Genomic DNA, 72089 nt, shown 5'->3' with positions numbered 1-72089 from the left:
CTTTTCATTATTTTTTATACATCTAGTTTATAAACTGGAACTTAAATTCAACAATTCATAAACAGATCCAAAGATGTAAAGTGATAAAAATTCCTTAAACACTATTTCTTCATGCAGTAATCTTGTTCCTTAAACATTCCAAAGATGGAACTTTTCATTATATGATTAACTGTTCTGTCCTTTCTTCTAGTTCTTTTTTTTTTTTTAATTTATGCACTCATTTAGATGGTTTATTATTCTTGTTGTGATGAATTCAGGTCTAGTGAAAATATTGAAGAAGTATGACAAGAGAACAAGAGCACTTATCAGGCAGCCCTTCATCGAAAAGGTGTCACAGCAGCCATTCTTTACAACTGATCTCCTATACAAACTCGTGAAGGAGTGTGTGGCTATGCTCGACCATCTCTTCCCCAGCAACAACCTGTCAATTTCAGCAGAATGTGATGGACAAAATGGAGTGCCAAAGCCGGCATAATCAGGTGGGAGGGTTCCGGAGTTGGAGGAGATTAAATATATGCAGAGCTTATACATGAAGAGCACCGTAGCAGCGCTGCGGTCCTTGAAACAGATTAGGAGCAAAAGTTCAACAGTCAAAACAGATTAGAAAATCTTGTGTTATATTGTTCTACCTTTGTTTTAATAGTGTTATCATTTTGTTGGTTGCTTATGAAATTTTGTTGGTTGCTTATGAAATTTCTTCAGAATGTTATAGATATTATTTTTGAATATTAAAAAATTGTATATTAAATTTTATTTTGAAATTTAATATTTTGAATGATTTATAATATTAGAAAATTATGTATTAATTTTTTTTATTTTTTATCTAAAAAAGACAACGGTTTTTCACCGTTGTCGTAGATAGTTTAAAACTGTTGTTGAAGACCCTGTTATTAAAGGTAGACGCTCAAAGACAACGGTGAAAAACTGTTGTCTTTGAAGGAAAAGACAACGGTTTTTCACCGTTGTAAAATTGTTGTCTTTGCCTTCAAAGACAACGGTTAAAAACTGTTGTCTTTGGGTACCCCTTTTAACAACACGGCCTTTAACAACAGTCCGAAAGAGGCTACGACAACGGTGAAAAACCGTTGTTGTTAGGCTTTTTTCTTGTAGTGATATAAATCACATATATCAAATGTATCTAATTCAAATGATTCGAGAACTGTAATCTTTTGTAATTCGAACATGCATTTCTTACTTATATGGAAAAAGCAACAATGCCACAAGTAAGAGGTTAATTGATTATCTATTCAAGCGCATTTATTGGTCATTTTGATATTGAATACGTCACTAGATATATCTAACACGTAGACACCATTGCATAAAGTTTCAGTGTCATAAAGAACGTAATTCAAAGTTATATAACAATAATTGTTACTAAAAGTCAAATGGAAACCTTTTCTATTTAAGCAAGAAATATAAACAATTTTTCTTTATTAATGCAGGAATAAAATAATAATTATCCAGTTCTAAGACAAGTCTACTAGGAAGTTTTAACAAGTATGTTTCGATGGTGAGCAACCTTTGCTCCATTCCCAACTTACAGACTTGATTCTCCCTTGACGAGTCTTCTGCTATTCCTTAGTCTTTGTATGTCATTACATATATGTGAGTCACACCTAGTATCTAATATTCAAGTATATGAGAAAATAGCATGACAATCAATAATGAAAATACCTAAAGATGATAGGTCATCTGATGCCTTATTCTTCTTTATTGACTCAAGATAAATCTTGCAGTTTCTTCGCTAGTGTCCCATCTTGCCACAATGATGACATGGACTCTTTTGTGCTGATTTTATTGTCTTGACCTTTTTGCTCTTTCCCTTAGTCTGATGTTCTGGTTTCCTCTTTGAACCTTTCTTGGAGGAGTCTACTAACATCATAGTTTTTTGTTCACTTTTAACAGAAGGCTCCATAGTTTTGAGCATATTAACCATCTCGAGGATGGTCGATTATAAATTATTCATGCGATAGTTCATCACAAATTGTGAATGACTTTTCGACAAACTGTGTAGAATTAAGTCAATACTTAACTCATGATCCATCACAAAACTGAGTAATCCTAAACGTTCTATGTAGCCGTATCTTTAGTACAAATTATACTACAGATGAACCCTCATGCATCTTTGAGCAAAAGAGAAGCTTAGAGACCTCGAACCTTTCGGATCTAGCTTGCTCATCTAATAGCTCACGAAGATGATAGACATTATTATAAGTATCCAAATGCTCATGCTATTTCTGTAGTTCAGGAATCAAAGCATCTAGTATGATGCAACTTGTAAGTACAGAATCATTCTTATATTTCTAATGGGTCAACAATTGGTTTGGAGTTGCATCAGCAGCAAGACTTGTTGAAAAAGGCTCACCAAGGATATAAGCTAGCTTCTCAGCTTTGAGAACAATTCTCAAACTTTGAAACCAATCCAAGAAGTTCAGCCCGGTTAGTTTGTTCGAGTCTAAAATTAAATGCATATTAACATAACTCATAATTAAATGATTAACCTAAAAATATAAAAATGAGAATGTATTAGAGACATGATTTTATTTATGTAAATAATTTACATGTAATAAAAGTCCCCTTATTTATCAAATTCAAATACACTTATTTTAAATTTGGGAGATGGTAGGTTTTCTCCAAGTGGGTAGATATCCATCATAAATAAGAATAACCTTGACTTTGGTCAATAAGTCATTCTTAGCTATAGTGGTAGGCAACAAGTTTACCGATTGCATATCGCTTATATGCAATTATCACATTATGCTAGCAACTAATTGATTTTCGCATAAACATCGGGTTATTAACATATTAATAAGTATACATCAAATGCAAATCACTCAACTTTACTTCTGTCCACATTGATCATGGCTTTGGAACAGTAAATCAATGCTTCAAGTTTAAAACTAACCTGTTAATCATGAGATTGCATCTTCATGGTTTGAATATATTTAATTTCAAGTTGAGCTTGACTTTGTTCAACAAGTTAAACAAGAACTTAGGGGCGTTTGGTTTAGGGGAATAGAAGTGGGGAATGGGAATGAGAATCATTGATTGCCATTGTTAATGTTTGGATTATAGAAATAGGAATACAAATAAGGGAATGAATCCTTAAAATTGGGCAATAACTCATTCCCATGTATCTCCCCTTCAATGAACCATTACCCTATTTTTATCAATCAAAATATTCTCTTATTCCAAAAATACCCTTGACCTAAAACTAAAATTTTCTCCCTTAATATCAAAATTTATTTATTTATTTTTTCTTCATATTACTTCTCTCTCCTTGTTCTCTCTCATCATATTTCCTCTCTCATCATTTTATCACACACTTTCTCTCTCCTATCACACTCTCTTTCCTCTTTTTTCTCATTATACTTTCTCTCTCATCATACTTTCTCTCTCCTCAATCTCTTCCATCACACTCTCTTCCTTCTTTTTTTCATCATACTTTCTCTCTCATCATACTTTCTCTCTCCTCAATCTCTCCCATCACACTCTCTTTTCTCTTTTTTTTCTCATCACACTTTCTCTCTCCTCAATCTCTTTTGTCACACTCCCTCCTTTTTTTTCCTCAACACACTTTCTCTCTCATCATACTTTCTCTCTTCTCAATCTCTCCCATCACACTCACTGTTCTCTTTTTTTCTCATCACACTTTTTCTCTCATCATACTTTCTCTCTCCTCAATCTCTCTCATCACACAATCTCTCTCCCCTCATTTTTTCTCATTATATTTTCTATCTCTTCATCCTCTCCCATCATAATTTCTCTCACATCATATTTTATCTCTCATCTTCTCTCATCATGCTCTCTTCTATCACACTCTCTTTTCTCATTTTCTCTCATCACACTTTCTCTCTCTTCATTCTTTCTCATCACACTTTCTCTCTCATCATACTTTCTCTCTCATCATTCTCTTTTATCATATTTTTCTCTCACATTCATCTTTCTCTCACATCTAATTTTTTTTCTCTTATTTTCCTTTAAGGGTAAAAAAGGAAATATTGATTTATTCAGATAGAAAGTATGCAACTAACCAAACATTGCTTTTAAGAGTGATATTCATGCTCATACTCATTCCCATTGCACAATACAATGATTCTCATTCCGATTCCCATTTTCATGCTCATACCAAACGCCCCCTTAAACTTTGGTTCTTACCATATTAACGAAAGGTATAGGTTTTAATATTGTGTAAGAAATTTGGTCTCATCTACATCATGCAAGTATTCTATGTATATGACATTATACGCATGACATAAATAATAATATGATACATCGCACGCATGACATAATGATGACATACATATCGCACAGATAGCATAGCATGACACATCACATATACAACAAGATCTAATAGCATCGCACACATGTCAAAATCTAATCATGTCATGATTAATACATCTACATGACATATAATATGTCATGAAAATAATATAAAATTAAATATGTTATGATTCTATTTTAGAAATAAAAATATGTTATAATATGATTTTAATAAATCAATATTTATCTAATCAAATTAGGAAATCAATTTTTAAATTTAATTAACATATCTCATCTATAGTCTTTCTATCAATCAAGAATCTTTAATTATTTTGAAAATAAATTTCCAAATTAATTTCCTAACAATTTAGGAAATAAATAATTAATATTTCTTAATTTATTATAGAATAATTTAAATCTGGATTTTTTTAAATCTTTTCAAATTTGGTATTTTCTAACAATTTACAAAACTTTTCAAAAATAGAATATTTTAGTAAATCTAAAAATTATAAAAAAGATATTTTTTATAATTTAATTCAAAATATCTCAAATCTAGATTTTTAAAAATTTTCAGAATCTTTCCAAATTTGGTATTACCTGACAAATTAGAAAATTTTCTAAAAATAGAATATTTCTTAAAATTCCATAAAATTCTAATAATGATAATTTATAAATTAATAGAATATTTCTAAATTTAATTTTTTAAAATTATTTCAGAAACTTTTCAAAAGTAGAATTTTCTAACAATTTAGGAAACTTCCAAAAATAGAAAATTCTTAATAATTATAGAAAAATCCTAAAAATTAATTACAACACTAATTATGAATCATAAAATAATTTTACAATCACGTCAAAGCACGATCAGACTCTAATACCTCTGTTGGGATATGTCCGATGTAGTGTGTGCTAAAAATACGTTTCTTAAATATGCATAGTAGAAAATTTAATGATAAATAAACTAATTTATTACATCACACGCATGTAAGATACAATTACGCAGACAAGATCATAAAATAAAACAAATTTGAATAACAATTATTTTAGGTATACCGTACGGATAACCTATAACGAGAAGTGTCTCAACCTTTTGCGACATTATCAAACCTCACCTCTATTTATATCCATGCCATGCTCTTCAAGACAACTCCAAGAGAACAAGTTTTTCCTTTGGAAGGTACTAGCCACAAGCGAAGGAGAAGGATTAAGAAGAGGAAGAAGAAGCAAAAGTAACATCTTCTTCCTTTGGGTGGCTCACGGCAACAAAGGGAGAACCTCTTGTTGTGGTCGGCGGTAAAAGAGAGGGAGAGGGAGAGAGAGGTATTGAGTTTAGGTTTCCAAAACCTAATCAAGCCAATAATGAATTGTGCGTTAATTCTCTCTTAACTATTAATAAGTTGGAATAGAAAGCCCAAATCCAACTCATTATGCCTTAACAAAAAATTAGTCCATTAACCCCTTGGTTTAGTTCACAACTAAATCAAGTTGGTTTATGGCTAAACTAAATTGGTTCATGACTAAACCAAATAGGGTCCAACTCTTTCATAAGAGATGTGCCTATCCAGGCTTCCATTCCGATAAATATTTCCATATTTGTCTTATGTATTATTCAACTAAATATTTATCTCTTGATCTGAGAATCATATTCTCTAACTTATTTTATGTCTTTTAGAGACTCGTAGTGTGTGTGACCCATTGGTTCCAGATTTATCCTGGTTGTCCATAATTAACTACTTAATTATTGAACGATCATAAGTGGTACTAGTAGTATATCATGATCCCCAATTGACTAGAAAATCACAGTTAATCTCAAAACTAATTCTAAACCCTTCAGCAGCTACAGTGAGTCATGTCTCATTCCTTTCATTCATCTTATACCCACTTGGTTCAGGACATAGTAGATGTGTCTACCCTCACTAGGCTGACTACGTTACACCTAGCCCAAGTAACACTTCCTCATTCTGCAGATTCAAATTACTCATACATGTGTACAAGAGTCTTATACTCTTAACATGCGATGTTTTGGCCAAAGATTTTTTGTAATAATCCTAATAAGTGACTATAGGATATATGTCTCCTTACAAGGAGCGGTGAATCTGTTGGAGTGTATACTGAAAGCCTAAGCTTTGTAAACATTCATTATGAATAAAGAATCACATTTGGTCAAATTGTCTACATTTAGTTGTAGTTGTTCAATTAATTTATACTGTAGATAACATAGTATGTGGTGCCACATGCAGAAGATGATGTTATCAGTACCTTATAAATTATAAACAGTAGCTCACGACCAAAATGGAAAGGAACAAATCATTAGAAGGTCGTAGTGTAATTAGGTATTAGTTTATCTTGACTGTATAATTACACTAGTACACTTAGAGTATAATGAGTAGGATCATTTGAGGTCATTTCTTTTATACTGACTTTATAAAGAAACAAAGACCTCGGTTATTATGGAAGTGTGTGCTCTTAATCCTAATATAATAACAAGCACATATATTTGATATTTATTTCTTTAATTTATCAATGGGTGAAATTTAGTTCGATGAATCAATAAGCCCGATAAGTTGGAAAATGGTATCACTTATAGTGTGTGTTGTTGATTATAGAAGGAAACTGTGTCCTAGAGATACTAGGTTGATAATGTCCTCAAGAGGAGCTCATAAGGATTGTCATGTTAAACCCTGCAGGTGGACTTAGTCCGACATGACGATAAGGTTGAGTGGTACTACTCTTGGACTAAGATATTAATTAAATGAGTTGTCAGTAACTCACTTAATTAGTGGACACTCGACATCTTAAACACAGGGAGACTAACACACTCATAATAAGAAGGAGCCCAAAATGTAATTTGGGATTGGTGCGATAGTTCAATAATAGTTCTCTAGTGGAATGAATTATTATTGATAAAATTAAGTTGTGTGTTCGGGGCGAACACGGGATGCTTAATTTTATCGGGAGACCAAAACCAATTCCTCCTCTCGGTCTCTATCATAGCCTCTTATTTATAGAGTACTATACCCACCTATACCCACTTTCTATACCCACCTAATAGGGGCCAGCCAAGCTAGCTTGGGAACCAAGCTAGGGCCGGCCTAAGCATAAATTGATGTGGCCGGCCCTAGCTTGAACCCAAGCTAGAGGGGCCTGCCATATTAAATTAAAAAGGATTTTAATTTTAATTTTTATTATGTGGAAGATATAATTTATTAAAGAGAATTAAAATTAAAATATCTCTCTTGTAAAAGATCTACAAAAGATTAAAGAAAGAGATTAGATCTCTTTCCTTATTTGTAGATTGGTGAGATATTTTATTTTCTCTTTAAAAATTATTCACATATTGTTAAATTAAAATTATAGAAATTTATTTTTATCAACCATGAAGAGATTTTTGAAGAGAAATTTTATTTTTAAAATTTTCGGAAACAAATTAGGAAGTTTTAATTTGTTGATTAAAACTTGTCTAATTTATTTCTTTTGATGTGGCCGGCCAATATTGTTTTAATTGGAAATTTTATTTTATTTTTCTCAATTAAATCATGTCAAGGAAATTAAGGAAATTTTATTGTAATTAAATTTCCTAATTTACCTAGGCCAAGGAATATAAAAGAATGGGTGGGGGTGCCTTCATGAGAGACAACCTCTATTATTTCTCTCCCTCTTTTGTTCCTTGGTGTGGCCGGCCATCATCATCCTCTCCCTCTCTTCCTCTTGTGGTGGCCGAACCTCTCTCTCCCCTTGGAGCTCTTGTGGTGGTCGGATACTACTTGGAGAAGAAGAAGAAGAAGGAGAGAAAGCTAGCATCTCTTGGAGCTTGGTTGGTGTTTTGATCTTCTTCCTTGGTGAAGTTTCCTTGTTGTGGCCGAACCTAGCTAGGAGGAGAAGAAGGTGGTTGGTGGTTTCTCATCTCGGAAGATCGTTGCCCACACAACGTCCGAGGTTAGAAGAGGAATACGGTAGAAGATCAAGAGGTCTTTCTAGAAGGTATAACTAGTAGTTTTTCCTTTTTCGCATCATACTAGTTATTTATGGAAATAATACCAAATACAAGAGGCTTACGTTCTAGTATTTCGAATATGTTTTTCGAAGTTGTGTTCTTTTGTTTTATTTTTCCTTGTGATTTGATTGTTCTTTTCGGTTAACCTAAAGTTATTTTAGGAAATTAAATATTAGATTTCTATAAAAGGTTTTGTCTAGTCGGTGGTGGTTGCTCCCATATCCAAGAAGGTCATGTGCCTCGCCACGTCAGTACTGGGAACCAATTATGGAAATTAATATTTAATGGAATTAATAACTTAAGGTGATTTGGGTCGAACGTGTTAAGTTCCACAGGAGATCCAAGTCAAAACCTAAAAGAACAAATAGATTAAGTTTTGGATCAAACGTGTTAAGTTCCGCAGGCGATCCAAAATTTAATTTAAAAAAACACATGGTAGCTAGGAAAAGGTTCAGACATTTGTACAAAATTTTTGTACAGTGGAACCTCTAGGCTTTCCGAGTAGCAACCAACAGAATCCTCTGTGGGCTATCTAAATACCTTCGGGCACTTCAACTTATACACAATCATCTTGGGTCCACACCTCCAAGAGATATTTGCTTAAGATATCAAAGTATAAGACTCCGTGATTAAGATGACTTGTAAACCTTAAGTCGAAGGAAACTTGCACTCGAGTTGCAGTAAGAACTTCATAGATATATCTATATATGTAGAAAATCATATGAAATCTTACAACAAGTCACTCCAATGAACTAGTTACTATAACTAGCATCCACATTTAACTCTCGACATCCCAATATCTCCAGCTAGTGAGAAATAGCTATTTGGCTAAACTATGGAGTATAACTTGTGCTAGTCTTATAGAATTGATGATATTTGAATGCACCAATTCGACGACTAAGAAAATTTCAAAATGTTCATAATTGTACATGTAAAGATAATTATAAGTTGTGATCTAATCATAAACTCTCTCATGCTATGAATTGTATTGCGAACATTCAGTAAATAAGTTTAAGACTATTCAAACATATGATATACACTCAAATAGTGAATCTATATTTATCAAGTAAATAATAAAATTATAAGGTGATTGTCTTAGGACATCCCTCAAAATCTAATACAATTAGCATGCGCCAACTCCTCTGCTCGAGTGCCTGGGTTTAGGCTAATCTAGGCACTTGGACCTGATCATGGCGCTTGGACCTCTGGGCGCTTAGACCTCTGGGCGCTTAGACCCTTCCTAGGCACCTAGAGACCCTTTTCCAACCAATTTACAGCTTTGATTCCCTGCAAAATATGTTAGTCCAAACAATAAAAATTATTCTATAAAGAAAGTTAGCACATTTAAAACATGACCAATTTATGACTTAGATCATGTCTTGCCAATATCAGAAACTAGCAATGGTCTCAGCTTAGACTTCTAAAATGGCTCTAAGATGGAACACGCCTATAGTCCCACCGGGACTCATCCTTACTGGATAGCTCTCCTTCAGTAACTCACCTTCACTTAGCATTTGCAATCACTTGACTTGTCTCTTGGCTCACCAGGTCTTCCTACCAGTTGTCAAATCTACAGACCCAACTGTACTTCGGTCAATTGTCAGGTCCCGCAGACACAGCTAGACTTCCTGCCACATACCAGGTCACTCCTTGACATATCCCACAGACCCAACTGTACTTCGGTCAATTGTCAGGTCCCGCAGACACAGCTAGACTTCCTACCACATATCAGGTCACTCCTTGACATATCTGGACTTCATGCCAGTTATTAGGTCCTCAGACCTAACTAGACTTCAGTCTAGTGTTAGGTCCTCTAGACCCGTTAATTCCTAGATATTTGGTAACAAGGTTAGATTACACGACATATAACTTTAATCCATTTGTTATTCATCAAAATCTAAGTTTGACTTTTGGTGCTAACTGCACCAATAGGATGAAGTACTCGTCTTGATTTGAGCAAGTAGGATGGCTCGAGCAATTGCTTGAGTAGCATGCCTTGGCTCCATAGAAGCGACAACATGCCCCGAGCTTGATGGGTGGTCAGCAACATGCCTTGTTGATTTAGGAGTTATCGACAATCACCAACCTACGCATCCTCAATAGTTGAGTCGGGTCCCCCCAAAATAATGACAGGACTTGAAGGTACAAGTTGAATCTCAGGTGCCTTACTCTGTTATCCCGGAGATTATTGGCAACTCTGTTTCTTAGGTTGAGGTCGGGTTTTAGGTTGGGGTCAACTTTTAGGTCAGGGTAAGGTCTCATGAGTTGGATCTACCATCACCTTAGTAGGCTCCACCGCCTCGTTGCTCGAGTTGAAGGCTTCGCCTCACTACCGAGAACTAGGGACCATCAGGATAGAGGCAAGTCGCCCAAGCCCTTAGCTCTTCATCTTCCAAGACCTTTAATGCTACCAATGCTTCTATCACTTCTCGGTTACATTTCAAATGTTTACTAATGAAGGTGTTCATCAGGGTGTCAGTTGCATCACAAAGAAAAATCAATTAGTTATCACCAAAGAAAAATGATACACTTAGCTTACTAAGAGATTACAAAAGACGACATTCAGGCTAAGTCAGCCACGATAGTGCAGACCGTCGTCTTCAATTAGCTTCATCACATTGAAGCACAATTCGATCAAGATATCCACCATCTATAGATACATTAACTCCTTTATATATTGCCTAAAGGGCGGTTGAGTTAGCAATTTTGCTTGTCAGACAGTCGGAGAGGTGAAAGGGGTGGGTGGTTTCATGAAGAAGAAACGAGATTTTCATCTCTTATGAGAAGTCAGATATTTCTAAAAAATGACAATCTAATCTCTCCATATAGAAGAAAACCCCGAGTTTCATTCATTTCGGGTAGAAGAAATAATAAAAAAGGATAGGGCTCAAGGGAATTTTATATAATGGAAAGATGATAATGACTATTAGAGTGTATACTAAAAGCCTAGCTTTTGTAAAACATTTATTTTGAAATAAATAATCACATTGGTCAAAAATGTCTACATTTATAAGCTAAGTATAGTTGTTCAATTAATTTATATTGTAGATAACATGGTGTGTGATGTCACACACAGAAGATCATGTTATCAGTTCTTTATAAATTATAAACAGTAGCTCATGACTAAGATGGATAGGAACAAACCATTGGAATAGTCGTAGTGTAATTTGGTATTAGTTTATCTTAACTATAAAATTACACAGTACACTCTGAGTGTATTGAGTAGGACCATTTAAGATAAGTTCTTTTTATATTAACTTAATAAAAGAACAAGACCTTAGTTATTATGAAAATGTGTGCTCTTAATCCTAATATAATAACAAACACATGTTTAGTATTTATTTCTTTGACTTATCAAAGGGTGAGATTTAGCTCGATAAATCAATAGGTCCGATAAGTTGGGAAATGATATTACTTATAATGTGTGTTGTTGATTATAGAAGGAAACTGTGTCCTAGTACTCTAAGCCTCTGTTTGGATGGGGTGAGGTAAGGTTCATTAATGGAAGGGGATGGAAGGGGAAGGGAGGGAAAGGAAAGGAAAGTAATATATTTATCTTACCCTTGTTTAGAAGGGAGGGAAAGTTTATGTGAGAGGAAAGGGATGGAATGAAGGTTAAATATATAAATTTACAAAAATATCCTCTTATTTTTTTAATAAATCTACATGTGAAAAAATAAATAAGGATATAATTGTAATAATTTTTCCTTACCCTTCCTTACACCCCAAATTGGGGTGTAAGGAATTTCGCTTATTCCCGAGCATGCAAGGGGAGGCTTTACCCTTCTCTCCCCTTCCCCTTCATAGCTCACTCTCTCCCAAACAAGGGTAAAAATTCATTTTACCCATGTTTACCTTTCCCTCCCCTTTACTCACCTCCTTCAAAACAGAGGGTAAGTTGATAATGTCCCCAAGAGGAGCTCATAAGGATTGTCATGTTAAACCCTGCAGATGGACTTAGTCCGACACGACAATAAGGTTGAGTGGTACTACTCTTGAACTAAAATATTAATTAAAGTGAGTTGTCAGTAACTCAATTAATTAGTGGGCATCCGACATCTTAAACACAGGGAGATTAACACACTCATAATAAGAAGGAGCCCAAAATGTAATTTGGGATTGGTGCGGTAGTTCAATAATAATTCTTTAGTGGTATGAATTATTATTGATAAAACTAAGTTAGGTGTTCGGGGCGAACACGGGAAGCTTAAATTCATCGGGAGACCAAAACTAATTCCTCCTCTCGGTCCCTATCGTAGCCTCTTGTATATAAAGAATTATACCCACCTTCTTACCCACTCTTTGGTGGCCGGCCAAGCTAGCTTGAAACCCAAGCTAGGGCCGGCCAAGCCATAGGTTGAGCCAAGTATAGGTGGTCGGCCCTAGCTTGGAGCCCAAGTTTGGTGTGGCCGGCCATGTAAAGAATAAAAGGGATTTTATTTAAAATATTTCTATATGTGGATACCATGATTTTAAAAGAGAGTTTAATATTTAAATTTTTCCTTTTATAGCTTTCTACAAAAGATTAAGTGAAAGGTTTGATATCTTTCCTTATTTGTAGTTAAAAGAAAGATCTTAATTTTTTATAAAATTTTCCTTTTTTGTAACCATCTTGATGATATAAAAGAGAGTTTTAAAATTAAATCTTTCTTATTATAGTTTTTATAAAAGGTTGAGAAAGGATTTGATATCTTTCCTTATTTGTAGATTGAGAGGAAGATTTTAATTTTAAAGAAAATTTTCTTTTTTGGAAATCATCCACATGTTTTAATAGAGAAATTTTAATTTATAAAATTTCATTTTATAACCAACCATGAAGGGAAAAATTATTTGAGAAATTTTTATTTTAAAAATTTCCGGAAACAAATAAGGAAGTTTTAATTTTGTGTTTAAAACTTGCCTTATTTGGAGCACATGAGGTGGCCGGCCATATAAAGGGTTAAAAGGAATTTTTAAATAAATTTTCCTTATTAACCAATGGCAAGGAGAATAAGGGAATTTTAATTATAATTAAATTTCCTTATATGCCTATACCAAGGAATATAAAAGAGGGGGTAGAGGTGTCTCACCTCATAACATATCTTTTATAGTTTCTCCTCTCTTCCTTGGTGTGTGGTCGGCCCTATTCTCTTCTCTTTTTTTCTTCTTCTTTAGTGGCCAGTGCATCCCCTTCTTGGAGTTCTTGTGGTGGTCGGTTCTTGCTAGGAGAAGAAGGAGAGAAAGGAGGCTTTGCTCTTGCATCCCTTAGAGCTTGGTTGGTGGCCGAGACTTGCTTTTTCTTGGAGAAGGTTGCTTGGCCAAAACTTGGAAGAAGGAAGAAGGAGGTTTGGTGGATTCTCATCTCGGTAGATCGTTGCCCACACAACATCCGAGATAAGAAGAGGAATACAATAGAAGATCAAGAGGTTGTTGCTTACAAAGAAAGGTATAACTAGTAATTGTTTTCCGCATCATACTAGTTTTCTTTGTATGAATTCCAAACACAAGAGGCTAGAGATTCTAGGTTTCGAATTTACGTTTCGATTTGTGTTTCTTTTCTTTTTTGATCTTGTGATTCGATTGTTCTTTATGGTTAAACCTAAGGTTACTATAAGAAAATTAAATATTGAATTTTGTTAAGAGGCTTTGTCGAGGTAGTGGTGGATGTTCCCATACCCAAGAAGGTCAAGTGTCTCGCCATGTTTGACCTGGGAGCCAATTTCCAAAATAATTATTTAATCGACTTTGTAACATGAGTGGACTTGGATCAATAATGTTAAGTTTCGTTTGCGATCCAAGTCTGAACTTAAAAGAACAGATAAGTTAAATTTGGAATCAATAATGTTAAGTTCCGTTTGCGATTCCGAATTTAATTTCTAAAGAACACAATAGGTTGTTAGGAAAGGTTTGACACTTATACAAAAAAAATTTATAATGAAACCGATACGATCTTCCGAGTAGCAACCAACAATGACCCCATAAATAAGATGAAAGGAATTGAGAGCAAGTTGATGAAGAATGATATAGAAGTATTTGGAGATATCTTGGAAGAATTCATGAACGGGAAAGTGAAGGCCACTAGTCACATAGCCATGGAAGAAAGTGGTAAAGTGAACCGGTGGTTGATAAGGATGCTCATCTGGCCAAGAATCCATATTTTATGGTCTAAAGGGATACCAAAGGTTAACCTCAGCTCATCTCAAATCTCTTTAGTTATAGTTGATTGCATTGACTCATACCACATGTTTGACGGTTCGCAAGAGGCCATTATACTGATGGTAAAAGTAAATGAAAGAAGAGAAAGGGAAGGGACTTATGGTAGCACAAGCGATAAAAAGCTTGTAGCGGTGGGGCCTCTCTCCTTAACCTATTATAGTTTTGCTTTCTCTACCACAACCGGAGGATCTCAAAGCCAGAAAGGCAGCATAAATTACCCACCATCCAATTAGACACACAATCCAATAAAATCTGATTAATTATGAAGTTTTGGGTGACTCCTCGATCCCTTCAATTGGTAAAATCATAGTGATTGTCGTAACCTCAGAAAGATACAATCACAATGATTGGATCAATCAACAACATGTTCGACTCGAAGATCGATACTTAAAAAAAAAAAAATTAATCTTAGACAATACTTTAAAAATATTATCTATGTGGTTGAAAAAGTATTGTTAAAAATATTGTTGTTAAAAGTCTGCTTAAAAACAACACTTTAAAAGTATTATCGTTTATAGCAAAGACAATACTTTTGCAACGCTTTAAAAGAGTTATCGTTTTTTACAAAGACAACACATAAAAAACATTATTTTTTTAAGGGTAATGCATAAAAAGTGTTGTCTTTTTTAAGGATAATGCATAAAAACATATGATCTTTTTTAGTAAAGACAACAATTTCACAATGTATATAAGTGTTAACTTTTTTTAGCAAAGTCAAGATGTTTTAAAGTGTTGTCTTTTAATACTAAAGACAAATAAAAGATAAATTAAAATGAATCTACTTTAATCAACAACATATTATTAAATAAATAACCAAATAAATATACAAATTATCATCCTTACAATTCTATAACAAACATAATTACTATAAGTATTCCGTGGTAGTTTTGATGTTATCAACAAAATCAAGTTAGGTCATGTTGTGTTTTGATGCCCTGTGTCTGAGTGTGCAAGAACTTAGGAGCACAAGAGATCAAGCGAAAGGTGTAGCTAGAGAGAATGACGACACTGGAGAAAGTCAATAGGCTCGGTGCGCCCAAGGGATGAGGCGTTGTGGAAGAGTACGCTGGCAGATGAGAATGAAGCGCGCGACGATTCCAAGGGATGAGAAGCCGGAGTAGAAAGTTGCTCGAGAAAGCCGAAAAATAGGTTCGAGTGAGTCCTATTTCAGATTGCCGAAATCACCCAAGCGAGCAAACCGAAGCAGAAGACTCGGACAGAAAGTCAATTGGAAGTTGACTCTGATCCGACGCTCGGATCACCCGGGGCAGCCAGGGCACCCCGAGTGTGAGCCCTGGTCACGGGTTGGTTCAACTAGGTTTGAGTGCCCGAACCTGGTCTAGGCGCCTCGATCATAAAACTTATCGTTTGCCACACTGTCACGACCTGTTGCATTATGAATAAAAGTTTATCTACACCCAAGCACTCAGAACCCTTTCAGACGCTCGAATTAGGGTTATAAATACAACCCTGATCCCAGTAGTTCAAAATAACACTTGTAAATGATTCTCTTCTTGTTCTACTGCTTAGTTTGTGAGCTGCCAACATTGTAAGAGGCTACTCCGCCCAAAGGAGATTTTTAATGAGCTTTAATTGCCGTGGATTAGCAATCCTCTGATTGTAAACAAAGTAAAAGAGCTGTCTCTACTTTCTTTTTAATTAGTTTATTAATTCTTTTGTACAAGTGTTTTAATCAAGCTATAAGATCAAGAAAGGTATTTATTTTTTTTATGGGATAATTCACCTCCTTCTTACTGGCCGCAAGGGACCAACAAGTGACATCAAAGCCCAAAAGCTTCAGAAGAACTAACCGTCGATTGAAGTACAAAAGACAATGACCGGAATAAGTATTTATCCGCTGAAGTTCGAGGGAGACTTCACACACTGGAAGAAGAAGATGGAGGTATATTTTAAAACTGACTTCGATATATTTCTAATATTGAAAAATGGTTTTGCAGTACCTACCGATAGCAACGGCGAGCTAAAGAAAGACCATTGGATGAAAAAGGAATAAGCCGAATTTATGGCAAATAGAAAAGCGAAGTTCCATTTGCTAAGTGCGCTGCCACCACAAGAGGTAAATTGAATCGGAGTTTACGAGTCTACAAAGGATCTTTGAGAAAAAATCCTAGAGCTTCACGAAGGAACTGCCGAAGCCAAGCTTGCAATAAGAGATCTTCTTCGGAACCAACTGACGAATCTGCGACTCAAGGAAGGTGAAACAGTTCCTTAATTGCATGCCAAGCTTAAAGAACTAGTAATTGAACTCACGAATCTTGGAGAAAAGGTAACCAACTGAGATTTGCTAAGGTATGCACTTAGCGCTTTCCCTAAAACTCCTGAATGGTCAACTCTAGTAGATGCATATTACATCTCTAGAGATTTAGAGGTAAGTAATTTAAAAGAGTTATTTTCCACTTTTGAAATTCATGAGTCTAGATGCGCAAATCTAAATAAGGAGTCGAAGTACAATATTGCTTTGAAGGCAAAAATGGATGAACCAGAATCTGAAACATCTCTCGATGATGACGAAATAGCTTTTATGGTAAGAAAGTTCAAAAAGTTTGTTAAAACTAATAAATTCAATCAAGTGTAAACTAAAAGAAGAAAAAGGAAAGTAAGGTGCTATCATTGCAATGAAGAAGGGTACGTCAAAGATAACTGTTCAAAACTGAAGAATAAGAACAAGAAAAAGGATAAAAGAGTGACCTAGAAGAAGCACAAGAATTTAAAGACGATATGGGATGAAACATCTTCATCATATTCGGACGTTGTAGCCTATGTCAGACTTGTATTGATGGCAAGTCACCAAGAAGACAGAGCAAGTTCATCGGAGATGAGCATCGAGAGCATCGATGAAGATGGAGCAATGTCAGAATCAAGCAGCTCTACAGGGAAAGCATCAGAGATCGACAAGATAAGTCCGATCTCTACCTCCTAACCAGTTATTTAAATTTATTAAAATTTTATCAAAAAATTCTTGTCAATGAGAAAATGATAATAAAAAACTATTAAAAGAAAATAATGAGTTAAAAGGAACCTTAGCAACATCTTATCGATTGAAAGATTTCGATAAACTAAAAATAGAAAATGAAAATTTAAAAGAATAAATATAAAATTTTAAAAATTATGCATATTCAAATGTTATTTATTCAAATTTTAGAAATTTTCAAATATTAAATTGACATCTTAGATATCATAAGCGCCAAATCAAAAAATTATCATCAAAATATATTTTGAAATTTTTTTTGATTAATCCAGTAGATAGGAAGCTATATTGGATTCCAAAATCATGCTTAGATTAAATTTTTATGCATGCCTTATTTTTAAATTGAAATAAAGTTTTTTTAAACTATCTAATATTTTTAAATAAATTGCTTTGCATAATTTCTATTAGAAATGAATTAGAATTTAATTTTTCGAGAAAGATAATTTCATCACTTATCTGTAGAAAATATTTTAAAATTTTTTGACTGTTAAATTCTTTTCTATGAATTTTTTAACAAAAATTATATTTTTTTTATTGAAAAATAATTCTGAAAGTAATTTTTGCAAACTTTATTTTTCTATGAACTCTTATCATGTTATTGATCAAAGAAATTTTTTTTGAATTTTTTGATCATTGTATTATTTTTCTATGATTTTTTTCTAAAAAATTATATTTTAAATATTAAAAATTTGATTTGTGTTCAATTTTTGAAAAATAATTTTTTTTTGTAAAAATACTTGCTCTATTATGTTTTCAGAAAATTTATCATGATTTTTTTAGCCTGGAAATTATTTTTAAACATTTTTTAATTTAAAATTTTTTAAGATAAATTATTATTTCTTAAATCAAATCCATAATTTCATGAAAATTGTATCATAGCTTTGGATGTATCTGCTTTCCTGTTGTAAAAATTTTCAAAATTTTTGAATATTTAAACATAATTCTAAAATTATTTTTTCCAAAAATTATTTATAAGTAGTAAAAATCTAGATTTTTAAATTTTAAACTTGATGATTTTTTTTGGATACTAGTCACTGTATTTTTATCCCTTAGACTTTGTTTTAAATTTATTTCAAGTTACTTTCATAGCATATCCCTATTTTTAATGTGATCAAAGGGGGAGAAGTAGAGATTAACTCTAGGGGAGGGTAACATATTGATTTTTACATATTTTTTTAATTACAAAATTTATACTTGCTATTTTCCTGGTATTTGTTTTTAGTTTACTCTAACTTAACTTGGGTTGCTTACATCAAAAAGGGAAAAATTGTAAGTATCTCTCGTGTAAGTTTTGATGTGATCAACCAAGTCAAGTTAGGTCTTGTTGTGTTTTGATACTATGTGTCTGAGTATGCAGGAACTTAGAAGTACAGGAGGTCAAGCGAAAGCCGCAGCTAGCGAGAAGAACGGCATAGGAGAGAGTCGATGGGCTCGGTTTGTTCCAAGGACCAGGTGTTGCGGAAGAGTACACTAACGAACAAGAAGGAAGTGCACTGTAGTTCCGACGGACGAGAAGTCAGAGCGAAAAATTGCAAAAGAAGGCCGGAAAATGGGTTCGGGTGAGCTATGTTCTGGATGGTTGAAATCATCAAAGTGAGTGGAACCAGAGTAGAAGACCCGGACAAAAAGTCAACTAGGAGTTGACTCTGGTCCAAGCGCCCAGATCACCCGAGATAGCCAGTGCGCCCAGGTGTGAGCCTTAGTCAAAGGTTGGTTCAGCCTGGTGCAGGCACTCGAACCTGGTCCAGGCACCTGAACCACAAAACTTATCGTTTGCCATGCTGTTGCGATCCATTGCGTCGTGGATAAAAGTTTATCTACACTTAGGCATCTATAACCCTTCTAAGCACCCTGATCAGGACTATAAATACAGCCCTAATCCTAGTAGTTCAAAACAACACTTGTAAATGATTCTCTTCTTGTTCTACTACTTAGTTAGTGAGCTGTCTATTGGAGCAATCTTGCCTCAAGATGGTCCGGTGTGACTATGGGTTTTGATGGTTTGGGCAAAGGATTTAAGTTAGGTTCACCCTTATATTTGATATGTGTATGTGAGTGTGTAGGGTTGCAGGATACACATATGACTTCGCTTAATAGCTTCAAGTCCGGTGAAGGATGGAGCATTTGAGGGACCGTGGATAAGGGCTGAGGGAAGCGACTTTGAGGCATACGCGAAGGATAACATTAGGATGGGTCGTGGGCTTAGATGTATCCGAGGGACAAGAGCCAAAAGAAGTAGGTTTGAAGGCAAGAGGTCAAGGCTACAAGGAAGAGTCAAATGAGTCGTAAGGGTGAGAGTCTGAGTGTTAAGAGATTGTGCTCGGAGTACCAGTTGACTAGTACTTTCATCAATCGATTGGTTCAGTCAACTGAGTAGTCGACTGGGAGCGAACAGAATGCTTCTGTTCGCTCTGCTAGTATGGAGCAATCGACTGCAGTCAACTGGTATCGAGCCATTGGGTTATAATAGTCAAATTTTCATAGAGGACAGTCGACTGACACTTTCACCAGTCAACTAATAGGCAGGGTTTTCCAAACTATGACCTATATAACCAAGGCTTAGAGCTTGATTAAGGTTGACGAAATAGAGATGGCTAACCCCTATTAGTAGTCTACCTTGAGCTGTGATTGGAGTGCGGTGTATTGATCAAGGTTGTGTGAGGTTTACTCCACCAAGAAGGAGTTCGCGTTAGCCGGAGTTTCGGGGCTTGATCCATTGAAAGATTATATGGATCATCCACCTTGCGAACAAGCCGTGGAATAGGTGCAAGCAATCTCCAAATCGCGTTACATCGAACGTGTTAGAGTTTATGTTTCTTTTTTTGTCTTTAGCTTTCGTATTCATATTTATATTGTTTGTATTCCGCTATGCTAACAAATACGTAGGAAAGCGAATTAGGGGCAACGTCTATTCAACCCCTCTTCTAGCCGACCGTCCGATCACCAACACTGTCAACGTTGTAAGAGGCTACTTTGCCCAAAGGAGATTTTTAGAGAGCTTTAATTGCCTTGGATTAGGAATCCTCTAATTATAAACTAAGTAAAAGATCTGTCTCTACTTTCTTTTTAATTAGTTTCTTAATTCTTTTGTACACGTATTTTAATCAAGCTATAAGATCGAGAAAGATATTTTTTTTTTAGGGCAATTCACTCCCTTATGTCGGTCACAAGGGACTAATAATTACTCGCATACAAAGAAATTTTAATTAGGAGACACTTAAAACTACTCTCAACTACATCTTTTTGCATGAACTTAAAGGATCTTGATAGATGCTACTTATCCTCTTGACTTGAATGTTCTTTACTCATTGGCTTTAACCATGTTCTCGCTTAAATCTCAAAGCCTTCTTGATAATTCTTCGTCGAAGTACTTCCCAATCACACCCATGGGTTCAGATGCAGTGTCACATAACATGTAGTTGTTGCTCATGTAATCATCTATACCCGAGTTGTTTAGATGGAGTTTCTGAATACCTCCATTTACCTTCAAAATATCTGAAAAGGCACCGCACGTCAATTTTTCACAATTTTAACATCTAATGAAAGGCAACAGGAATAAGCAAATGGCATATGAAATTTCCACAATCTCAACATCTGAAGAGCATTTATAAGCAAAGAAGAAATGACATGATTGTCTGTCACGCCCCAAGTAGTCTCTGCCAGAAGAAATTTTGGCAACATCTCCCATGTACGGGTGACAATATGAAACTTTACTACAAGCCCTCCGGGCCACACAAACCTAGGCCAACACGGCCGAAACAATAATAATAAACATAATTAACAATCCACGTAATTTATATATTTTAGCCTCTGGCTGACACAACCACGCAGTTTATATTAACTAAAACCTACTCCGCTACAACGATGAAAAACTTAAAACCGCAACAGAGAAACCAACGCAACGGAAAAATAAATGCAGTTGACCAAAACTCGATAAAAATCCTCGAGTACAATCACAGGTATATAGATCAACAAGTAGATCAACACAAAAATAGGGAACCATGTCCGTAAGTTGAAAATCGTCGCGACACGAAGTGGGGACTAGCGATTGGAACCTCCTGACAGCATCAACCTGAAATATATCAACGGTGTGAGTTCAAAAACTCAGCGGATATCGGGCTGACATGCATAATAAGAAATAACCAATAGTAATAAATATGTGTACAGTCTCTTGGAGTAATGAAAAATGCAAAACTATAAGAAAAGGAGAAGTTGTACTCACGAGGACCTCTTATCAGAATAATAAGGTCATCAGACCAAAAGTAAATGTCCCTGTATGCATGTCAAACATATGCATCCATCCAATATGCAGCAAATAAAGTGCAGCAAACACAAGCAATAAATGCAATCATATATATGATGCATATGACATGGTTACCCATGACGCAAGTCAGCCATCTCACACACGATGGTGAGACCGAGTGGGTAGGGTTATGACAATTATGCACTCTGTCATCACTGCTCCTGATGAGTGACCGAGTGGACAGGATGCTGTCGGAGTACACCTATCCTCCTACCCCAAATCCTAAGTGGGGGAGCTCAATGCTCTCATCTCCCTTAGACAATTCAGAGGAGGGATCTCTGACATGTTACCATGCTGCGTCACGCTACCCATGAGTGGACCAGCGGAGCACTGACAGAGCAAACTGCCACATACACTGCCTGATATATTACTAACCCATGAGTGGTTGTGTATGCAAATCCATGAAACTGGCGATGAGCTCAACAATAATGAGGCTACCAATCACTTAGTATACAATCATGCAAGATGGTGCATGACACTAAGCATGTACATCCTGACCATATCTATGTCCATAAAATATGTACCCAACAGAAATATACATGGATTAAATAAGAAGATTTGGTTACACGTGTCAGATATGATAAATGCTAGTCCGATATATCATAAGGCATGGAATGTCACTATCACTATGAGCATAAATAATCATGGCAATAAACAAGAGGGTATAAAACATAAATACAGAACAGATAAAAACATGCAACAGGTATCATGTAGTGACATACCAAAGTAAAGATAAATATAATTATTACTAGAGGTTATAACCTACTACGCATATCAACATGACATTATCAAAAGAGATAAGTCAAGGTACCCGCCTCAAAAGTGGAGATCGTCTCTGAAATAGACCCCACGTCGAGACGCTCGTCTCGAATCAAAGTCCTGTAATATCAAACAAATACGGATTTAGCTAATTCCCTTATGCATTAATTAGCTAACCATTAATCCAAATCCAATTAGGTTTAACTTAACCCATTTCACAACGACATTGGATTAGGTATCCCCAACAATCTGTTAGTATTAGCCCTAGTATTAATTATGAGATGATTGTAAAGGACTCATTTTGTATCATATATCATTATTAATAAAAGGCAAAGTTGGTTATTATATTTATTTCAGTTCAGTGCCAATTGAATAAGTATAATAATGTCCTTGGGTAGTAGGTTCTTATCTATAGTATATCAATTGGTTGAATTAATAGTGAGATATTGTAGAGAGCACTACTCTTAACTGTTCATAGTCGAGCATTAATATACAAGGACAATATTAATGCGTTGAGACTAGCATGTAGATCAACGGATGACTTGATCACACAAGTCATGGATATGAGATATCAGGTTGACACATAGGTATATATTAGAGAATCTATATTGAATGACCCTCCATGAGAATATTTCATAGATCGTTATATGAGTGTCATAAACATTCTCATGTGACTATTGGTATGAATAGTCCTTAGACCTGAAGTCGCTACGGTTCCCTATATAAGGAGTTGTGTATTTTGGTATCGGCAAACGTCACATGTAACAAGGTGGACAATAAAGTCGATCACTGGTATGTAATGAATTATGCGGAGGGATGTGAGTGATGTAGATGGAATCTATCCCTTCTATATGACGGAAGCGATATCTGTGGGCCCCTTGATTAGTAGGACATAAGAAAGCATGACCATGCACAAATAAGTCAATATGAGATATTGAGCTTATTTGATTGAGTGTGTCTACTTAGAAATCAAAAAACACAAAGGTTGATAAGAGGATGATACGGTCTATGCCTCATTGATCAACCTAGATATCAAGGATAGAGGGACAAAGTCATACAAGATAATAGTCACGGACAGGTTAGGTCAGATCTTGACCTTCTCGTCACTTGGGTAGCAATGATGCCTTGCTAGATGTCACTCATTGCTTATGTATCTAAATGTTTATTTGGGTACATTACCAATGTTACGAGAACCTACTAGGTCACACACAAAGAACAAGTAGATTTGGAGATGGGTTCATATGATGAATCATTGGATTAAGTCTAATCCGAATTGAACTTATTGAGTTGGACTCAATTGGATCTAATTGTTGGATTAAGTCCAATTCAAATTAGACTCAAGGAGTCAATTTGAATTAATGAAATAGTGATTCATTGAATTTTGAATTGCATGAGGATTAATTGAGTAAGATTCGATTGAATTAGACTTGAATTAGACTCAAGTGAGGAGACTTGAATTAGACTTAAGTGAGATTTAATGAAGATAATTATTGAATTTCGAAATTTAATTATTTATTTCATTCAATTTTCGAAATTGAATTTGAAATAAAGAGTTACACTTTTTTGAAATGAGGAGTTACAAGTTTGGTCCTTAATGGAGTGTAAATACTCATTAAGGCTATTGATGCTAATTAAGTATTTTCATTGGATGAAAATACTTAAGCTTTTTGCTCTTCCTTTTGGGATTAATTCTCTTCATTCTCCTTACTCCTTTTCTCTTGGTTGAAATCCACTTTCAAGGTTGCTAGCACAACCTTTCTCCTTTTGTGTGTTTGTGATATAAACAAACGCTTGTTCGTGTGGATACCGTAGAGGCGCGAACGCGAGATCGTGTTGTGATCCGAGCTGTCGGGAGTCCGTGAGCACGCTACAAAGGTATAATCTCATGCTATGTTAGAAAACTTAGTATATATAGGAATTTCTCTTTCCCTTCACATGGATCTTTTAGAGGAAATATGTTTTCCGCTGCGCGTTTGCGTATTTAGTAACATATTTCCTTACATAATCTACAATCAAATCTGATTAGATTAATACATGAACCAACCCAAAACTCACCCAAATTCCAAGGCGCCTCTATTGCCTCACAGCCGAAGATTCTTGTTGTTGGACAATTGTGGTCGGAGCAAGGTGAAACTGAAATCCTGTCTATAGATCAGATGGCCGAATCAGTACTAAATAACTACTAAAGCACCCACATCTGAGAATAAATCTCAAATTCTTAATCCACAACCCTTAAACTAACAACTTACCCACAATCGATCATCGAATCTGGTCGAAACCGTGTTGTTGGCCGGAAACAGTGCTAGTTGGGGAAATATAGACGGAAGCTCCACATCTGACCAGGGGGTGGCTCTGATCCCTCAGAGCCCTGAAAGCCCACCCACACCGACGATCGGGTAAGATCTAGGGCACGAATCAGGATCAAAGGAGGTGGGTTGGACAACGCCGAGGCGTGAGATCGAAAGAAGATGGACTCGGAGATGAAAGGAGAGATGCCCGTTGGCAAGCTGCACTCTCTGCTCTCCCATGGTTGGCTACTGTTTCGCGCGAGAGGGCGGACAACATCTACGGTTGAGAGGCGACAGTAGCATCGGGTGTAGCGCACGATGAAGAGGAGGAGAGGGTCAGCATCAAGCCACAACGACTGGTCGTGGATCCGAGGGGTCGGTGAGAGAAGAGAAGAAAGGGGCGACGGTTGGGGAAGTCTATCGGGTTGGGGGAGATGGCGTCGCGAAGAGGAAGAGAGGAGAAGAGGGATCGACGTCGGATGAGGGCTAGGGCACGCGACAGGGACAAGAAGAAAAGAAAAGAAAAACTAAATTTTTCCTCATTTAAATGAAATAGCCTAAACAGACTTTCCCGTGGGTCGTGACCCAATATTTATCCCTGTAACTTACATCATACAACATCCGATAAATTTTCAGAAAATTTCTAAAAATTTTGAAAAATTCCGTTAAGGTATTTCATCCATTTTCGGTATTTTACATTGTCACTAGTATCTTATAAGCTATTTAAAAATTATGTGAATGGTAAAAACTAGAGAAGCACCTTCAACTAAGTGTTCAATGCATTTAACTGTTCAATGCATTCGCATTTCTGTCCTCACTTTGTACAAAGATTTTATGTTGTCCTGTGTAGCATTCATAGCTGCAAGAACCTGAGAGGAATTACGAACTCCTATTCTGTGCTTCACTGTGTTAAGCCACGCCTCATGGTTTAACTTGAATTCGCATCTGGAAAGGTGAATGGCATTTTTGATCATATAAACCGTTTGAGAACTAGTTTCAAACATACTAGTGTAAAAATGTGATAACATAAAGAAAGGGATAAATAACTCCTTAAGAAAACTGAGGCAAAGACTATTAGCTAAATTCTGTCTAAAGAAAACAGTGATCACATGACCACAATATATCAAAAAATGTGTAAACTTCATTGCAGTTACATGTATAAAAATTAAGGAACATAATATCCACTAACATTAAGCATTTATTCCTATAAACTGATAATATCGGTTCTTTATGCTATGTTTTTCCAATGGATAATTAGAAAGGTGTGATTAGTTCGGGAGCCTTAAATTCGAGTTTAGATTCATGTCCCATAATTAGAATCAGTTAATAACGCAACACCACATGATGATTGTTTACCTTTGCAACAATACCATAGCTAAAGATATTGCCTTTAAAATGGATGTTCCTTCTTAGGTGTTGGTTCAGTGAATTCCTTCAAACTCAAAACATTTGTCATCAAATATTGACTGATATTCATATGCTTACAAGGTTCGTATGCACAAAAATAATAAATTGACCACTTAATCCATAGCATACAATGGCATATTTTCCTAGTAATAGACATTGAAATGAATTCCAACAACTTATCAGAAGTCAGAACCATCCTAAAACAGATTGTATTATACGTAGAAAGAGTTTTCAAATTTCTAGAGCAGATAAAGAGTATTACATAACAAGTTATTTTTGGTTCAACAAGATCATCAAACATAAGTAGCAAGCAACCAAGTATGAGATGGAACAAATTTTCAGTAAAAAAGGAATCAAGAAGGGAAGCCTTGAATCAGAAAAACTTGCTCCAACAATTAACGCCCAAGCTATATGTTACATGGTTTAGAAAACTTTGTAGGTTAAGCATCATGCAACTGCTGCTCTAGGGACTCGTTTTCCTTTTTGATGGAATCAAGATCAGATTGGAGTTTACCAAAGTCAAGAGTCCTAGAGGAAATAGCTGCAAGTTTCTTCTCATGCTCAGCAACTTCCCTTCTAGCTCTGTCAGTTGAGAGAATTTTCTCGCTGATTTGTTCGAAAACGTCATGCATGCTAGTTAGAAGCCGGTATAACTGATGCCCTGCTGGATCATCTTTCATGTTCCTATGGGCAAAGGAAAGTGCTTAAGCATAGATGCCTGCAGCTACCAGATGCTTATGCGTTGCATATCAGTTTCACTTACAAGCAAGCACAAGCTCGAATCTAAAGCAGAAACATATGGAACCAAATCTAGAAGAATACCTAGAAAGAAATGAGACCTCAAATGACATAGTGGTAAAGTGTAGAAGTGAGCCATGTCCACCTGCAATCAATTGGGAAAAGGAATCAAGAAGGAAAAATCAGCGAAAACGAAAAACCCAATTTGTTTTGCTTACCGGAGTTAGGGATTTTCAAAAGCTCAAGTCGGTCTTGGGCAGCTCGATAACCCTAGCAGCCCAGGAAGATGAGCATTAATATGAGGGAGCTAGCCGACAATGAGGAAGAGCGTGGAGGTCAGCCAAGGGCTCGGGTAGTCTGGGCGTAAATCCCCCGTCCCTATGCAACTCACCTCACCTGTCACATGCTTGCTCAGGATGCTATGATTTACCTCCCTCGTGATGGCTTTGGGTCAGGTGCGGCGGGGGCACTGGGGGCGAACGATTTCGCCTTTTGCCACGTGGAGGTCAGCCAAGGGTAGGGGAAGGCGTTGAGAACCTTCTTGTTGTAGATGTTGAACACCACGTTCAGCGCCCACCACGTGGCGAAGTAAAATCCGATCTTGACCTTTTGCGTTGCCGCCGATCGGCTCTCCTCACCGCCGATTGGCCATTAGAGCCCTAACGAGCTAGGGAATCGCCTTGGCGGTCTCAGCGGAGAGCCATCCCTCCTCCTCCATTAGATCGGCGACCAAGGTATCGATCTCGTGTGGCGATCCGCACTTGGACAAGGTGGAGACCATCTCTGCATAGAGGTTGAGATCGACGTGGTACCATTGCTCGCTTCAGGCGGCAGTGAAGGCATTAAGGCAAGGCATAACTGGTCCTAAAAAAGCTCATTGTTTGAAGGTGTTCGGAGGAGAGATTCACGAAGAAAGGTTTGTCGAAGAGGGGTTGGACGGAGACGAGTTTGAAGGAGAGAGTCGTGGAGAGAGGTTCGAGAAGGGAAGGCTTTTTAGAGTTGGGCATAAAATTTTCAGCCAGGGTAAAGAAAAAGAACTATGATATTTTTAAGGAAAATTCTTAAGGATATACACATAAATTATGGGTCTTATCATTTATGTGTCTATCCTTAAAAATTTTCCTTGAGAGTATCATTTCTCAAAGAAAAATGCTGATGTGAAAAGATACGGCGAAGAGGAAAATAATTGTCGAAGGGAAAAAAAATCATGTTATTTTGGCAAAATTATTGAAAGACAACTATTTTCAAAAAAAAAAATATTATCTTAGCCTTTAAAAAATTATTCATAGATAATGTTTTTGTCTTTGGTTGAAACAAAATGTTCAAAGACAACTTTTCACTAAAAGCATTCTAAAAAAAACAAGACAACATTTTTATAAAAAACGTTATCTTTTAAGTGTTGTAAAATTCTAATTTTCTTATAGTGCGAGGTTGTACACTAGTATTAAAGGAATATGGTCGCATTAAATGTGCGACAACACCTAGATCACGCATAGGATTTGCAATCCTGCCACGTGTCCTCCTTGACCGTTGACGGAGGTAATGATGAGGTGACAATCCTCTCTATCAAAAACACAATAATTTAATAAGTTGGGCTCACGTCTCCTTCGACTCGACTTGATGTGGAGAGTATTATAAGCTTCTACATATCTAAGAAAGTCAATGGTCAAAACTGAGTTGGAGGTCAAGGTTAAGATTGGTCAAAGAGATCAACAATTTGATCGTGCCCTCAGTCGGATCATATCAAATTTATAGACTAGTGATCATCTCGGCTCCACCGATCGACAACCTTTTGGCTCCGCTGATTGACAATTGTCTCAACTCTAGTGACTAGCGATCCTCTCGGCTCCACCAATTGATGATCATCTCGACTCCACCGACTAGTGATCCTCTCAGCTCCATCGACTGATGATCATCTCGGCTCCACTTACCGATGACCCTCTCGACTGCATTGATCAACGATCCTCTCGGCTCGATCGACCTATGATCGTCTCAGCTCCAGCAATCGACGATCCTCTCAGCTCCGCTGATCGATGTTCGTCTTGGCTCCACTGACTAGCAAACATCGTGTCCATCGACCGACGATCCTCTTGGCTCCACTGATCGACGATTGTCTCGACTCCATCGATTGACGATCCTCTCGGCTCCACTGATCGATGATCGTCTTGGCTCCATCGATTGGCGATCCTCTCAGCTCCACCGACTGATGATCATCTCGGCTCCATCAAGCAACAATACTCTCGACTCCATCGACTGACAATTCTCTCGACTCCATCAAATGATGATCCTCTTAGCTCCATCGACTGACGATCTTCTCGGCTCCATCGACTAGCGATATTTTTGGCTCCATCGACCGATGATCGTCTCGGCTTCACTGACTAGATACTCTAGTTGATTCAATGCCCCTCTCGGCCCTACAAATCCAATTCTCCTTTATTTAACAGGTCATGCCCTCTGGCCCATCTATTTTAAAATGGGCTGGCCTAGCACATTGATTGACGTAGCATGTGATATAGCATGTGGATTCGCATAACGCATGGGAAAGGACATGAATTGTCAAAGCATGTGGAGCAACATGATCAATATGGCTTGACCCCACAAAATATTTTGATGATATGATTCGTCGATATGATGATATAATACTTTTTTTACTAGGATATGATATCTAATTAACCAGGAAAAGTATTTTTCCTTCTTCAATAGGAAAAGTCCGTTGTTGAGGGCAAAGGTATGCTTTTACGCATACACACACTTATGAACTCTCACACTTTTTCTTTATCTATGGTTTATTTTCTCCATCATACTAGAGCCTCTATTTAAACTCTCCTTCTCTTTTCCTTACTGTTCATTTTTTCTACTTCTTATATCGAAGACGGACTTAAATGTCGGAATGAACGAACTAGGACACTTCGCATTCTATTCTAACTCCCTTTTGCTTTCTCTCTTAAGTGTAGCAGATGCTCTTGGTGATCTAACTCCCTCTTCTTTCCTTGAAGATTTGGCGACTCCATCACCTTGCAAAGAGAGCTCACCTATGATTACGATTTCAAACAGAAACACTAGTGTATGGTGTTATTCTCCATAATACACCAGAATTATTTACTTAAGACAAATCAGTCTGCCCACTTAGATAAGACGTAAAGTAATTAAATAATTCATCATTCATCATCTAAACTCAGTCAATTTTTATTTTAATTCTAAAGAAGTTGTTGGTTCATGATAATCTCTATTTCCATGATTGTCAGCTGATTCATGAACCTGCGACGGTATTCAGTTTGTCGGGTCAAACATCGCAACACAAACGACATCGCATGAAATCCATAGAAGATTGGGAGATTACATGAATACCTGCCACCGGAGGCCTTTTAAAGCCATGATTATTCCATAATAAATATAATACAATTGTAGATAAAATCTCATTTGTGTAAAAATAAAAAAAAATCCAAATTATTAAAAGAGTTATTATTTTTAATTAATCATCAAAATAACATTGCTTATCGTTTTTTTACTCGAATTATCTATCTTTACTAAACAGATCTAAATATATAAAAATTGAACCATCTGAATATATATGTTGCAGCATGAATCATAACTATTAGAATATAATATTGACTAACACATGTGCTATTAGAATATAATTATTATAATATGCTATTAATTAGTTTTGATTTAAATCGAATAGAATATGATTTGTAATTATTACTATTATAATATATAATAATTATGATTCATAATTGGTATAATAGGATATTGATTGAATTAAGATCTTATATGTGAACTGCTAGTTTTTATAACATTCGAATTAACTAGGGAGTAAGTTGAATAATAAAAATGGATTGAAATGATATAAAAAAGACATTGTTTATTATTAGAATTGTCAAAAGATGCCCTTGTTTTTGATTTGACATCCACATTTGATATTAATGCTAGTTATAACACTCAAATCATATTACAACTTATGTGAATGAACATATGTCAATCATGATTAACTTATGATATATAATATTTAAGGCGCTAGACATTAGACTGTCTAGAGGAGATCTATTCCAAAAGTTATAATGAGTATGATTTAAATTTTACTATTTTATTAAAAATCTCCCTCCTTTACTAACTAATTTTGGTGAAGCCTAAAATTAATTTACGTTACTGTCCTTTTTTCTATTCACACTAAAAATAATTCCAATATTTATTAGTAATTCCACAAGCGAAACAATCAGTGATATAGAGTTCGAGACTCAGTTACGACGTATTATTATGAATTTTCTCATCATTAATTTTCTTTGGTTGTTTTATATAAAAAAAATAAAGTTCTCTTTAGTCCCACATCTTAGAATTGATAACACTATGATCAAAGAAACTTCTATAAATATTTTAAGCCGACGATGTTAAAAAATATACTTTTCTTAGTTTTTTTTACTAAAATAAGTATAATATTAAATTAAAATAATTTATATATTATTATATTACACACGCAACGCGTGTGCACGATCACACTAGTGTTAATAACAAATAAATATTAATATAATGAATACGTATTATGTTTTTTTAATTTTAAAGATGTGGCATATATTATTAACATTCAAATCAATATAGATGCCCTATCTACTATAACATAAATACTTTAATTTTGATTACACTAATAACTATGTTATAGTTATCTTAGTTGACACGAGTTAATATTATGTTATAGTAATTTTTTTTTCCGACTATGATCAATATTAATAGTTCACAACTCTTAGCATATAGATGCTTCATCCTTTATCAATAAAATATTATAACAATTACATCACAACTGTTATAACATAGACAATTTATTTTTAATCAATAATAATCAGTATTATACTATAGTAGCGGCAACATCATAACTACTACACTAGTGTAGTTGTAGCAATAATAATTTTTTAGCTATTAGAATTATATACTAACTACGAAATCATAAATACAGCTACATGACCATTATACTCTTTTATTAATTGGTATAATAATATAAAAAATAAAGTTTATAATGAATAGGGCTATAAACGAATCGAACTGAGTTTTGGATTATTCAAACTTGTTTGATAAGATAATCAAGTCGAATCGAGCTTAAAATAAATTAAACTTTTGAAATGATTGTTCAAGTTTGACTTAGTTTTTTTTATGAGCTTGAACTTATTTGAAACTTGACTTGTTTAAATATTATCGAGCTCTCAATTTAAGCTTGATTCGAATTTGATTCGTTTAGATGTTATTAAGCTTTTAATTAAAACTTATTTGATTATGTGAAACTTTTAGTTATTTGATTGATTATTGAGTTTGATAATTTAAATTTATTTATTTTATTTTATTATTTATTTAACATATTGAAAAGAATATTTTTTTTTAATAAATATGGCTCATGAATATTGTTTACGAATATTATTCGCAAACGTTAACGAGTTGAACATATATATGTTCAAACTTATTTATTTAATTTAAAAAGCTATTCAAATTTATTTGTTTAATTAATACTATGTATATTGAAAAATATAAACAAACTCTTATCAACTTAAATACTAAAATTATTTATGAAAATTTGATATGTTTATTTAATTAATTCTATATACATGGAACGAATACATATACATGCTTATCAAGTTAAATATTAAAGTTATTTACGAAAGTTTGATTCTTACCGAGACGAACGGGATCCTCATCCTGATTTTTATTTTAAAAAAAAGTTCTATTGACAATTCTAATAAAATGAACTATTTTATTTGAATAAGCTTTGAAAAAGGAGCACCAGATACAATAAAAAAGGCTCTTTGAGTCTTTGATGATATAGATAGAAAGAAGGCTGTTTTAATTTTAAATTTTAATTTTTTTCCCCTTCCTCTGCGTGAAAAGGAAATAACACGTCCGTCGTCTCATGCGATCGAGTGAGAGAGATGGCAATGAAATCGCAGCAGTTGCTCGACTCCCTCACTGCTCACATCGCCGTCTACCACGCCGCCTTCTCCAAGGCCTCGAAGCCTAACCCTAGCCCGCGCACAACCGTCCTCCGGTGGTTCTCGGCCCTCTCCGGCGCCGACCGCCAGGCGGCCCTCACTTTCGTCGACCCTGACTTCGTCCGTCTCCTCCTACTAATGGTCGCGCGCCTCCGCAGCCAGGGCCATGGCTTTTTCTTCGTCCTCCCCGATCTGCCCTCTGACTCTCCCTCCCTCCCCTCCCTCTGCTTCCGCCGATCTCATGGCCTACTCTCCAGAGCGGCTGCCATCGACACCGCCGAGAGGGATGTCGCTGCATCTCTCCTCCTCTTTGCCTCCTCTGAGGACGCCGCCTTCCTCGACACGGTCACGGTGTCCGAGGATCTTGTTGTGGACGTTGACCGGTTTGTGGCGGTGATGGATGCGATTTCGGGAGGGAGGTTTCTCAGAGGAGAGGTAACAGATTTGGCGGCGAAGTGGCTGGAGCTTCCATGGTTGAAGGACAAAGGGTATTATAGCATAGAGTCTTTTGTAGCGAACCGGTTTGAGGTGGCCTTGCGGTTGTCTTGGGTTAGCTCTGAAGGGGGGAAGAAGCTCAAGGGTGGAAAGGCTGCTAAGGGGAAGACCTTGGCTGCTGGTCTGGCCGCAAACGCCCTCTGGAGGAGGAAAGGGTGCGTGGATTGGTGGGCGGGGTTAGATCCTGGAGGAAGGAAGAAGATTATTGAAGCTTTCCTTGGGAAGGCAGCAAAATATCTGGTACACGTTTTCTTGAATTATTCATTGAATCACTTCAGTCCGATTCTGGTGGTCAGACATTCCCCGAGATAATCATATCTGATGCTTATTATTATTTTTCCAGTAATTATCCAACCATCTAGAGACTTGAATTATTTTTCTTAAGAATGCTCTTTTGTTTTCATTTATCATGGCTGATATGGATCCATGCGAAAAAAATCAAATTAAGCTAATATTCTTCTATGGTTGGCACAACGGTAAAGTTGCTTCCGTGTGACCCAGAGGTCACGGGTTTGAGTTTGGAAAATAGTCTCTTGCAAAATAGGGTACAACTGTGAACGATACATCCTTCCCCGGGAGCAACCTCTTTTTTAAGCTAATATTCTTCTATGTCAAACAGTCAAAGTAAAAGGAGAATTAGGATATAAATGAACTAGACATCCACAAACAACCTTAATGTTCGGTTTGGTAAGTGTTCATTATTGTTCATTTAATAGAAAAAATATATAAAACAAATAAGCTTGAATACTAGTTTATTCGTTAGTGTTCATGAAAAAAAGCCATAAACAATTTATGAATATACTTATTTATCAACTTGTGTAAAACTTAATTATAAATCTAGTTTTTTTTATTCAAATGCATAAAAATATCATAATATATTTTTACATTATTAAATTGTTTATATTATCTTAATAATATAAGTTTAATATATCATATCAATGTTTTACCTAAATTATAAGGACAATAATATTGTTAGCTGAGCTTGATAAAAGTTTGAACTTGGCTCGAGCTTAATAAGTTTTTTAATAAATAAACTTGAACAAGTTTTATAAGAAAATGAACAAGCTTGAAAATTGTCAAGCTTGGTTCGTTTAAACAAGCTTTCATCAGAATGAGTTAGTATAACGTATACCCATGAATATGGACAATTGTTTTCTGGCAAATCTGCAGATTTGGAATCATCACCTTGGCCAACAAAATTTATAGTTTGCTCCCACTAATTCAAAACCATTTTTGACAGTAAATCTGTGAATTTGCTGATTAAGCTGATGAATTACTTGAAAATTTTGTTTCAACTTTTGAGTTTTCCATGTGATCCTTTAGATAACAATAGTCAAACAAATTTATAGAAATGAATCCCTTTCCATCTTCACTGCGGATAAAGTTTCTACACTCTTTCCCTATGATGTTTACCTTATTTGAAATTGTTTTCTCAAGTTATTGAATTGGTCAACAATATAAATGTGACCTTGATTGTGAAAATTTTTTTTCTGGCAGCATTCTTGAGGTTCTGCAGAATTTCTAGGGCTACTTCTTAATAATTATGGCATGTGATCTTTTGAGCTGACTAGTCAAATTGATTATAAAAGAGATGTTAAGTCTTGTAGTATTATAAGGTAGTTCAGTTTTCCTACCAATCTTTTAGTTAATGGTTCCCCCTTCTTGGTACTAATGTGACATAAGATGTGTAGGAGTGCCCACTTTTGGTCCCTAACATGTTAGACTCCTCAAGATAAACTTTCATCGTTGACAGATGCTAATATCTCCCTGTGAGCGAGCAAACTTTATAGAAAGAGACAGGAGGAAAAAATTAGGGCTGTGATACCATGTTAAGGGAAAAAAAAAAGATTATAGCTCTTAGTATTCCCCTACCTATCTATAATACTAATTAATGAAAATAGTAAAGTCCCCAATATTAAAGTATTTACATTTTGATCTATAACAATGGGTATTATACTATTATGTTTACTTCCACATTTGTAGTTTTAGATTTAAGATTTTTTTAATAATCCCTTACAATGCAATAGAATATCTTCCTTTCCTTAAATTAAACACATTCGTTTAAGAATCTCCTTGTATTCATTACTCTTTCATTGCTCTTAGTGACTTTCTTTGCCTTGGTCCATAGGCTTTATAGCGGTATGAGATGAGATGGTTGTATTAGTGGTTTCTATTAAACAACGAGTGTGATTCTATCAATTTCTTTCATATACAATTTAACTTGTCGGCACTGTCCATACCTTCGAAACATTTATTTTTTATTGCCTGAACTCGAGTCTTTGATCTTACTTACAATAAGCAATTATCTCCAATCATTTACCTTTAACAGTTCATAGAGTGTCACTGACGATTCCTTTCTCATTCCACTGTTTAATTTTCAGGAAGAATCTTTGGAAATTCCATTATCTGTCTTAATGGGCAAAAAAGAAACAATTAAAAAATTTGTTATTCTAGCCTTCTTTGATAAGAAACTGCAGTATAAATGTTGCTATTTTAAATGCAATAAGACATTATGCAACATGTTTCCCTGCCAATTTCTTTGCTGCTATGCTGAAACTTGATGCAGCTGCTATTTTTGTACAAAATGTCATTGCAGTGTGCTTATGAGAAAACATTGAAATGCAGCATTTTCTGAGATTGTACACTTTTACAAGTTAAACAAGATTGTCTATCAACTTGTATCTAGTTTAATATAGTTCCACTTGCCACATCTCCATTATGCCCAATACAAGTGAATCCATTCATGATAACGAGACAATGGCCTATCATGTTTTTTTTTTTTTCACATTTTCTCACAAAGACAAGCGAAATTATTTAGTGGCAAAAAGAGGAATTAGCACAATCCTGGAATTCATGATTTAACTTTTATATTATTCCTTTTTTGCATACTGTGATCAACATTTGAGTTGTGAACTGTGTTCAATTGTCTTGACTCTGAGGTATTCAGAAAGTTTCTGGACAAGTTTTTACTCAGTTGGGTATGGATTTTAAACTTGGGCATCCTTTTGGTTGATGATCCTTGTCCTAGTTTTTTTAAAAAAAAAAATTGAAAAGATAACTATGAGAACTTTCAAGCACTCACATTTGATGAAGGCAGATTTCAAACTCAAGACTTGAGTAACAACTTCCAGGGCCCTTACCAACTTGGCTAGTTGGCATGCGCAGCCCTTGGAGTGATCATTGTTTGATTTCTTATTTTGCTTCACTTTTCTTGTCTAGAGAACATTCTATGGCTATATACTGGCCATAGAACTATTAATTTTCATATTGAATGAATATTGTAAGATTGTGATGGAAGGAGGAGATTTATGTAGTGATTACCAAATTGGGTTCTATATGGCTAAGGTGGCTGTCTATTTGAAAGTAGAAGTATTCAATGGTCTTTTAATATTTAGAGTGATTTTTAATATTTTTGACTAGTTGATGACAACTTATTAGCTAAGTCTTCTTGATGTGTCACCAAAAAAACATGCTTTTATGGGCAATAATTTTCTTATTGGTCTATGTTTTCAGGTAAATGAGATAACCTTGGAGTCAAAACTTGCCATGAAGAATGAATTTCAGTTGTGTAAGCTTGATGGTGAATTTCAGTTAAGATATGGTCCTATTCCTTCCTGGGTGAGATCACAGAGATCTCTTGTTAGCAGGAGGCTTGATTTTTGCATAGACATCATTCCTGTTATGTCTTCTGCAAGTACACAAATTCTAACCAAATATTTGAACTGCATATTAATGGTTCAGGAGATATCTTCTCTTTATGTGTATCATTTTAGTGAATATGAAGAAAAGCTGATCTTTTTTAGTACATTATCTTCTGCTGGGACTATTTGGGATAAGATGTCAAAGAAATTACACGGACTCCTCATGGTTATTTACACTAACTACACGAATGTTGAACTTCTGGGAGATGCAAACTTGAAAAGTATCCCAAATAAAAATAGAGAAAATTCTAAAATCCGTCGTCTCAAAGGGAAGAAGAAAGCTCATAATTCTCGTAAACTAGACTCTACTCAAAAGGTGTCTAGTGTCCATCCTGGATCATGTGAACCTTCCTTGGTATTGTTGGCCCTTTTCTTCAGTGTTCTAAATGTTCCCATGAGTTTTTGACATTTCTGATTTATAGTAGGGTTGTTTTCTTTTCAGGCCAATGGATGTAAAGATGATTTTTCCAATGAGTGTGAAACTAGGCTTTCCTCCCAGGAGGAAATTCCCTTGCAGACATCTAGTCAAAAGGCTAATCTGACTAATATTTTGCTGAAAGATGCTGAGATTCAATTGGTGGTTACTAATACTGCAATTTCCTTGGCTTATTTTCTTGTTTATGATTTTATTGACATAATAACCCAATTAGACTTTTTTTTTTGTCGTGTAGGGAAATATTGGAGGCTCATGCAAGAGCAGTAACAGTAAGAAGAAAAATAAGAGAAAAAAAGCTAAAAGTATAGTTGCTAGCTCTACAAATGATGAACTTCCTCAACTTGAGAGCAAGGGAACTGATTTTTCATCTCTTGCTGCTGAAATTGAAACAAAAGAAAGCGCTACTTGCTTATTAGATGAATTTAGTAATCCTGCAGTTGTTAATCCCTTACTGAATGGTCTTGATGTCAGTTTTGGTTCATTTCCAGTATATAATTCTCGTGAGTCTTCTAAGGAATCAGTTTTAGTGGCAGAGGAAGAGAAGGCAGTGTGCACAAAGATAGCTTGTGACCTCCATAGTACTACACAAAAATGTGTTTTGGAGGAGGGTCATTGTCCAGATTTAGGCAAACCAGTAAAAAATTATCTTTACCAGGGTGATCCGTCTGTTAACACAGTTGAAATGATTCTACATATCTCTTCAGGGTCCTGTTTGACAAGCAATGTAAATTGCGATGAAATAAATGCAGGTTCTGTCAACTCATCTGAAAAATGTTTAGAGAATGGACATGTTGCTGCATCAGAAAATTACTATTTACCTATGTCTGAGCAACATATGGAAGGCAAATCGAAAAATATTTGTGGAACAACTTCACAGTTTGTTGTCCCATTCAAGCAAGAAAAAAGTTCCAATGATGATAGTTCTGTAATTAAAAATGATAATAAACCATGCTGTCTATATAACCAAATTAATCATGTTGAAATCAAATCATATGAATGGCCTATTGTAACACCCCAGAACTTTTCACCTTTGAGTTTGCATGTTCCTGCTGCCACAGAAAGGCTACATTTGGATGGTGGACATGAATGGCCTGCTTACCATCGCCAATCCTTCTTATATCTGAGGGATCAGCCAAAGATGTCGTCTTCTGAAGGCAGACAAGGCCAGGTCTTACCATCTCTTACTCTGCCAATGAGTTTCGACTGGCCTCCAATGGTTAAAAGTTACAGTCGACTGGGTCAAGCAGCGACTTTGAGCTATGACTCTGGATATAACTCAAAGCTACAGTCTTCTTTTTGCACTGGATTTCCTAGTAATCCAGTTGAAAGTACTGGTAGCTTTAGTAAGAATGATAGGATTAATTCTGCTGATATCGATATGTGTGATAAAAAAAACATATCCGATTTGGCAGAGGATACAGAAAGCTATTGGCAATCTGAGGAGGAAATGGAGACCCACATGCTATCTGCGAGGGACTATAATAAGTTTTTTGGTGGCGGGCTAATGTACTGGAATCCTGCTGAACATGTTGGATCAGGTTTTTCTTGTGCAGCATCTCATAGTTCCGAGGATAGTGCATGGGCCTGGCATGAGGCCGATCTTAACAGAGCTATAGATGATATGGTTGGAACACCTGGAATATCTTCATACAACACAAATGGTTTGGCCTCACCAACAGCTATTCCATTTTGTTCACCGTTTGATGCCGTTGGGCCCGGACATCAATCTGTTGGTTATACTGTTGCAGGAAATGAAATGGTTGGAAAGATACCTAACTCACCATCTTTATTAGATACCCCTGAAGAAAACTCAAAATCCATCAACAACTCACCTAGTGTAATTGAAGGAATGAAAGGGGACACACTTCCAATAATGCTGCGCCCCATTATTGTTCCTAGCATGTCGAGAAGAGGATCAAGATTGGAGTTTAAGGTTGGCTATGAACGCAAAAGCCCATGCAGGCCTTGTACTAGGAGGGATGCTCCCCGAATCAAGAGGCCACCATCTCCAGTGGTTCTTTGTGTTCCGCGAGTGCCTCAGCCTCCTCCGCCGTCTCCAGTAGTAGAATCTAGGAAGCGAGGCTTCCCAAGTGTTAGGTCTGGAAGCTCAAGTCCTAGACATTGGGGTGTCCGAAATTGGTATTCTGATGAAAGTACTTCCGAGGAAATACAACAATGTTTTGATGGTGTTGAAGTTGTTTGGCCTTCATGGGGAAACAAAGGCGTTGCAAACAATCAGATGGTTCCATCATTTCATGGGCCATTGTTGACTGATCATTTAATCACAATTCCTCAGCTTGCTTTTGATCAGGAACATGTAAGTGGATGCATCATTTCAATTTTTACTGGTTGTATTTCTTCATGTGTGCTGACTCCATTGCATTTTTTAAAAATAACTTTGCAGTCTGATTTAGCTCTACCTTTGCAACCTCCAGATTCAACAAATTTTTCATCTATTAGAACATCTCTATCTGCGATGCGCACACTCCATGAGGAAATTGATTGTTTTTGCAAGCAGGTTTTGTTCATTAAAGTTTATCTCAATCTGTCTCAGTTTTCTGTCCTGTCACTTTTTTTTTCTCTACTGTTGTAATGTTGTCTAGTTTGTGATAATGCACGCGTTACTTATTTCATCCTTTGCAGTATTATTTATTGGTTTACTAGTTGACATTAATATTCTAATTGTGCTGTATTCAATGAACATAATATCACTAATATATTTTTGAGGACTTAGGTTGGGGATTGTATTGCATAAGATTTACAAGAGCAAACATCTTTTAACCAATTTAATCATCATGTGAATTCATTGAACATGCTCTCTCTTTGCAATTTGTATTTCTAATTGTTTTTCATCACTAATGATATGGCATAGGTTGCTGCTGAGAATCTGATTAAAAAGCCGCATGTTAATTGGGCTGTCAAAAAGGTAACACGCTCCCTTCAAGTCCTTTGGCCCCGGTCTAGGACAAATATATTTGGATCTAATGCCACTGGTTTAGCTCTGCCTACTAGCGATGTAGATCTTGTCGTATCTCTTCCTCCAGTGCGAAATTTGGTGAGATTTCATATAAAATGTAGTGATTGTTGTCATTTTAGTGTAAAAGGGGTTTTATGTAGAATTTAAAAGATGGACTTTAATATCAGGAGCCGATTAAAGAAGCTGGAATCTTAGAAGGTCGCAATGGTATCAAGGAAACATGCCTTCAGGTAATCTGATTGTTTCATTGATTTACACCCGTGTTGGCTTTATTTTTCTTATCTGTTTTACTACAATTCTTAACTAGTTCCACTGTGGAAAAAATTTCTCACTTGGCCTTTAATTCTAGAATTATTTGAAGACCTATGAGCAATATATACATATAATTTTAGTTGATTAACAGAAGGATCAATCACAAAGTAATTCAATTCCTTTCAAGGGCTAATTTGGGTGATAGGTTGTAATTTTTAAATTTTCTCTTCTTTATTCATCATGATTGTTATCCATCTTTGCTATGCAAGACAAAGAAAATGTTGTTTTCTATTATTTTTTGAACCATGTCCCCATAGGCCTACTTGCTATGTGGTTTAAATCTAGCTTGTAATTTTGTCCTTGCATAGTTAAAGTTATTCATACGGTATACCTAAATAAAATTCTGATATTTTCCATCTCAACTTGCCTCTTGATGGAGGAAGTTGAAAGCTAAGGTAGTAATCAATGTTACCATAGACAGCTCAAGTGCTCAACCACACCAAAGTTTTGAGGAATCAACCAACAAGAGAGAAATACGAGAGTAAGAGAGAAAGGATAGCAGCTATGAAGGAATCCACCTTCAGAGACCGAGAAATAATCCACCTTACTCACAAGACATGGAGAAATTAATTTTCAAAATGTAGCTTAAAAATAAAGCATTAGCTGTTTCATTTATTTAATCCATTATGATCTGAAAGGTTTACAATGAGACTTGTGTAAACATAGACAAATTTAGAGAGCACAAAAATGAGAAATAGATCTAATAAAGATTGTGACCATGCAACCCAATCGCCCAAATCACTAGAATAAAAATTTCCAAATATTCAAATAGGCATGCTTGGATGTTTGCATATAACATATTTCCTATGGTGTCTCTTTCCATTGTTTGACTATCGTGAAGTAGTTTGGGCTTGCTGTCCAAGGGGTTGCTCTAGTTGTCATGTTGAACTCTATGATTGAATAGATCAAAGAGTTGAGTGATGGGAAGGATTAACTATTGGAGGGTTAAAATTTGGAAAGTCACACCGGAAGCTCCTGCATTATTCTCCCTTGGGTTGGAGAGAATTTATCCCTAGGCTTGCATTTTCATCTTCTACATAACAAGGCATAATTTTTGCATCATTAAAGCTGACCGAAACATCATAATATAGATCTGATCTTGTAAATGCTTTCACCCATTCGCTAAAGGAATTTCAATGGTCCATCCATTTGAGGCTCGAGTCTGTCACCTTGAGGAAAGCACTAATTAATCTGTTCCTTATTTGTAGCTTTCAAAGAATAAGAGGCTCCATTCTGCCTAATTAATCTGTTGAGGATGATATGTTAGTTGAAAATCAGATTATTATTATTTGTCTTTTTGTTTGACTTAGTAACTTTTTTCACTTGCATTGGTTTCTAAGAAAACATAGTTTTAAATTTTTTGCTTAATATATTGATAATGATAAACAGACAATATTAGTTAGTCCTTCTGATTAGCCCACCTCCTTAATTACTGAAATCTGTTGAGACTATTTTTCATCTCTCTGAATTCTGTTTTCTTGGAACCCTTGACTGTTCATGCAATCCTGTGATTATTCATGTGGTGGATTTCTAAAATAGACTACATACTGGAGTAGATTTCTAGTATGATTATTATTTGATGAGGCTTGATATTAATAGATTGTTATGTTTTCTTCCAGCATGCAGCTAGGTACCTAGCAAATCAAGAGTGGGTTAGAAATGATTCATTAAAAACCATAGAAAACACTGCGGTAAAATTATGTCTTTGCATAATATGCTATCATTTCTGTGGCTGTCCTCATTTATGGCTGTTCATGTACAGATACCTGTTATCAAACTTGTAGCTGAAGTTCCTACTGATTCTGATATTTCAAGAGAGAGCTCTTCCATAGTGCATATACCAGATACACATTCAACTCAGATACATCAGAGAGAAAGTGAAATTCCTGATCCTGACCTGTCTAGTTCAGACTGTAGCTCTTGCCACATCGATTCAAAAAGGACAAGAAATGATAGTGTTGATGCAAAATCAATTCATCTTGATATTAGCTTCAAATCATCATCACATACTGGACTTCAAACTTCTGAACTGGTAATATATATATATATATATATATATATATATATATATATATATATATTTTGCCATAGATTTAGATTCTCACTTATTGCTACAAAAGAAATTGATTATCTGGGTGATTTCATCTGTTCATGATATGGTTAATTTTGTTAGATTATTATGAATTTATTTCATTCATGCAAAATGCTAAAATGTTCACCAATATCCTTGCTCATCAAGCCTGATGCAATTAATTACTCCTATAAATGACGTGTTTTAGTTTACTCCAGGATGCTAAACTTATGTAGTTTTTCTTGTTACAGCAGATAATGGTCTTCCTTACTGTTGTGGATTGCACATCCTAGTTGGAATCAACTATTTGATTCTTTACCTTGTCATGGTTGATAAATTGGATTCTTGCAACTGTCATTTGCACTATTTGATTTGTAAATTTTTTTTACTGGGCATGACTGGCTTGTTCAGTTGGTTTCACTTGAAATTGGTGCATATGTTGTTTATTTAATGTCCCTGACAAAGTCTGTTTGATAAATAGTAACTTTACCTATTAATTCCCAGTCAGTAATCGGTGGAAAACACTCAAATCAGTGCGACTCAAACTGGTCAATCAGTTCCATGTTTGTTCATTTTCTTTGATCCATCTGATTGAATGGATAATTAGCAATGTAGTGCCACTGCCCCGACTAGACTGACCTGTTTGTCTATAGATTGGTTGTTTTTGCTATGAAGAACCTGACCACAGCGGTACTTCTTATGTGTTATTGACATGAATAGAGGGGTTTATTTCTTCTTGTTTCTCTAGCTTTGGGGCTCATTTAGGGTTGATTTAGAGTTAGGCTCAATTTGGGTTTTACTGGTGTTAGGCTTGGGCTTGAGTCTGAAGTAGGCTCGAACCGTATTTAGTTTGGAGGCTTTTTGGATGACTAATGTTGAAATGGGTTGATGGTGGGTGAATTTGATTAAACCTTAGCTATAACTATGTTCGTATAATACAATGTCAAAATTATACCATTTTTCCTTCTCCTTTTTTGTCTATGTACTCCTTCTCCCTCCAATTCTCCATCAACACTATACATCCAAATACCAACACAGTACCGAAATGATATTGTTCTAGTTAAGTCCGAAACTCTAACATGACTCGAGATTTTGAACCTTGGATTAAATGAGGTTAACTTTTGCGGTTTTGGTTTTAATGTCTTAATTTAGAGTTATTAATACCTAGGTGCAGTCACATACCCACACACCCATACACATTGTCTTTGTTATTAATACCTAGGTGCGGTCGACACACACCTCTTCCTCTCTCTAGCAATCCTCCCTTTTATGCCATTTTTGTTTGACAATTTCTATCCTTAATCTTCACTCTCCCTCCATCATCTTGGTCTGTCACTTCTCCATTCACCGCAACCGCCTATTGTCTTTGTGAACCCTTTCCCTTCATTGGCACTAGTTATCCATCTACTATAGCCCTCCCTTCTCCACAAGTTGATAACCAATCTGTCACTATTTTGACTCAGGTCACTAGCAATCCTCACTTTTGCACCACTTTTACAGGACAATCTCCATCTCCAATCTTTACTTTTTCCCCATCATCAATGGTCTGACTAAACTATTCAACGCAAATCATGTCAACCCCGTCCCTCCATTTCCATTCATCGTGTTGGCGCAGCGGGGCCGACAAGAGGGGGATGAATTGCCTGAAATAGAAAAATAAAACCCCTTCCCGATCGTTGGACTTAGACTAGAAACGCAATTAAAAATAGAATTAATAACTTAAAGAAATAAGTAAAAGGTCACTATTTATTTGGTTGCAACCTAGTTGGTTGTTAATCCAAGGCGGTTGTAAAGCTCACTAAGAATCTCCTTCTCTGAAGGCGGAGAAGCCTTTTACATACACTGAAAGCTCAGAAATAACTAGGAAAATGATTATAGAAGTTGTTATACTATTTCCTAGCTCCAGGGGTTTTTTTATAGCTCCTGGAAATCCTATCCGTAGCTTGAGGGGGCCTCCAAAGGGCTTGGAGGGCGCCTCCAGCGAGGCGCCATGGGATAGAGTTTTATCCCTTGGCAACGGTCAGTTTTCCTGGTCGAATGCGCCTTCCATGCTCATGGAGGGCACCTTCCATGCTTACGGAGGGCGCCTTCCATGCCCATGGGAGGCGCCTTCCGCCTGAAGGTGGCAAAGGCGCGCGGGCGCCTTGGAGGCGCCTTCAACTCCTGTTGAGGGCACCTCCAGCAGTCTTCATCAGCTTCTTTCGCTCTTCTGCCTCCGATCACCTGAGTGATTGCGGCCAACCAAAATAGGGCTCATCTGAACTAAATTTCCGGCCTTCTCCTCGAGCAGGCTTCCGCTCCGGCTTCTCGTCCCTCGAACGTCGCGTACATTCTTCTTGTCCATCGGTGTACTTTTCTGCAGCACCTCATCCCTCGGATGCACCGAGCCCGTCGGTTCCCTTCCCATGCCATCTTTCTCGTTAGCTGCGTCTTCCGCTCGACTTCCTGTGCTCCTTAGCTCCTGCACACTTAGACACAAGGATCAAATCAAAATAGGACCTAACTTAACTTAGTTGATCACACCAAAACAACCACGGGGTCCAACACATTGGACACTAGCAACCTCCTTAACCCTAGTGCAGCAGTTTTGTTAAAGTAATTGCACCTGTGGAGAAAACAATCCAATGTGGTTTGTGTGAGGCACATTGATAATAGTGTTAATGTGCTTGCTAATATAGGTTTAGTAATTGTGTTGATTAATTCATGGTTTTTGATGATTAGGTGTTATTTACGTTGATGGATCTTGGAGTGGTTGCATGATCATTGATGGGACAACAGGTGTTGTGTTATAAGTAGTTCAATCGAGGTAGAATCCTTTTCTTTGCATGGAATATATAGATTTAAACCATGATGTCCTAAAATTTGTGCAATATACATTTGGTCTTGTGGCGATAGAATCAAGTGGTAAATGCATTGAGTGAGTACAATTAGTATATAGATTCCGTCTTATGTGAGTAGAGAAATCATAGATCTAAAATGCCTTTGGTTTGGTCGCATATGCAATGTGTAGGCAGATTTTGAAGGCGAATGCATATGGCAAATATGGTTTGCATGTGTAATTAAAAAAAATCTTATTTGGTTTGTTCCAAGGTTTAAAATTTCGAGTGCCGAAGTTTTGCTCTTTGACGGGAATGATATTATTTCGGTGTGGTGCCGATGTTTTGATGCATAGTGCTAGTAATGGATTGAAGTTGAGTAAGAAGGAAATGAAGCATAGGAAGGAGACATTGTCCCAAACATGATTTTAAACCTTGTATCATATGGGGTAAAATGGTTGAAATATATAATTCCGGTAAATTATTAAAACTTGATACCACTCAATGTCTTCTTACTTTGCTCAATCTTTTTCCTCTGACCTCCAATCTGTCACCGACACCATGCGTTGGAGCTTCAATGTGATACTAAAATATTTTTTCAATCAACCTTCTTGAAACAACTTTTTGTAAAAAGCAGGGTAAGGCTGCATACAATGGATCCTTTCCCGGGACCCTGTATAGAGGGAGTTTCGTGCACCGGACTGCCTTTTACGGAAGGGGAGCCTTAACACAATGGTAAAGTTGTTGCTTTGTGACCAAAAGGTTACGGGTTCGAATCCTAGAAACAACCTCTTGCAAAAAGTAGGGTAAGGCTGCGTACAATGGATCCTTCCCCGGGACCCCGCATGGCGGGAGCTTCGTGTACTGGGTTGCTCTTTTTAGTTAAGTCTGAAGGGGAGCCTTGACGCAACGGTAAAGTTGTTATTTTGTGACCAAAAGGTTACGAGTTCGAATCCTAGAAACGGTCTTTTGTAAAAAGCAAGGTAAGACTGCGTACAATGGATCCTTTCTCGGGACCTTGCATGGTGGGAGTTTCGTGTACCAAGCTGCCTTTTTTTTTTTTTTTTAAGATTGAAACTATGACATGGTTTGAGATTTGGAACCTTGGTGCCGAGTGATATCGAATTTTGATGATTTATTGGAACTATATATTTTGACTGATCTGCCTAGCCGGTATGAGATTTCAAACCATGATTCGTTCTAAGAAGCTTAATTTCAACCAAATTTACTTAAAACTCCCATCCTACATTTAATAGTTTATAATTTGTAAGTGTTAATTTAAACACTTGTTTTACAAGTGACGATTATTTTAGATACACTGACTACATATGCTTTTATCTATACGTTCCTATATTGCATATTTGCTATGCAGTGAGTCCTCCGCATACCACCTACATACGTTTTTGAAAGTATGTTGGAAATTGACTCTTATGAATAAGGTTTGCAAGCTTGAATTGTGGTTATTGTAAATTCATTTAATTATCTTTACTGGAAGATATTTTAAATATGTTGACAATCAAGCTTGATTTATATTTTTTAAGATTTTTAATAACATCTTAAATGCAGTTTGAGTAATAAATTTGATCCTGATATTGATTCACAAATCCTACTGATCATATGAGGTTTTTGACCTTGCTACTTTGATATAAATATTGATTTTGTGAACTATGCTACCAAGTTATAAACCATATTGCTAAACATTATAAATCCCCATCTACAATTAGTCATCAAACATTATCCATCAATGAAGTCTTAAACCCACAATACCAGTCATATGCCAATCATGCTTTTTTATGTTCATGAAGCGTTATTTATCACACAACCTTTCATAAGCTCCCTCGCAGACAGAATTCTCCTGTAGTTTTATGCCTGACCCTTAGTTGTTGAACTTTGAAATGATGGATGATAAGAGACATTGCAGCTTTCCTTTTTAGTTAATACAAAATTTATATTGGATCCTTTACTTTGACTTGTTAAATTGTTATGTGCAGGTTAGAGAACTCACCCAACAATTTCCTGCTGCTGTACCACTGGCTCTAGTACTCAAGAAGTTCTTGGCTGATAGGAGTTTGGATCGTTCATATTCTGGTGGTCTAAGTTCATACTGTTTGGTAGGCTATTCTACTCTTGCTTGGCTTGTCATACAGCTAATTTCCTACTGGAATCCTAGTAGCTCAGAATTCAGATGGAATGGCAATAAAATTCCTTTCTCTATTATGGGTTTAGTATTAGTGACAAAATGAGCCAAAATTTGTTTTAGCGTGATAGCTGCATTCAAAGGAGAAGTTATTGAAGTGAATAATATAGCTGTGCTTTTGAAGGCTACAACACAATCATAAGGAATTATGTTTATTGTAGTGACTACTGCTAATGATATATTAAGAATGTTTTATGAAGTTAAATGATATTTTAAATTTAATCCAATGAGATTTATAAACAAGAACACTTCCTTGATAAACTTGAGAATTTGACATATCTAGAATAGACTAATCCAGTAGACTAGAGTCATGGACACCGATTAAATATCGTCTTAGCTAATAACTAAAAGAATGTCATAGGAGGTGAAGGGCTCTTAGTTGCATTTAAATAGTATACTTTTGTAATAATTAATGTGGAATATTAATTGTATTTCCTAGTGTTTTCTTTAAGAAATTCACTATAAATTTAATTTAGCTCAAATATATACTTGAGATTCTGATATGATGTTGAGAAGAGTCCCATGAAAAATGAGAAACTTAAAGAGGTCAAAGTAGTTTTATAATGGTTTAAGTCACATAATTCTCAGATACATTAAGGATCGTTGTTGGGTTGAACATCTGATCAAGATTGAAAATATGCATATGTTGTCAAGATAGATAATGATATGCATCTTTTTTGGACTCATCTGCTTGCCTTAAATCAACATTTCCTATGAGCTTCTGGAAGAATCTTGATCTTGGCTACATTGATGGAACTTTGATACGTGGGCATATTTTCCATGCTTTTGTTTCTCTGATATCAAAATGCATATTCATCTTTCCTATGCTTGCTGTATTCTTTTTCTTGTATTTTTTAAACTAAAGCTGTCATAGTTTGACGTTGGCATGAAACTTGTGTCGTCGATAAAACTTTTTTTCATATTTAGACTGGAATTGTTACTGATCTAATATATATAATCTTATATTATGGACATTTGGTTTGTCCAGAAGATTATATTTATTGAAATGTCTGTTTGGCTATGTGCAGATCTTGCTTCTTATACGTTTTCTTCAGCATGAACACCATGCTGGACGTCCCAATAACCAAGTAAGCACTCAGTTTTGTTAGAAGAAAGTTTTGATTGATCGTTTCTCTATTAGTCAATCTATGTGTATAACTATGATATGTTTAATATTTCTTGTTTGGTTAAAATATGATAAAAATATGGCAAATATGACAAATATTCAATGAATGGATCCATTAAATTATTGTGCTAATGCTATGTCCTTCCCCGGAAGGAACATGTTGCAGGGTCGACTGTAACGTCTCGGCAAGGACCGCTACATCTCCAGAACTCGGGTGTAGTGCTAAATATGCAAGAGTTCTCGTTACAGGGTCCGACTGTAACGTCTCGGCAAGGACCGCTACATCTCCAGAACTCGGGTGTAGTGCTAAATATGCAAGAGTTCTCGTTACAGGGTCCGACTGTAACATCTCAACAAGGACCGTTACATTTCCATGGGAATTTGGATGTAGTGTTAAATAGGCAAGAGTTCTCATATCATAGGTTGGATAAGAACAAATATGATAGGAAAACTAATAATCTAAGATTTGGAACATGGAACATGAGAACTCTCACTGGTAAATCAATGGAGGTAGTAGATATGATGATTAGGAGAAGAATTAATATTTTGTGTGTACAAGAGACAAAATGGACAGGCGAGAAGGCAAAGATGATAGAGAACTCGAGTTTTAAGTTATGGTACACTGAAAAGAGTAAAGCAAAAAATAAAGTGGGTATTATTGTAGATAGTTTGTTAAAGGATGGAGTTGTAGGAGTAGTTAGAAAAGGGGATAGAATTATAACTCTTAAGATAATAGTGGCGAAAGAAACTATGAACATAATTAATGTATATGCACCACAGGTAGGATTAGATGAAGCTACCAAATCAAGGTTCTAGGAGGACTTAGATGAAATATTACAAAATATTCCACCAAATGAAATGATTTTAATAGGAGGTGATCTAAATGGACATGTCGGAGTGAAAAATGAGGAATATGAGAGAGTACATGGAGTTATGAGTTTGGAATGAGGAATGAGGAATGAGGAAGGGAAAACTATATTAGATTTTGTGATAGCATATGACCTTATATTAGTTAATACGTTTTTTAAGAAAAGAAAAGAACACTTAATCACATTCAAAAGTGGGAATAATAAATCGTAAATTTGTTTTCTTATGGTTAGGAAGAAGGGTAGAAAGATTTATAAAGATTGCAAAGTCATCCTGGAGAAAGCTTAACTACCCAACGTAGAGTAGTAGTGTTGGATATACGCCTCAAACATAGTATCAATAGAAAGAAAATATATACGATTCCTAGAATTAAGTGGTGGAAGTTAAAGGATGGGAAACAAAATATATTTAAGGAGAAGGTAGAAGTACAAACATTAGGTGAAATATACGATGACTCTAATACAACATGGGATAAGATGGTATTAAAGTTGAAAATAGTAGTTAAAAGTGTACTCGGTGAGTCAAAGGGACATGCACCACTAAGTAAAGAATCTTGGTGATGGAATAAGAAAGTACAAGAGAAAGTGAAGGAAAAACGAATAGCTTATAAGGAATTATATATTTATAAGAACGAGGAAAATTTAAAATGAAATTTTAGTTAGTGGTGAAGCAAAAAATGAAATTTTTGAACGATTATATCAAAAATTGGATACAAAAGAAGGGGAAAGAGACATTTATAGAATAACTAAAGTGAGAGAAAGGAAAACAAGAGATCTTAATCAAATAAAATGTATTAAAGATGAATATAATAGGGTATTAGTAGACGATGGAGAGATAAAAGAGCGGTGGAAGAGATATTTTCATCAATTTTTTAATGAAGGTTTAGGTGACCAACTTAACTTAGGTAATTTAGGTAGGTTTAATTTTTATCGTAGAATTCAAACTTCAGAAGTAAAACAAACTTTGAATGAGATGCACAATGGAAGAGATATTTTCATCAATTTTTTAATGAAGGTTTAGGTGACCAACTTAACTTAGGTAATTTAGGTAGGTTTAATTTTTATCGTAGAATTCAAACTTCAGAAGTAAAACAAACTTTGAATGAGATGCACAATGGAAAAGCCGTTGGACCAAACGATATTCCGATAGAGGTATGGAAGTGCTTAGGGAAATAAGGTATTAAATGACTTACAAAATTATTTAACATGATATTGAAAACGAAAAAAATGTCTGATCAATGGAGGATAAGTACTCTAGTTCCCTTATATAACAACAAGGGAGACGTACAAAATTGTGCAAATTATTGAGGTATTAAACTAATGAATCATAGTATGAAACTTTGGGAAAAAGTAATAGAAAAAAGATTAAGGAAGGAGACCATAGTGACAGAAAATCAATTTGGGTTCATGCCTGGAAGGTTGACAATAGAAGCTATACATCTTCTTAGATAATTAATTGAAAAATATCGGGAGCAAAAACAAGATCTACACATGGTATTCATTGATTTAGAAAAAACTTATGATAGAGTTCCAAGAGAAATTATATGGAGAATTTTAAAAAAGAGAGGTGTTAGCGTAACATATATTGAACTAATTAAGGATATGTATGAGGATGTAACAACTAGAGTAAAGACTTCAGGCGGAGTAATTGAAGCATTTCCAATAAAGATAGGGTTATATCAAGGATCAACTCTAAGTCCCTATCTTTTTACACTAATTATGAATGAACTCACTGCGCACATTCAAGACAAGGTACCATGGTGTATGTTATTTACAGATGATATTATTTTGGTAGATGAAACACGTGAAGGAGTAAATGCTAAACTAGAATCTTAGAGGGAAACACTAGAAGGGAAATATTTTAAGCTTAGTAGATTAAAGACAGAATATATGGAATTTAAGTTTAGCAATATTAGAAGTAATGAAACAATTATTAAGATAGGAGAGGACAAGTTGTCCGGAACCGAGAGATTTAAATATTTAGGATCATTTTTGCAAAATGATGGAGAGATTGAGAGAGATGTCTTACATAGTATACAAGCAGGATGGGTGAAATGGAGGGGAGCGTCGAGTGTTTTATGTGACCGTAAAGTACCTCTTAAACTTAAAGGTAAGTTCTATAAAACCGCAGTTAGACTTGCTATGTTGTATGGAGTTGAATGTTGGGCTATGACTCGAGCACATGAGCAGAAGATGAGAATTGTAGAGATGAGGATGTTAAGGTGGATGTGTGAGCATACAAGGATGGACAAAATAAGAAATGAGAGTATTAGAGAGAAAGTCGGAGTTGCATCTATTGAGGAAAAACTCTGAGAGACACGTTTAAGATGATACGGACATGTACTTAGACACCAATAAATGCTCTAGTTAGGCGATGTGAAACTATGATAAACATGCATATTAAACGAGGAAGAGGAAGACCAAAAAAGACTTGGTTAGCAACAATAAAACAAGATAAAATTTATTTAAATATAGATGATGATATAATAGGAGATAGAGCTCAATGGCGTAAAATGATTCATACAGCCGACCCCACCTAGTGGGAAAAAGCTTGGTTGTTGTTGGTTAAAATATGATATACACGATATGCGTATCTTGTCTTTATTTAAACTTTTATTAGACATTTTCCTCAATATTAGTATTTGTTATTGCTGTACATGTATCTGAATTTCTCTCTTTTCAATTCTATTACTGAATATTTCTAGTACAGTTTTTCTTGAGTAGCCACCCGTGATTTATCTCCTTTGTGTTGGCCCTAAACTGGTTGGCGGGGGCGCTGGGGGCGAGCGTAGTTCCCTTTTGCCACCATTGGTACCTTTTTTCTGCATGAGTGAGATATAGTTAAAGTCTATTCATCCTAGGTTCACAACAACAGTAACAACAAGAAGCTATGTCTTAATTATCTGGGTCAAGTTCCAAACTATATCAAAGTTATATGGGTAGTAAGTGACAAGCTAACCCTACAACTAGAGCAATTTGGACATTGTTTTATACTGGTTTCTAGAGATTAACATAACTCCACCTTTTTTTTATGGGAGTGGGAACAACATTGGCAGAATTTTTGTTTATGTAACTTTCTGAAATTCTTTTTGTATATTGAGACTTTGATATTCGAACATGTATCTAGAACTCAATTGAGATGTATATTTTAATATTTTCGTATAAGATAATGCCTATTAAAATTTTATAAAAAATATTTTTAAAAAATAGTAATTCTTAAAATTCAAAACTGAATTTAAAATTATAAAATAATTTGAAAATTTGAAATTATTTTTTAATGTATTTATAAATTTTTAATTTAAAAATAATAATAATAATAAATTATTAGAATATAAATGTGATTTTTTAAAAAAAATAGAATTTTTAAATAAAATGAAAAATAGTAAAAATAATTTTCAGAATATTAATTAATAAAATTTATTTAATTTTTAAAATTTTAAATATATTTTTTATATTTTATTGGGATAATTTAATTAGAGTTTAAAAGCCTTTTCGAAATATCACACCTAGTTGGGAAATGCTTGAATTATTTAAATCTGTTGTGTTTTTTTCGTCGAACAGAAACACGGACTCGCGGCATGGGAGGCGTCCCACGCCGCGTCCTGTAGTGCCGAAGGGGTCCGGCGGAGCTGGAGGCGTCTGGTGACGCTTTCGGTGGCGCTGGAGGCGTCCCGTGACTCTTTCGGTGACGTCGGAGGTGTCCTGCGACACCTCCGGTGGCGCCTGCGATGCCATGACTCCGTGGCTTTCGAGATTGGAAGCACCTCTAGGACCACTTCCAGCTACTCCGGAGTCCCGCGACATCTCCGAAGCCTCCAGTATGCCTCCATCACCTCTGATAAGCCGCCTGCTCGTTTATGTCAAATTGAAATTGTACCTACCCGCCTCGCCTCACCCTCCCCTTTTGTCGCGATTCCTTCTGTTTGCGACATGCGATCCTTCTGGCCCGCAACACGACACGATTCTGTCTTCTGAGTTTTGTGATTTGTATGCGACGCACAAAATTACCCCATCTCCTGTGCCGGTTTCGCTTAGGAGGTGGAACGGTAAATTACGTCCGTGCGGCAAAGAATAGTATTTTAATCATTGCTTGAATCCTTTATTATCCTTTGCTTACCTTTCTTTTTTTTTAAACTTCTGTCACTTAAAAATCATGTCACACCTCGTTGGAGCCTGACTAGCAAAACATTATAATTTCTCTGTTTTAAGGTTCCAATTGATATTCCTTAGTTGGAGACCTGCTCGATTTTAGGTGGTTAGTCCTATATGTTAAATGATTCTATCATTTTTGCTTTGATATAGTACCCTTTTTAACCATGGTAAAGATTTGCTATATCAAAAGATTTCACTTTGTCATTTGTGGCTTTTGCAGAATCTTGGTGGCCTTTTGATGGACTTTCTTTACTTTTTTGGGTAAGTAAATGTTACTTCATGTTTACTATAGTTAAATATTTATCAGAAATTCATTATACATGGCCATTCTACTGTGTGATTTCAGTGAATATCTGGTTTTGTTGATTGGGTAACTGACTAGATTTCTTCTTTTCTTTTGCGGTTTTTCAATTGCAGATATATATTTGATCCTCGTCAAATGAGAGTTTTGATCCAAGGAAGTGGAATTTATCTGAACAGGGAAAGAGGACTTAGGTTAGAGGATTTATTTTGTTCTTATCATCAGAATTCGGCTTTTACCAAGTTTCATATCTTTCAACAAATTTGCAGCATAGACCCACTCCATATTGATGATCCTCTTTACCCAACTAATAATGTGGGAAGAAACTGCTTTCGAATACATCAATGTATTAAGGTCAGTACAATTTTACCATTTATTGCACGAGTCTTACAAGCACAAGATAGTACAGTGGATTCTGATGAAACCAGATGCAATATCCACAAACTCATGTGGTTCATAGCTTCATCTATGCAATATCCACAAACTCATGTGGTATAACTGATGAAACCATGCCAAAAGATGAATGAATTGCCAAACGAAAGAAGTGAGCAAATTAAATCTTAGTGACACAATACACCTGCTCACTATGTTTATCATGTTGTTCAGATCAGGTTATCTGGATCAGACATTCCAAAAAAAAAGAAAAATCTAAGTATCTGTTTATCTCACCAATAAAATCAATGAGATTGGAGTCGCTAGAAAATATTCATAGGAGAAAAATTAAATAAATTTATTTCATGCAAAAAAAAAAGATTTTCAGAAATAGATGATGCTACTGCGTTTTCAAGATGCGTGCTATCTACAGAAGATATATGTGATTTAGTGCAATTTAATCAAGTAAATTATTAAGATGCATGGAATTGAATGTTTGGGTTAATTTGGGTTTTGGTTAACTGGGATCACAGACAAAACAAATCAAATTTAATTTTTATAGGACCATAATGATTGAGTGCTATATCACTGATATGGACAGGCTTTTGCTGATGCATATTCATTGCTGGAAAATGAGCTACAATATTTTTCTGGTAATGGTTGTTCAGAGTCAACTGGAAAATTCAGGCTACTCCAAAAGATCATCCCTAGTATTGATTGCAAGGAGTAAATTTAAGTGATGAGAGGTGAGAGAATATTCATCTATAGAATGATAATGGTACTTTCAGCTATTTTTCTAATCTGTATGATAACATACTTGCTTATTTTTTGAATGGACCAGCATTCAATTGTTTATTCTGATCACGCCTGCCAATATGGATTTACTCTTGAACCTCCAAGGTATGTTCAGCTTCACCATTTATGTATCTTATGCATATTAAACTAGGCATGATAGATGATATATGCATCTTGACTTGGTGAAACCATACCAGTTTTACTATCAATCTAGATCACTTTAATGTTTTATTTTTTGGTGTCGTTTCTCTAGGATGCAGATTGATAGATTCCACTTGTCAATTTTGGCAGCCAGTATGTGCCTTGACTTGCCTCATTGTTTCTTTCATGATCTGTGTATGGATGCCTTATTTAACAGCTGCTACATTTAAGTGAATTGTTGTCATTCACTGTGAATGTCACCTCATTTTTTTTTTTGTTTTATTTCCTCTCAGCATTCTTGCTACTATAGGAGGCATGCCAACGCCAGCTGAACATTGTTTTTCCATACAAAGCTGTGCTTTTGAAGACAACTGGAGTTCTCAAATTCAAAGGCTTATGTGTATCCTCTCTCTATTAAGAGTGTGTGATTATACACCATAAAATCTTCCTTCACATGTCCAAGGTAAAAACTGAATTTCATGAAGTACGCTATTAGTAAAAAGAAGCATAATGTGACATCCTAGTTTACTCGCACATGGATGTGAGCTTCATTAAGGGATTTATAGATTTAGATAAATGAACTATTATTAACTTGGGCATTGATGGGGCCTAACAATTTTATGGGTCAATTCTCTCATTGGATGAATTGTGACACTATAGTATCGGAGTGGATCCAATTCCTTGGCATAATTTGGTTTTCAAAAAGAGTGGTTTTATTATAACATTACCGTTGGGCTCACATGCCACTGAATAAAGATGATTTTAATTTATGAATTGGAGCTTGGATCTTGAAAGGGACATCAAGTGTTGACTGTGACACATTTATTTAGTTAATCATGGAGAATCTTGGGCTTATAAATGCTATTTATAAGTATAGATGAGTAAAACATTTATTATTTGCTTGAAGCCTTTTGAGCCAATAGTTAGGTCTAATGAATTAACATGCTAGGTATCTCATTTGGGTAAGTAGTTGTACTTTATGTTTGCTTTCAAGTGTTAACTGTGACATTTATTTAGTCAATCATGGAGAGTCTCGGTTAATAAAGGGAATTTATAAGCATAGATGAGCGGACTATTTAATGTTCATTTGAAGCAACTTGAGCCAATGGTTATGTCTAAGGGTGTCCGCATTGGTTTGAACGTAAATATATGTCATCTCTTCAAATAGCATGCCACATACCCATTATATTAACACCTCCCTTTTATTAACACACACATTCATTTTAACATTAACATTGATTATTTGTGGGTCCTACTATCCATTTATTCATTTTTATTCTTTATATCCAAAATTTATTTTCTTAATTTTTAAAATTTTTATATAAAATCTACTCATTAATTGTGTTCAAATAATTGAACACTATTAATGTGTGGGTGTTATAACACTAATCCACATTGGTTTGTAACACCATTTAGACGTTATAACATCCACATATTAACACCAATGTGGATGCTCTAATAGGTTAACATGTCAGTTATCTCACTTGGGCAAGTTGTTATAGTTTGTGTTTGCTTTTATGACACATTGATTAATCTTGTTTTATTGTGATAATAATCTCTAATTTTTGTTTACTGCATAAGTTTTCTTTGGATATTCGATTACAGCATTTACTTAGTTTCAAAGTATTCTGGTAGAGTAGTAATTGTCACTTACAACTTCATCATTGTATTACTGTAAAAAATTCCTTTGGATTTTTGTTACCTGAAAGCATCAGAAAATGATTGATCAGAATAGGTGTTAACACTAAGGCTGCTGTTTCTCATTACTTTGATCTGCAAGAAAATATAACTAGTGGAATTTTGCACTTTTTTCTCTTTCAATAGGAATGAACTGAAAGTTTTGGTTACTCAAGTTTTAGTTATATGACATCAATGTAAGTACAATGATTTATCAAGGTAGCAGCGAAATATAGAGCAGCTCTCGTTCTTTTCTTTTTTCATGTGTTATACTCAATGTTCTAAAACTCGCCCTAGGCCGCCTAGGCGCTTGGCGGCCGACAACTGCACCGGAAAAGTGCTAGTCGGCTGGGCAACCCTAGGCAGTGCGAAAATTTAGGTTTATTTTTTCTTCATTTAAAACCCTAAATCATCTGATTCATCTGCTCACGCTATCGGCTCGACAATCGATCGATAAGTTTTTCAATAATTTATTTTATGTAATTTTTTTTGCCTCTCATGACTCTTTCGATGTTGCGGGATGCGTCCGGTGCCGCCGGCAACGTCGCTGGAAGCTTCCGGCAGCATCAGATGCTTTGTTGGAGGCTTCCTGCAGCACCGGAGGCTTCCAGTAGCGCTAGAAGCGTCGCGGGGCGCGTCACACGACGCTGGTGCTGGACGCGTTCTTGACGCTTCTGGCACCATTGGAAGCCTCAGGAGAAGCGTCTGGTGCCACTGGAAGCTTCGGTGACGTGTCTTTCGGGTCCAGATGCGTCTGGGAACACGTCTAATGCCGGCGGATGCGTCCCGTGGGCACGCTCACGATGCTTTTTTAATTAATTAATTAATTATTTAATTCAACAACTTCTCATTTAAATAGGGTAATTTGAATAGGCTTTTATGCACCCTAATTAAATTATCCTAATAAACTATATAAAAAAATATATTTAAAATTAAAATATTTTTAGAAATTTTATTAATTTATTTATATTCTAATAATATTATATTTAAAATTTAAAAATTCTAATAAATATTATTAATACATTTATATTCTGATATTTTATATTTAAAATTAAAAAATTCTAATAAAATCTTATTAATTCATATAAATCATATTTATATTTAAAATTAAAAAAATCTAATAAATTTTATTAATTTATATAAATCACATTTATATTATGATAATATTTTTTTTTATCGATTTATATTCTAAATTTATTCTTAAATCACTTTTTATGTTATCACAATTACAATGACAAGTAATCCATCTTCGACGACATTTGTCACTCAACTCGAATACGGAATTCTTAGGAGAAAGTTAAGTGGCATTGGATGGAAGTATGAGATGCTAATTGATTCTAAGAATCTCAACAAAATTAAATGCAAGTTGTGTGAAAAACGATGTCGGGGGAGTGTATAGGATCAAGGAGCACATAGGATATATACATGGAAATATAACTGGTTGTCGAAAAGCATCTCAAGAAGATAAAAATAAGTGCAAACAAGCTATTTTAGAAGGGAGGAATAGAAAGAAGAACAAAATAATGGAAGAACAAAGTTGTAGAGCAGAGGTGACTATTTCTCTAGCTGAGGAAGGTCCTGGAAATTGAAGGGATAGATAGAATTAAAAAACCTATTTCACTTGGCCCCATGGATAGATATGCATTAATAATTGCTCCAGAAAATGTAGATTTCAGTGGGAGTAAAGTGCTTCTTTAAAAAAATATAAATGAGGCTCTTTTCAAAAGAGAGAACTCAACAAGTTCAACAATATGTTGGGAGATGAGTTTATGAAAATGGAATCCCATTCAATGCCATTGATAATGATAACTTCAAGCAACTAATGAAGGTAGTGGGTCAATTTCGACTAGGATTCAAGCCTCTAACTCAATATCAATTTAGGGAGCTATTGTTGAAAGCCGAAGTTGAAAGAACAAAGCAACTGCCGAAGAAACATGAAGAAGAATGGGCAAAGAATGGATACTCGATCATGTCAGATGCATGGAGTGATAGAAAAAAAAACATTTTAAATTTGTGTGTTAATTGCAAGCAGGGTACTACATTTTTAGAGTCTAAGGAGTCTTCAGACGATGCACATACTGCTGAACTTATTTTTGAGCATATTGACAAGTGTGTTGAACAAGTAGGAGCTTAGAATATAGTTCAAATTGTAATAGACAATGCTACCAACAATATGCCTGCAGCTAAATTGATGAGAGAAAAGTGACCTGGATCTTTTGGAGTTCATATGCAACTCACACTGTTATTCTCATGCTTGAAAGTATTGACAAGTTTCCACGATATAAAAAGGTTATTGAGAAAGCTAAGTCTTTTACCATTTCATTTATGCTTACCATAAGACTATCATTGATGAGAAGTTTCACGAAGAAGAGAGACATAGTCCGGCCAGGAGTTATCAGGTTTGCATCAAATTTCCTCACATTATAGAGTTTGATTGAAAAAAAAATATAGTTTAAGGGTCATGTTTACAAGTGATACGTGGGAGAAATGTAAATGGTCAAAAACAAAGGGAAATTGACTTACTCTATTGTGATGAGCATGAGTTTTTGGAATGGTGTGATATTTTTTTTTGAAAATATTTGCTACTTTGGTAAAAGTTCTTTAATTGGTAGATGGAGATAGAAAACCATCCATGGGGTTTCTATATGGGGAGCTTCTTCAATCTAAAGATATCAAGATGACCTTGAACAACGTGGAATCAAATTATCAGTCTATCATAATGATTATTGAATAAAAAATGAAGGATAGACTTGATACATCATTACATACCACCACATTTTGTTGAATCTCTATTTTTACTATAAAGATAGTTCTATTGCACTTTATGAGGAGGTCACGACGGGGATTTTTGAATGCATGGAAATTTTGCATGCCAATGAGTTAGATCTACAAGATACAATTATTAACAAGTAATTTGTAAAATACAAAAACAAGACTAGGTTATTTAGAAAAACATTGGCAGCAAAGGCATGTGAAAAAAATGATGATACATTTAATCCATGTGTATGGTGGAGTATATACGGTGCTCACATACTCAACTTGCTAAGCGTGACATTGAGGATGCTTTCATTGACTACAAGTTCATCTAGGTCTGGAAGAAATTGGAATGCATTCGAAGGAGTAAGCTTCAAGTCTTTAATTAAAGTAAGTATTAATTTTATGTTACTAACTATAATATTTACTTTTTTTTTTTCAAGATTCATACGAAGAAGAGAAATAGGTTGGATGTCAAGAGGTTGAACAATCTATTATTTGTTTAATTTAATACTAGATTGTTGAACAAACAAAAAAAAAGAGAAAAAGAAAGGAATGTCGATGTGCTTCTTGTAAAAGATTCTTCAAATGCACAAGTTTGGATTGTGGATGGTGGGGAAGATGATGAAATTGAACTAAGTTTCAGGCTCACATGACAAATGGTTGATGAAGCAAGTGGTGCAGATGAAAATCTACAACCCTGAAGAAGTTCTTGAGTGAGAGAACTTCACGAGGATGATTTTGCATCCGAAGGAGGATCACAATGATGATATTAAGTTTGTCTAATGAATAACAAGTTGAAGGGGAGCCTTGGCGCAACGGTAAAGTTGTTGCTTGGTGACCAAAAGGTCACGGGTTCGATTCCTAGAAACAACCTCTTGCAAAAAGCAGGGTAAGGCTGCGTTACCATTGTACGCTTTGTGACCAAAAGGTCACGGGTTCGAATCCTGGAAACAACTTCTTGCAAAAAGCAGGGTAAGACTGCGTACAATGGATCCTTTCCCGGGATGCCGCATAGCGGGAGCTTCGTGCACCAGATTGCTTGTTTTTTAATAAGTAGAATAAATATGTGATATTTGGTTGTGTAATTTTGAACTCATTTTAAATTTGATGTTATTGTGTTGGAGTATGTGATTTTTTATGTAATTTATGTTGATACCGTGGAATCCGCCTAGCGGCGTCTAGTTCCCGTCTAGGCGATAGGCGTTGGTCTGGTGCCTGACTTGCGCCTAACGTATTTTAGAACCTTGGTTATTCTTTGTGGAGAGGTAATAAATCATGCAACTCTAAATTGTTATTGCTATTGCTGGATGACTGTTGTCATAAATTATTTCTGCTTTTAAATAAGATGGGGACCTACATGATACTATTCAGTTCCTAGCTTCATTGTCTCTTAGTGCCTGGCATAATGATTCAAGTCTGAGAAATTTATTCAAGTGGTTCAAGTTAATTTTCATCTGATTGCAGGCCTACAAGACATGACTGGATGTGAAACTGTTAAGGGTCTCTGAGTTTCTGCATCTTTGGCAATCTGAGTGGGAGATTAAGCAAACATGCAGCAGCTTGTATACAGATTCTTCTCTATTCTGGTTTGGCTTGGTGAGATTTGACCTATGGAAAAAATTGAAACTCATGATCGGCCAAAAAATAATAAGGTGAATTTGGACAAAATGTTTGTAATGGTGAAATGCAAAGATAGAAAATTATTATAACAATGAAAAGTTATCCTATTATGTGGATGCACTTCAGGCCATCTTCATCACTATATGGTGGTTGGCTTAGCCATTTATCTCAATACTTTCCAGTGCCTACAATTGCTACAAAGCAAGGATCAAAATATCTTTCAGTGTGCAGCAGTTTCGGCCTCTAGCTAGAGTGGTGGTACAGATCATCATGGCTAAATATTATCACCCTTTAAAGCATGTTGGGATAAATTTTAATTCTATAATCAGTTCCACTTAACTTGTTTACCTCAAAATACATATTTATAGCAATCAAAACACAATTAAATTAAAATTTTAGTTCTGAAGTTATAAAAATATTACTAATGTCTTGAATAATGACTATATTTTACTAATACCAAAACAAATTGGGGATTGGATGAGGGCATAGATTTTACTACCATCCTAATGAGATAAATCTCATAATTTCAGAAGATCTAGACTAAACAACGTATCTAGCACATTTATATTAATGTATCTAGCACATTTAATATTAGAATTGATTTCTGCATACGCACCTGACGATTAATATATCTCGCTTAACTACTAAGAGTTGGCGTTGGACTGACACTATTTGTACTGGAATAGGCATTGTGCTTCCCCTCCCTTGCTTTTCATGGTATTTTATTTCCTCCTCATGACCTACCGAGAAAATAGATGGCACAAAAGAAAGAAATCCTTTTAGGAAGGATTACTAGCCTTACAAATTCTCTATCAGCACAAGACAGAGAAAATGCTTTCTTACATTGAAATAATCTTCTGTTTGTTAAAAGTTACCTTTTTTCTTTCACTTGTTCACTCAAAATTCTTATTTAGATTGATAGGAAGGCGCTGCCAAACCGAAAGAGGAAAAATTAGGAGGGATTAATTGATTGAGCAAATAGAATTTTTAAGTAACTTGAATGTCTAATTTAGTGGAAATATTCAAACAAATTCAGATCTCAGGCTCTATTTTAGAGTAAATACTTCTACGGATCATGGGAATAAAATCTTCTTTTCTTGGCTGGTTGACTGGTTCTAGACTTTATCATCTCAGATAGATGTTGTCTTCATCAGTATGACTGACACTGTCTTGGCATGAGCCTGCGCCAACACTGTATTGGTATCAATTGCCAAAATATGTTGAGCCTGCTAACTGGTCTCAATTAGCATGTGAAATCATGCTGTGAAGTATATGTCAGATAAAAGACTTTGTCAATATTACCTTATGTTTTTTCTGTTTGGCTTCTGTAGTAATGTGTTTTGGATCTTGCAGAATAGACACGTCCTGGGTGAACCATCAGAATGTTGGTTGCAAGGCACCACTCCATATTTGACTAAGTTCGATCATGCTCTGGTTGTGCATCCATCAGGTATTAATTTGCTAATTTATGTGTTTTCCTTGAATATGCTTGTGCTGGGATGCATTTATGATTCTAGTTCTTATATAGATACGTTTCAAGTATTTTTTTTGACCCTCTTGTATTCAAAGTACATTCCATTCTAAGACCATCAATACACACTTATATTCATCTTTAGATCTGATAATTATCTTTATGCTTTCTTCATTTTGGTTTCGTCTATGCAAATATTTTCCCCAATGCCATTTTATTCTTCTGTGCCCAATTTCTATTATTTGAACATGGTGGTTTTCAATTTTATTTATGTTAATGGTAAGTTTGACAACTTGGGAGGCATAATTGTTAATTAGTATCTGATGCTAAATTCCAGATTTTCTTTTCATTTTCCAGGTGGACTTTCTGGGAATCTCTTTGTGCGAGGAAGAACCTGAAAAACGGTGAAAAGGCTTCGTAGCATATATGATGCCTAAATCTTCTTTAAATCTTCCCATAGCTGTAGTTGCTGCTGCAGCCATTCCACCTCTACTTGGATAGCATGCTTTAAAAAATGCTACAACAATTTCAAGTTTTGGTGATTAACAACAAATGGGAAGATTTTTATGAATAAGTTTCTTATATGACAATTGGTGTAAATTGGTCAAATTCTTCAATTTTCCAGATTTGAGTCTAAACCATCACGTAGCCATGTTGTTGCAATATGATTCTAGTAAAAAGTGTCTTTTGTGAATTGGAGAAGTAACCGCGATAGGAACTAAAGGTTTCATCATATTGCTTAAATTCTTATACTTGATTATGTGTTTTAGACCTGTGAATATATAATTATATATTTATGAGAGAACATTCTTAGCATTGTCTGTTGCCTCAGGGACCGCTGGATGGAGACTCTACGCCGGCTGGCAGAGCGTTGTAGCAATTCTTCAGCAATTTTGCACAGTGCAGATCACTCCAATCGGGAAGAATTCACTGTAGCAATTCCGGCTCAATCCATTGTACCACTCATTTTGTATTAGTTAAGTAATCGAAAGCTCTTGCAATTGTAATAAAACACTTTATTTGAATCCAAAATAAACGACATAGAGAACTAATTTGTTCAAACCTCTACAAGGAGTGATTTTGTTTGCATAAAGCTGCGAGGACACTCTTTTTTAAGATGTTGGATCACATATTAATGCTTCTGGGTATGGTTGACTAAGTTGAGAAAAATGTCCTCTCCTATTGGGATTGAAGTGTGAAACTGTTGGGGTTGCGGATTCTATTTTTTTACTAGATCACATATTAACAAAGTCTACTAATCACTTGGTCTTTGATTTTAGCAATTTCATCTGGAATTAATCAACAAGTGTAGTGAATAAATACTCTATTAGTATTAGAAGATGATGGAATTAGATTAAAAAAGAAACAAATTTTATGACGAGTGTAAAAGAAACGTTATAAATATTATAATAGGTAAAAATCTATAATATGCATCTATTAATCAATCCTTTATTCTATACACCACTAGATCTTCAATATTCACTTGGTCATTTATCTAGTATAATCACCTCTGGTTTTTTTTTTTATTATTACAACTAGATCTTCAATTTCCTCACTCGAAATGTGAGAAACATTCAAAAGCCCTTCAGGGATCGTCGGTCGAGAAGAGTGAAAGTGCGGGGGCAAAATCGTCATATGAATCGCCTAAACTGGCGAAGTTTCTCGATGGACACGAACCGAGTCCGGCACGGCGTCGCGATGTCGGTGGATGGATTTCGCTGGGCAGTGCGGTTCGACGGAGAAACCCGCCAGTCCTACTACCTAAGTCCTCCGTGCGGTGGTGCCGACTCTCTTCAACGGGCTTAAGAAGACGGCGAAACCCGATACGCTCCCCAATTCAGTTTGGTGGTGGTCGTGGCGGCGGCGGCGGTGATGGTTGCGGCTGCTTGTGACGGTCCTCCGCATGGGCGTCGAATTCGGGCGCCACCGCCCGTTCGAAGACTCGGATGAGTACCCGCTCGCGTCGGCCTGTTTGTCCTCCTCGGCCGGCGACATTCCCCGCTCTACCACCTGCCCCCCTCTCCTCCCGTGTCCGACCGGCGCTTCCCTCTCCGCCGCCGAGATCTGCGGCTGTTTCTTCCTCCGGCGGACTAGCTCCGAGAACCACGAGCCCGAGCCCGAGCCCTCGCGAGCCTCCCAATCGCGCTCCGGCTTCTTGGATCTGCGATCCCCGAACAGGGTTCTGAGGACAGAGAACCTCCCGGGTTTCCCTATCCGACCACCTTCTCCTTCGCCGCCGAAGGTGGGGCCCACCTGGGGAGTGCTGAAGAACCGAAAGTCGAGGCGGCGAGAAATTTGAGGCGAGACCGAGCGAGGAAAGGCGACGAGTGCCGGCTGGGGGGAGCAGGAGGAGAACCCAGCCCTCCGTCGGGCGCCGCCGCTCTGCTCCCTGGCGAGGGCGAGGAGGCGCTCCCGAAGGCACGAGGCGCAGACTCCCTCGCCCAGCTCGTACGGGTGCTTCTTGCACTTCATCGCCGCCGCAAATGCCTCCGCCCTCCGCCCTCCGCCCTCCGCCCTCCGCCCATCCGTTCCCAAACCACCCAGATCTCTAAACGGAGGCGAACGCTCCGCGACCGGTAGTTCCTCCCTCACATTGCCGCAGGCTCGGGCCGTCGATAAATAGCAACTGTTTGTCGTGGGCTGACCGTAACGGCACGCTTCTTCCCTCTGCAACTGACTCGCCCGTGGGAATTCAAACGCCGCTGTGTCGACGCGGGGACCAGACGCATCCGCTCCACGATTGGCTAGCGAGCGCCAATGGCCAGGCAGTTGGGGCAGGCACGGACTCTCACTGATGACGTAAAAAAAAAGAGATTAAAATCACGTTAATTAATTAAAATATTAACTTCTTTACTATCCATTAATCGCTGCTTTAAAAATTTATTTATTTTAATTATCTCATTGGATCCCTATCCTTCTAGAAATTGCTGTGAGGTATAAGAAAATTCAACAACGGTGCAATATAATTTAACTTAGCTAACTAAGATTATTTAGATGAATAATTAATTCTATATTTCATATGTTCTTTTTTTTTTAAAAAAAAATAAATGGTTAGTTTTCAACAAAACTTACAAAAATAAACAAAAGAGAATTTTATTAGATTAAATATTAATTTTATTTAAGGAAATTTGACTTTGAAAGTTCTAAACATTTGCATTGAGTCAACTCTTAGCCAACTGCCATGAATTTTGATAGGTTGAACTTGTGTATACGTGTTGAACTAAAGAGTTTTCTTTTATTTGTTTTTATAAAAAGGGCACTTTGAACTTTTTTTTTTTAATTATACTAGCAAAATGCTAAGTAAATGACCAAATAGATATTTTATTTTAGTAGCAAAATTAAATTTTTAGAGATATTGTAACATTAATAAAATATTTAATTGAAATTGTTAAACTCGATCAAAATCACTTCAACTTAATTAAAAATAATATTAATATTATTTTAATAGCTAGATCATAACGGTTATAATAGTGTTAAATCGATTTTAATCAAGTTAAAATGTTATCAATTAAATTTAAACAATTTTAACTAAGGTAATAATTATTACATTGTTTATACAGTAGTTCTGCTATAATTTTGATCAAATTAGAATAATTTTTTTATAATAATAACACATAAAATATAATCTAAGTTGTAACAATTATAGTCATAACCAATACCAAACTGTTAAAGTAATTTTAATTAAGTTGATGAATAGTATTATATGTATAATAATTTTTACTAAGTTAAGTCGATTTATTTTGTGTCAGTTATCATCTAACTGTTATAATAACATTAAGATAAAGATATTTTAAGATAAAACATATGATAAAATAGTGTTTTGATATTTTTTTTTAAAAAAAATATCCTTATGGAAAAAACTATAATAAAGGTTGCTATTATGATTTTTACCCTTATATATATATATATATATATATATATATATATATATATATATATATATATAACCACCGTTGATGGACTTATCATTAATCAGTTAATCTTTTAATTATCAGGATCTGTTTGCATTAATTAATAATCTCAAAGTGGATACAAATCATATTCGATAGCATTAAAAATGGTCAATATTTCTGACTAAAACAAAGAAAAAATAAAAAAGAAAAAGAATTGTCAAAATTCACGGACGTATCTAGTTCCTTTTCATTGGACTGCGTTGCGTACAAACAAGGCAATTGCACATTTTCAAGTAAACAGACTTGAAGGAAGTAGTTGTCTCATTAAATCAAAAATTAATATTATTATATAAATTTTTTTTTCTTTTTGCACATTAATTTATTGATTAATTAATACAATAAAAAAGAAGTTTCGCAGTAATTAAGGAACGTTCAATCGATTGACTTGTGTGATTGAAGTTTTATTACTCGTTCATTAAACAAAGCGAGAATTTGCATTCTGGCAAAAATTTTTTGAAGGGGTTTGCTCCTCAGTGGGGCTGTAAATAAGCTGTGCAAAGTCAAATTATGTTGTGTTTAAATTTATTTGATAACATAATTAAATAAAATCTAGTCTAAAATGAATTAAGCTGTCGAAATAATTATTCAAGTTTGGTTTAATTTCTTTTTAATGAGTTTGAGCTTGGTTCAATGAAGTAACTTTTCCACCCGAGCATCAACTCAGTTACATTGAGAGGACAATTTGAGTGTGGTTGAAGTTTGACTTGAGTTTGATTCATTTAAATGTTATTGAGTTCTCAATTTAATTTTTTTATTATTTAAAATTTTTACATTTTGAGTTTGTTTGTTTAGTTATTTAAGAGTTTTATTTAAGAATATGATTCATAAATATTGTTCATGAACGTTGTTTACGAATATGAGCGAGTTGAACACATATATGTTCAAACATATTCATTTAGTTTAATGAATTATTCAAGCTTGTTCATTTAATTAATTAATCTTGTATCTATTAAATGAATATAAACAAACTTATTAAATCCAACACTAAATATATTCATCAAGGTTCGATTCATTTATGGTCCCACTCCTTGTGCACATGAATCTCGATGTGACTTGTGTGCGTGATTGGTTGAAAATGTGAATGAAAATCGATGGAATTAATTTCAATAAACATGTAGAATAATTTAAAAAAATTATGATAACGTTAATTCATTAATCGACCCTATTCTTTTCAACGGTAACGTTCAGATATATAATTCAATTTACCATATAAACAATCTAACTAACGATCACCTATTCAAACTTCTACATACCTCAAAAGAGGGGAACGGTCGATCTTAAAATTATATGATCATCATAAGCCTTAGTTCATCTTTGACGTGTTGAGTTCATCTTTGACGTGTTATGTCGCCATAAAAAGAATTAGGGATGAAATTTAGAAACAAATATTTTTTTTCCAAATCAGTAATAAATTTAGTGATAAAAAAATATTCGTTCCAAAATTTACAACAAATAATATTTTATCTTAAAATTCATTGTCAAATAAAGATGAAATTTAATTTTCATTCCAAATTTCATGACAAATAAAATATTCATGATCACTTTTACAATGAAAATGAGATCGTTAGAAATTTTGTGACGAATTAATAATTCATTGCATATGCTGTGACGAATTAATAATATGCTGCATATTCTACTATGAATTAATAATTCATCATAGAAATTTAATATTTTACGGAAACCAAATCTAGGACAAATCTAGAATTTGTCTTCGAATCGGGGATGAATCTTGGATTCATCCCCAATTCTGGGATATATTTTGGATCTATCTCAATCTGGGACGAATCCAGGATTCATCGTCAATTCTAAGATAAATCCAAGATTCACCTCATAATTGAAAAAAAAAATAAAAAATAATAAAAAAAAAGTCAGAAGCATTAAATATGTATATAGAGATATTAGAATTTTATGAAACAAGTTTTAATATGTTCATATTGTTCACCTAATTATAAAAGTACCCTCATCCATAATTTTGACTAATATATTGAACATAGTGATTTTTTTTTAACAAGAATAAGGCCAAATTCTTGTTAAAAATCACTATGCTCAAAACATTCCGTCAAAATTATGGACGAGGGTATTTTATGATCAGGAGAATAATACGAACAGTGGCGTAGCCAGGATTTTAAACCAGAAGGGGCGATTTTTAAAATTTTAAATATTAGTATAGATCAATTTTCATTCTCTAAAAGTTTAAATTTCGAATTCAATAAGTTAAAATGAACTCAAATTTGAAAATTTTTTAGTTTAGCCCTTGATTTTAATTAAAGCAACGATCTGTCTATCCTCAGACCTTATCTATGACTCAAAGTCGAAGAATCATTTAGGTGGAAAAGGCAGAGGAGAATACTTGACTAGCAAATAAAAACATGAATATGAAAATTTGACACTATATATTTTTTTAGCACTTAAATTTGTAACGAAAAAGATCAAACAAGAAAATTTCACCATAATCAAAACGTGTTTGCTGTTGAAAATTAGTGTAGCGACGATGACGATACTCATAGCAAACAATGACAACGCTGGTAATAATATAGTGTGGTGACAATAATGTGGGCGGTAGTGGCAGAGGGGAAAACACAAGGAAAAAAAAATAAAAACATGATATTGAAGACAAATTTTAAAAAAAAAGGAGGGATAGGGGAAAAAGAAATCAGGGGAGAGAAAAAAAAATAAAACATGATTAGTTTTCATTACATTTTTTTAATATAAAAGTCCATAAAATTTTAAAATTTATAATTAAGTTTTTTTATTTTTTTTCCCAATGTACAATTTTTTTTTCTCAAATTTCAGGGGGTGTGGTCGCACCCCCAAAGCTCCACCTAGCTATGCCCCTGAATACGAACATATGAGAACTTGTTTCCTGAAATTTTGATATCTCTACTTCCATATTTAGGGTTTCGGACACACATACCATTGGACAAACAATCTGTTGCCAGAGATATATGAGGTATTAGATGAAATTAAATACTTGAATTAATTTTAACTTACAGTTGAGATGACTTGAGCTGATAATCTCAGGTTGCCAGCAGAGGCTGATTTTTGCCAAGTGATAATGACAGTCTGCACAGTGTTGACAGAGCGGGTAGAGTGACTGACCGGGATGTAGAGTCGAACGGTCGAGCTGACTGGCCTGTCAGGCGAAGCAGATAGGCCGGGCGGGCAGACCGACTGATTGGGCAGACAGGCCGAGTGAAGCAGACAGGCTGGTTGAAGCAGACAGGCCGGTCGGGTAGACATGCCGATCAAATAGACAGGTTGGGTGAAGCAAACAGGCCGGTCAAAGCAGACAGACCGATCGAAGCAAACAGGCCAGTCGAAGCAGACAGGCTGGGTTGTCAGGGAGGTTGGTTGGGCGGACAGTGACCGATCGATCGAGCTGACAGGCTGAGGAATAAAGAGACAGGTCGGGCGAATAGGTGCTGGTCGGGCATAGAGACTGAGTAAATGGCCGGCCGAGCTTTGACACTGAGTGGGACCAATAGAACAGAGCGAGCAACGAGCCGAGGCCTGCGAGAGTCGCAGTTTCCTTGAAATAGATTCACCCCACCTCCGGTTGTGCTTCGAGACTTATTAGGGTCGTCTGTTTCCTAGGATACAACGACTGACCGTGATTCCCACCAAGCACTGGTGGTCACGGCGAACTGAGTGACACCCGATTGTTATCACGAGCACTCTACCGAGCAGGAGTTGCACGATAGAGGAAGGGGGGGGGGAATGAAAGTGGAGAGCTGCTGTCATGCCCCAGAGGAGTCCCTGTCCGAAGAAATTTCGGCAGCACCTCCCCTGTACGGCGGACAATCTGACACTTTCTACATACACAATATACATCAGCCACAGGCGGCTGGAATATATACACACAACCACGCAGTTATATATATATATATCATCAGCCCACACGGCTGGAACAAAACCAAAACACAGAAAATGACAGAAACCAAATACAAACCAAAACACAAGACTGCTAGCCGGCTAGGCTTACACAACCAACAACTGATGCAAAACATCACATACAGCCTCAACACTCCGAACACAAAACCGGAACACACAAAGTCAAATACATACATCTCATATACCAAGATCAAATAACAAAAAAATATGGAGATATGGCTTCTGATGTGACGTGGGGACCAGCAGACAGGATGCTCCAAGCGACACCATAAATAACCTGGTACCTGAAAAGATAGTGTCAACAGGGGTGAGTTCAACAACTCAGCGAATACCAATGGACATGAGTAGTAAGATATATCTAACAGCAATAAACATGGAATACAGCTTCCTAATCATATATAGAGAATATGCAAAACTGAAAGGTAACTGAGGAAGCTGTACTCACCAGGAACTCCTATCCAGACAAAAGGGTCGTCAAACCGAAAGTGTCAATAATCCTGTATGCAGGTCAAAAGTATGCATCCAACCAAAATGCAGCAACCAAATGCAGCAAACACAATCATAAGAATATAAATACATCAATGCATATGATGCTAATGATGCGTCCTGGTCACCCCTGACGCCAGTCAGTCATCTCACACACAAATGGTGAGACCGAGTGGGTAGGGCTGTGACAACCGTGCACTCTGTCGTCACTACTCCTGATGAGTGACCGAGTGGACGGGATGCTGTCGGAGTACTCCTGTCCTGTGACCCCAAATCATAAATGGGGGAGCTCAATGCTCTCATCTCCCGGTACACGATGACGGGGAGGTATCTCTGCCGGCTACCACGCTGAGTCACCTGACCAACGGAGCCAAACAGAGTCCACCGTCTGCCGGCTACTACGCTGCTACACTAAATGCCAGCGGAGCCAAACAGAGCGGAACTGACTGCCGGCTACCACGCTGAGTCCTCAGACCAACGGAGCCAAACAGCAGAACCGCCACACACCTGTCTGATATACCACTAATCCATGAGTGGTGGTGTGTGCAGTACATGTAACTGGCGATGTGCTCAACTA

At 35.8% G+C, this 72089-nt stretch overlaps 2 protein-coding genes and 2 long non-coding RNA genes across 10 annotated transcripts in view; 2 read left to right on the top strand and 2 right to left on the bottom strand.

Annotated features, from left to right (window-relative positions):
* Positions 1-604, top strand: part of LOC122042201 (SPX domain-containing protein 1-like) — a 2731-nt gene extending 2127 nt beyond the window's left edge. The window contains exon 3 of the mRNA XM_042602200.1: positions 258-604. Within this exon, the coding sequence (XP_042458134.1) occupies positions 258-475 (218 nt within the window). The 3' untranslated portion in view covers positions 476-604. The remainder of the gene's footprint in view (positions 1-257) is intronic.
* A 23456-nt stretch (positions 605-24060) lies between these two features.
* Positions 24061-25158, bottom strand: LOC122042200. The gene is made up of 3 exons (XR_006129180.1): positions 24750-25158; positions 24556-24645; positions 24061-24367 (listed from the first exon to the last, which is right to left on the bottom strand). It is a non-coding gene; the product is annotated as an uncharacterized LOC122042200 (long non-coding RNA).
* A 184-nt stretch (positions 25159-25342) lies between these two features.
* On the bottom strand, positions 25343-27281 carry LOC122042199. Its single transcript, XR_006129179.1, has 4 exons — positions 27152-27281; positions 27018-27078; positions 26710-26879; positions 25343-25733 (listed from the first exon to the last, which is right to left on the bottom strand). It is a non-coding gene; the product is annotated as an uncharacterized LOC122042199 (long non-coding RNA).
* A 5454-nt stretch (positions 27282-32735) lies between these two features.
* LOC122042197 lies at positions 32736-64250 on the top strand. Of its 7 annotated transcripts, none has more exons than XM_042602195.1 (23): positions 32736-33634; positions 36908-37450; positions 37538-37672; positions 37767-39848; positions 39936-40049; positions 40404-40586; positions 40676-40738; positions 42440-42511; positions 42583-42852; positions 47699-47818; positions 48933-48992; positions 54269-54309; positions 54466-54543; positions 54619-54703; positions 55323-55467; positions 55563-55621; positions 55770-55852; positions 55951-56120; positions 61556-61743; positions 63065-63161; positions 63540-63586; positions 63808-63906; positions 64015-64250. In XM_042602195.1, exons 1-15 carry the CDS (start codon positions 32840-32842, stop codon positions 55449-55451), a joined length of 4770 nt encoding a protein of 1589 aa, XP_042458129.1. In that variant the 5' UTR covers positions 32736-32839; the 3' UTR covers positions 55452-55467; positions 55563-55621; positions 55770-55852; positions 55951-56120; positions 61556-61743; positions 63065-63161; positions 63540-63586; positions 63808-63906; positions 64015-64250. The 7 variants fall into 7 exon arrangements, with proteins under 7 accessions (XP_042458129.1, XP_042458128.1, XP_042458127.1 ...); XM_042602194.1 differs by having other exon boundaries at positions 63540-63720; XM_042602193.1 differs by having other exon boundaries at positions 55770-55810; positions 61556-61687; positions 63540-63906.
* Positions 64251-72089: the final 7839 nt, after the last annotated feature.

This window comes from Zingiber officinale, chromosome 2A (assembly GCF_018446385.1).
Source record: "Zingiber officinale cultivar Zhangliang chromosome 2A, Zo_v1.1, whole genome shotgun sequence".
Taxonomy (NCBI): Eukaryota; Viridiplantae; Streptophyta; class Magnoliopsida; order Zingiberales; family Zingiberaceae; genus Zingiber; species Zingiber officinale.
This window is presented reverse-complemented; position numbering and strand designations above follow the sequence as displayed.

Coding starts and splice junctions, on each gene's coding strand:
- LOC122042197 (XM_042602193.1), top strand. CDS start 32,840: ATGGCAATGAAATCGCAGCAGTTGCTCGACTCCCTCACTGCTCACATC. Junction 40,050..40,403: donor TTGATTGTTTTTGCAAGCAG/GTTTTGTTCATT, acceptor GATATGGCATAG/GTTGCTGCTGAGAATCTGAT. Junction 54,704..55,322: donor GAATACATCAATGTATTAAG/GTCAGTACAATT, acceptor TGATATGGACAG/GCTTTTGCTGATGCATATTC.